Raw genomic sequence first — 72,089 nt, 5'->3', positions numbered from 1 at the left:
CAACGGGAGTACGACTGCCCTATTAATCTCCTCCCAGGCGCCAAGCTGCCAAAATCACGTTTATACAATCTCTCCCAACCTGAAAGAGTCGCTATGCGTACTTATATCTCTGAGAGCCTGAGAAAGGGACACATCCGACCCTCGAAGTCACCTGTTGCCGCTGTTTGTTTGTTTTTGTTAAGAAAAAAGATGGTTCTTTAAGACCTTGTCTGGATTTCAGGGAGCAGAATCGTATCACGATTCGTGACCCATATCCGCTTCCTCTGATCCCGGACCTGTTTAACCAGATTGTTGGGGCTAAAGTTTTTTCTAAGTTGGATTTAAGAGGGGCATACAACCTAGTCAGGGTCAGGGAAGGGGACGAATGGAAGATGGCCTTCAATACCCCTGAGGGTCATTTCGAGAATTTGGTTATGCCCTTTGGTTTGATGAATGCTCCGGCCGTCTTCCAACATTTTGTGAACAGCATTTTTCATCATTTAATGGGGAAATTTGTACTGGTGTATCTGGATGACATTTTGATTTTTTCTCCTGATTTCAAGACTCATCGGGACCACCTACGTCAGGTCTTGCTGATTCTGCGGGAGAATAAATTGTACGTTAAACTGGAAAATTTCTCGGTTTTCTTCTCTCCGCTTCTGGTTTTTGCATGGACCCTGAGAAGGTCAGCGCGGTGCTTGATTGGGAGCTTCCTGAGAATCAGAAAGCGCTGATGCGGTTTTTGGGTTTTGCCAATTATTACAGAAAGTTCATTTTGAATTATTCCTCTGTTGTTAAGCCACTCACTGATATGTCTAAAAAGGGGGTCGATTTTTCTTTGTGGTCGGTAGATGCGCTTAAAGCCTTTTCTAGTATCAAAGAGAGTTTTGCTTCCGATCACATCTTGGAACAACCTGATGTCTCTCTACCTTTTATTGTTGAGGTGGACGCTTCTGAGGTGGGTGTGGGTGCGGTCTTGTCTCAGGGTCCCTCTCCTGCCAAATGGCGACCGTGTGACTTTTTCTCAAGGAAACTCTCCTCTGCAGAGAGAAATTACGATGTGGGAGATAGGGAGTTGTTGGCCATCAAATTAGCTTTTGAGGAATGGCGCCATTGGTTAGAGGGAGCCAGACACCCTATTACCGTGTTTACAGACCATAAGAATCTGGCCTACTTGGAATCGGCCAAGCGTCTGAACCCGAGACAGGCCAGATGGTCTTTGTTCTTTTCAAGGTTTAATTTTGTTGTCACGTTCCGCCCTGGGGTTAAAAATGTGAAGGCGGATGGTAGTTAAGGTGATCTTTAAGTTTTATCCTAGTGAGCTTGAGTTCCGATTGGGCTTCTATGGATTTAGATTTCTTGTGCAGAGATTCCAAGACAGAAATTTTCTCTATCAGCGAGTGGAAGGTTTTTTGTCTTTCTTTTTTTATCCGACTACCCAGTGCTATCAGTTCCCCTCTGATGACCGCCTTGTATGTCTCCCAGACAGTAGTGATAGAAACGTCATCCGTGGTGTTCTCCTTGAAGTAGAGTTGTAGTTTGGCTTCTATGTCTCTCGCCCCCTCTATATCATCCAGTAGAGTCTCATTTAATCTCCACTGTCGAGACTGTTGAGGCAAATCAGAGAACACCACGGATGTCGTGACTGAGGCGTGATCTGATACTGTCATAGGGTCAATGGTGGAGTTATTCACCAGTTCAGCATGACTACTTAAAATAAAAACATAATCTAGTCTAGAGTAGACCTTGTGCGGAGCTGAAAAGAATGTATAATCCAGATCCGTAGGATGGGTCAGACGCCATGTGTCTATCAAATGAGCCCCACTGGGATACACCTCCCAGTGAGTGCTAACGAGCACCTTACTCATAGAAGTCACTGCATTCCCTCAGTATAAAGGCGCTCCCTGAATAAACTAAATAGCAACTTAGGAGGCCTCCATGTTAGCAAACAGCATACGACCTGTGGGGAATGTTCAGGTGATTCTTTGTTTAGGCCCCTGCCCTTTTCTTTGCGATACTTTAGACAATCTGGAGTATTCAGGGAGTTCTGGAAGCGGGACTCCAGTGTCCGCCGAGGGCAGCCATGATGGAATGTCCTGTGGCGTAGTGTTGAGCAGCTCCCACGCCGCCGGCAGGTCACCGGGGACCCGGATCGTACACCTTTTGCCTTCTTTAGAAAACGTAAGGCCGAAGAGGAAAAGCCACTTGAACGGAATCTTCATCAGCCGTAGTATCTCGGTGACTGGGCGCAGGGCTCTTCTTTTGCTTAAGGTTGAAGGCGCGAGATCTTGAAATAGCAGGATCTTGGTCCCATCATACTTTAGGTCCCCTTTCTCTCTGGCCGCCCTAAAAATCGCAGCGGTATCTACATAGCGTAGAAGTCCACAGACCACATCACGTGGGGGGTCGCCATCTTTGGGTCTAGGGCGTAAGGAGCGATGAATACGCTCGATTGTGACAGCAGAAGCACCTTCTGGGCCCAGCAGAGAAGCGAAAATGGCGGACGCTGCTTCAGGTAGCTCTTCATGCGACACCGCTTCTGGCAGTCCTCTGAAGCGCACATTCTTGCATCTGCTTCTGTTTTCCTGATCTTCGATCAGGGCATAGGCGCGATCCAGAGAGGACATGTACGCAGAGCAGTTATCGCCGATTGTGCAAGCGTAATCCAGAATGGCCCCTTGCGTATTTTCGAGCCGTTCGACTCTATGGCCGATATGTTTAATGTCCCCTTTTATTTCAGTGAGCTCCTGCATCACCGGTAGCAACGCTGACGAAAGCGCCTGCTGTAGGAACCTCTTTGAAATAGGCTCCGGTGCATCAGCATGCGATCCCTGGGAACCCTCAGTAGACGGGCTGTCAGCTCTTTCGGCGTCTTCATTACCCTCATCAGGGTCTGGCGGCGCCATCTTGGGTCGTTCTGTTGCCGAAGCTGCAGACCTTTTATTGAAATATTTCTCCATATCGGAGGACCCCCGATCTTGCTTAAGGGGTTCAGGTCTGTCTTTGGGCAAATATTTGCCAATTTTTCCCATAATTATGTGGTTAGGATGCGAAATATACCACTTTGTAAGGCAATGGAAAGGAGAGCTCTCTTCACATGCGGCCGGTCAGGACGACGGTCAAGCTCCCTATAGTAGTTATATTCTTGTACATAGGAGCAGTATTATAGTAGTTATATTCTTGTACATAGGAGGCAGTATTATAGTAGTTATATTCTTGTACATAGGAGCAGTATTATAGTAGTTATATTCTTGTACATAGGAGCAGTATTATAGTAGTTATATTCTTGTACATAGGAGGCAGTATTATAGTAGGTATATTCCTGTACATAGGAGGCAGTATTATAGTAGTTATATTCTTGTACATAGGGGCAGTATTATAGTATTTATATTCTTGTACATAGGAGCAGTATTATAGTAGTTATATTCTTGTACATAGAAGGAAGTATTATAGTAGTTATATTCTTGTACATAGGAGCAGTATTATAGTAGTTATATTCTTGTACATAGGAGGCAGTATTATAGTAGTTATATTCTTGTACATAGGAGCAGTATTATAGTAGGTATATTCCTGTACATAGGAGGCAGTATTATAGTAGTTATATTCTTGTACATAGGAGGCAGTATTATAGTAGCTATATTCTTGTACATAGGAGCAGTATTATAGTAGTTATATTCTTGTACATAGGAGCAGTATTATAGTAGTTATATTCTTGTACATAGGAGGCAGTATTATAGTAGTTATATTCTTGTACATAGGAGCAGTATTATAGTAGTTATATTCTTGTACATAGGAGGCAGTATTATAGTAGATATATTCTTGTACACAGGAGCAGTATTATAGTAGTTATATTCTTGTACATAGGAGGCAGTATTATAGTAGTTATATTCTTGTACATAGGAGCAATATTATAGTAGTTATATTCTTGTACATAGGAGGCAGTATTATAGTAGTTATATTCTTGTACATAGGAGCAGTATTATAGTAGTTATATTCCTGTACATAGGAGGCAGTATTATGGTAGTTATATTCTTGTACATAGGAGGCAGTATTATAGTAGGTATATTCCTGTACATAGGAGGCAGTATTATAGCGAAAATTTACTTACCGAAATTTTTGTTTCCTGGAGTCCGTAGGCAGCACACACCAAAGGGTTAAGTCCCCTAGGTACAACCAGAATAGAGACCAATTAGCAAGCAATAGATTGATTAATTACATAGCACCTCCCAGTATAAAGCACCACAGAGCACACAGAGCCATGTATTGTATGCAGCAATAATTTATTAAGGGTGGGCATATTGTGCTGCCTACGGACTCCAGGAAACAAAAATTTTGGTAAGTAAATTTTCGCTTTCCTGTTCGTCCTTGGCAGCACACATCAAAGGGATTTTTAAAGCAGTACTCAAAGGGGGGGAGCACTGGCCGCCAACTGTAGCACTCGTTTGCCAAAAGAAGCCTCTTCTGCTGCCTGAATGTCTAGCCTGTAGTGTTTAATGAAGGTCGATGATGTAGACCATGTTGCGGCTCTGCAGATTTGTTATAATGGGACTTGTGCCAGCTCAGCCCAGGACGAAGCTGTAGACCTTGTTGAATGGGCCTTTAATAATAATGGACACTGTAACTCAGCCATTGAGTAGGCCAACTCTATAGTCTGTTTGATCCACCTCGCTAAAGTTGCTTTACTGGCCCTTTTACCCTTGTTAGGGCCCTGGTGCTGTAAAAAGAGACTTTCACATCCTCTAAATGATGAAGTGACTTGTAAATAGAACAGAAGAACTCTTCTGACATCCAGGAGATGAGTTTGATCCTGGTCTTGAGTGTTAGACTGGATTACTGGGAGCGATATTTCCTGGTTAATGTTGGTAGTTGAAGCAACCTTGGGCAAGAAACCTGGCATTGTGCGTAGAACCACGGAGTGGCCTAAGTCCCTGAAATATGGTTCCCTACAGGATAGGGCTTGTAGATCACTTATACGTCTTGCTGATGTGATTGATACTAGGAATAAGGCTTTCCCAGACAAGTGTTTTATGGAAGCTTCTTCAAGCGGCTCGAATGGAGGTTTACACAAGGCGGACAATACCACAGACAGATCCCAGGATGGAATTGGAGAATGGAAGGAAGGATTAATATTCTTCAAGGCTTTGAAGAAAGTGTGGATCAATGGATTATTTGAAAACTTTCCTTGTTGCTGCGCATTTATTGCAGTAAAGTGAACCTTTAATGTATTCGTTTTCAGACCTTTTTTGAAGCCTTCATGAAGAAAGTGAATGATCGTATTTAGGGATTCTGGGTCTTCTGAGTTGCTTTGGCACCATGTCTTAAAGATGCGCCAAACTCTATTGTAAACCTTAACTGTAGCCGGTTTTCGAGCAGCTAGGAGAGTATTGATCACTTCTGTGGGAAGACCTAGGTGAATTAAAGAATCCCGCTCAGTCTCCAAACTGATAACTTGAGGTTGTTGGGGTTCGGATGAAATAACCCATTCTGACTGAGGAGATCCCGTCTGGGTGGAATCTTCCAAATCCTCCCTTTGGATAGACGGAGAGCTAGGGAAAACCACGTTCTTCGTGGCCAGTAAGGTAGGACCACAATTGCTTCTGCTTGGTCCTGCTGAATCTTCTTGAGTACCTTTGAGATCATTGGAACTGGTGGAAAGACGTATATCAGACCTTCTTTCCAGCTGACTGATAAACCGTCGATCGCAAACGCTTGAGCGGAGCGGTAAATGGAACAGAATATTTTGGTCTTCCTGTTCTGTTCCGTTGCCATTACATCCATACGAGGTTCTCCCCACCGATTCTTGATCTCTGCAAACACAGCCGGATTGAGACTCCATTCTCCCGGATGCATCTTCTTGCGACTGAGTATGTCGGCCATGACATTCAATGTACCCTTTATGTGGACTGTTGTTATTTCTTGGGTCCATACTTCGGCCCAAGCCATCAGAAGACTGCATTCCCTGGAGAGACTGCTGTTTCTCGTCCCTCCCTGCTTGTTTATGTAGTACACCGTGGAGATGTTGTCTGACCGGATTAGGACACTGCGGCTCTTCAGATGATCCTGGAAATGAATTAAGGCTAGGTGTACCGCCTTTAGCTCCCTCCAGTTGGAGGACCTTTTGGAATCTGCTGTGTTCCACTTCCTCTGTACCCACAGACTGTCGACATGGGCACCCCAGCCCCAGGAGGAGGCATCCGTAGTGAGGTGAATCTGGGTTTGAGATTGCAGACTTCTGCCTTGTTGAAGGCGTTTGGGTGACATCCACCACCTGAGATGATGACGCGTCAATACTGGTATAACAAACTTCCTGTCGAGGGAATGATAATTCTTGTCCCACGCTGTGAGGATGGCATGTTGTAGCTCTCTGAAGTGAGCTCTTGCCCATGGAACTGCATCCACTGAGGAAGTCAACCGACCCAGTAGAGACATGGCCTGCCGAAATGTTACTCTGGGGGCAGAGATCAGGTGTGAGGCCTGTTTCTGGATAGCTATTATCCTTTCTGCGGATAACCTGACATTCATTTTCTTTGAATTCAGAATGAATCCCAGAAACTTTATCTCCTGAGAAGGAACAAGTTGAGATTTTTTGTGATTTACCAAAAACCCATGATTCTGGAGCATTAGTAGAGCCTCTTTCAAATCTGCTGATAGTTGAGCCGCAGAGTTCGCTATCAGAAGCCAGTCGTCTAGATACGGTATGCAACATATGCCTTTGAGGTGCAACGCTTCCGTCAGGATTACTGCTACTTTTGAGAACACCCTGGGTGCCGACGATATCCCGAAGGGTAAACAGGTGAACTGAAGATGCGATGTTCTGTGTTGAGTTTGAATCGCTATTCCTAGATACCTCCGATGCTTGGGAAGGATTGGAATGTGTAAATACGCATCTTGGAGATCTACTGATGCCATGTAGCTGTTCTGCTCTAATAGCGCGATCACCGATCGGATTGATTCCATTCTGAATCTCTTCTTGGCAATATACTTGTTTAGGTACGTTAGATCCACTACTAGCCTCCACTTGTTCCCTGGTTTGGGTACCGGAAAAACCTTGGAATAAACGCCTTTGCCCGCTTCCATATAAGGCACTGGCTCTAATGCTGCCTTCTCTGTGAATTCTTCTAACAGTTGAAGGATCACTGGATTTGTCTGGTTTATAAGAAACCGGTCTGGAGGGATTTTTGAAAACTCCAGGACATAACCTCTCTGGATAGTGGAAATGACCCAGGCGTCGTTCGACGTGTTCTTCCACGCTGCGGTAAACTCTTTTAATCTTGCCCCTACCCGGGGTTGAGGCCTGGCGTCATTGTTCTGCGGGCTTCTTATCTTTTTTCCTGAAGTCAGGTCTCTCCTGTCTGTTGTAACGGAATCTTCTTTGTCTGTCAAATTGCTGTTTGTTCCGAAATCTAGGAGATCTTCTTCTCTGGAAACGAAAAGATCTGGAAGGCTTCCTTCTTGTTTCCAGGAATTTAGCAGTTTTGCTGTCATTTAATGACTCCAGAATTTTTTCCAACTGAGGACCAAACAAGGACGTGGGCTGGAATGGAAGATTACAAAAGTGGAACTTTGACATGAGGTCACCTGACCACTGCTTAATCCATATGGCCCTTCTGGCGGCATTAGTGAGAGCCAAGGAACGTGATGCAAACTTTAATGAATCTAATGGAGAATCACACAAGAATTCAGATGCATGCTTCATAACCGGGATATTTTTTAAAATTTCTTCCCTTGGAACCCCATCTTCCAGGTCATGAGATAATTGGGACAGCCAGATCCGCAGAGACCTTGCCACTGGCACAGAGGCTAGGGCCGGTACACAAGAAGAAGAAGTGGACGCATACGCTTTTTTTAAGAAAGACTCCGCCTTCTTGTCCACTGGATCCTTGATCAAGGAAGTCTCCTCAGATGGAAAAAGCGCCCTCCTTGACAATCTGGCCACTGGAAGGTCTACCTTAGGGACTGACATCCAATCTTTACATGTGTCGTCCGCTAATTTATATGTATGCTTGAATCTGGAACTGGGATCCGGTTTCTTATCCGGTTTATCCCAATCCTGCCTTAGCCAATCATTGAGCAGCGGGTGCCCTGGAAAAGCTTTGCATCCTGAATTAGGAAAATAAAACAGCTTGTCACATTTTGACTTATTAGAAATATCTCTACTGGATTCAATAGTGTGCTTGACTGCTTTGATAAGACCCCCTAGGTTCTCCTTATGGAACAGCATAGTGTCCTCCATATCCTCAGAATCTGAGTCTATCTCTCCCTCAGACAAGGAACTGTCAGAGGATAAGGCAAACTGTGGCCCTGAGGTTTCATGTGATTTTTTGGTTTTCTTATTGGAGGCTCTGACTTCATTAAAAACAGCTGATAGCTGATCCTTAAACCAGAGCAGAAAGTCATTATTCTGGGAGGGAGGAGACTCAGAAGTGCAGCCCTGACACAGATCAGAAAACGCATCATCTGGCATAGGTTGTTCACAATTCCTGCAGGAGCGGTGTCTGGATTTTCTTTTTCTCTTATGAGATTCCTCTGGGGAGGCAGACATCTAATAATAGATAAGGAGTATCAGTAAAAAAATCATTCCTTCACCCCAACACCACCGAAGAGTGTGCACAGAGGAAGAGACAGCCGCATCAAACCTATGCCAGATCTTGCCAAGCATGTTATCCCCATACATCAACCTTACTTACCTCGGCAAGCAGAGGGAGTAGCGTCCTGGCGAGCGCCCATAGTAACTGTGCCACGGAGTTAAATACTTCCGGGACGCGCCAGCAGAGTGCGCATGCGCGAGACGTCGCGATTCCCCAGTATCATCACGCGCGTGCGCCTCCGCTATAGCGCGCGTCTCTGCTGCCTCAACCTCAACCCACACCATGCAGAGGGAGGCAAGCAGAGAATGGAGCGAGGTGCTGCCGACTGCACTGGGGAAAACACTCTCGCAACCATCTTCAGGGTGAGGGACTAAAAGTATCACACCTGGGAGGGGATAACTGTGGGAGTTGTGGTCTCTTCAAGTGCCTAGAGAAAATAAAATACATGGCTCTGTGTGCTCTGAGGTGCTTTATACTGGGAGGTACTATGTAATTAATCAATCTATTGCTTGCTAATTGGTCTCTATTCTGGTTGTACCTAGGGGACTTAACCCTTTGGTGTGTGCTGCCAAGGACGAACAGGAAAGTAGTTATATTCTTGTACATAGGGGGCAGTATTATAGTAGATATATTCTTGTACATAGGAACAGTATTATAGTAGTTATATTCTTGTACATAGGAGGCAGTATTATAGTAGTTATATTCTTGTATATAGGAGCAGTATTATAGTAGTTATATTCTTGTATATAGCAGACAGTATTATAGTAGTTATATTCTTGTACATAGGAGCAGTATTATAGTAGTTATATTCTTGTACATAGGAGCAGTATTATAGTAGTTATATTCTTGTACATAGGAGCAGTATTATAGTAGTTATAGTCTTGTACATAGGAGCAGTATTATAGTAGTTATATTCTTGTACATGGGAGCAGTATTATAGTAGTTATATTCTTTTACATAGGAGGCAGTATAATAGTAGTTATATTCTTGTACATAGGAGCAGTATTATAGTAGTTATATTCTTGTACATAGGAGCAGTATAAGGGCTCTTTCACACTTGCGTTATTGTCTTCCGGCATAGAGTTCCGTCGTCGGGACTCTATGCCGGAAGAATACTGATCAGGATTATCCTAATGCATTCTGAATGGAGAGTAATCCGTTCAGGATGCATCAGGATGTCTTCAGTTCCGGTACGGAACGTTTTTTGGCCGGAGAAAATACCGCAGCATGCTGCGCTTTTTGCTCCGGCCAAAAATCCTGAAGACTTGCCGCAAGGCCGGATCCGGGATCAATGCCCATTGAAAGGCATTGATCCGGATCCGGCCTTAAGCTAAACGTCGTTTCGGCGCATTGCCGGACCCGACGTTTAGCTTTTTCTGAATAGTTACCATGGCTGCCGGGACGCTAAAGTCCTGACAGCCATGGTAAGTGTAGCGGGGAGCGGGGGAGCAGCATACTTACCGTCCGTGCGGCTCCCCGGGCGCTCCAGAGTGACGTCAGGGCGCCCCAAGCGCATGGATCACGTGATCACATGGATCACGTCATCCATGCGCATGGGGCGCTCTGACGTCATTCTGGAGCGCCCGGGGAGCCGCACGGACTGTAAGTATACTGCTCCCCCGCTCCCCACTACTACTATGGCAGCCAGGACTTTAATAGCGTCCTGGGTGCCATAGTAACACTGAAAGCATTTGGAAGACGGTTCCGTCTTCAAATGCTTTCAGTACACTTGCGTTGTTACGGATCCGGCAGGCACCTCCGGCAACGGAAGTGCATGCCGGATCCCAACAACGCAAGTGTGAAAGAGGCCTTATAGTAGTTATATTCTTGTACATAGGAGCAGTATTATAGTAGTTATATTCTTGTACATAGGAGGCAGTATTATAGTAGTTATATTCCTGTACATAGGAGCAGTATTATAGCAGTTATATTCTTGTACATAGGTGCAGTATTATAGCAGTTATATACTTGTACATAGGAGGCAGTATTATAGTAGTTATAGTCTTGTACATAGGAGCAGTATTATAGTAGTTATATCCTTGTACATAGGAGGCAGTATTATAGTAGTTACATTCTTGTACATAGGAGCAGTATTATAGTAGTTATATTCTTGTACATAGGAGGCAGTATTATAGTAGTTATATTCTTGTACATTGGAGCAGTATTATAGTAGTTATATTCTTGTACATAGGAGCAGTATTATAGTAGTTATATTCTTGTACATAGGAGCAGTATTATAGTAGTTATATCCTTGTACATAGGAGGCAGTATTATAGTAGTTATAGTCTTGTACATAGGAGGCAGTATTATAGTAGTTATATTCTTGTACATAGGAACAGTATTATAGTAGTTATATTCTTGTACATAGGAGGCAGTATTATAGTAGTTATATTCTTGTACATAGGAGCAGTATTATAGTAGTTATATTCTTGTACATAGGAGCAGTATTATAGTAGTTATATTATTGTACATAGGAGCAGTATTATAGTAGTTATACTCTTGTACATAGGAGGCAGTATTATAGTAGCTATATTCTTGTACATAGGAGCAGTATTATAGTAGTTATATTCTTGTACATAGGAGCAGTATTATAGTAGTTATATTCTTGTACATAGGAGGCAGTATAATAGTAGTTATATTCTTGTACATAGGAGCAGTATTATAGTAGTTTTTTAAACACACACAAGAGAATTCCCCTTCGTTACTATTACTGGAAATACAGGTTATGTGATATATTTAGAAAATGAAAGTTAGCTTCTAGTCTACAATGTTGGGGAAATTCTAATTAAACAAAAAGACATCTGCAGAGAGATGAGGTGTAGACATTTTCCACGCTGTGAGCTGAGACATTCAAAGATCTGTTACGCAGGTTTTATGTAAGTGCAGGGGCGTAACGATCGCAGTCGCAGAGGGCGTATAGATATCCATTTTGCCATACAGAGGGGGCAAAGTGGATATATATACATAGGGGGCAAAAAATGAAATATACAGGTGAAACTCGAAAAATTTGAATACCGTGCAAAGTTCATTTATTTCGGTAATGCAACTTAAAAGATGAAACTAACATATGTGACTCATTACATGCAAAGCGATATATTTCAAGCGTTTATTTGTTACAATTTGGATGATTATGGCTTACAGCTAATGAAACCCCAAAGTCACAATCTCAGGTCCCCTTTGCTCAGGGGGTATGGATTAATTAGCTGACTAGAGTGTGACACTTTGAGCCTAGAATATTGAACCTTTTTACAATATTCTAATTTTAAGTTGCATTACTGAAATAAATGAACTTTTGCACAATATTGTAATTTTTCGAGTTTCACCTGTATACAGTGAGAGAGGGGGCAAAAAATGAAATATATACGCTGAGAGAGTTTTTCACATTTTAACTGAGTACCTTTACATGTGGAGTACCCTCCTCTGATGCTGCCAGAATTTTTCTTTTCTTGAAAGATCCCTCGTCTGCCCCTTTTTACAGGTCCTGTTTCAGATCATAAGCAGCGCTCATGACCCGCACTGTCACCGGGGCCGGTTACGTCTTCATACACTTCCTCACATATATGATAAGGTACATACTGCAACATTGCACACAGCAGCCAATCAAAGGCCACAGTTTAATTATCCAGTGCTCTGATTGGCTGAAGTTCTGGCCTATGGAGCTCAGTCACTGCTATTGGAATCCCGCTTCTTTGTGATGTCACTGATTTGCGGTTTTTCATATGAAGCCGACATTCCGCTGATCGGTTCAAAGATGATATTTCAGCGGAGACATCACAACGGTAATGACAACTGTCACCTACAGTCCTAAATGCTGTGCTGGTTAATATCTACTGTATATAGGGAATTTTATAATGTACAGGGGTCAGAATTATGCTTTTCTAAAACAGAGCACCAAAACCTCTGCCTCCCTAAGCATTGTCTTAAAGCGATTGTCCCATAATGAATGTTCTTTATAGTTAATTTATTTATTTTTTTAATGCTGATATCCAAAGATATTCCAAAAATAACTTTCGTATAGCGCCACCTGCTGTTTGTATTGAATAGCTTTCTGCGTCCACCTCAGTAAATGTGGAGAGGTGGACACACATGCTTAGTCTTTTCTCTTTCTGTTCCTTCTGGTGTGTAATGAACTGGATACTTTGAAAACTGCAGTGTCCTCTCTGCTTCTCGGAGAAGATGCTGAGCAAGCGCAATTAGAATAACACTATCTCACTGTCCTAACACTCGCTCGGTATCGTCCCTGAGCAGCAGAGAGGACCCTGAAGCTCCAGAAACAGACACCTCCCCTCACCAGGAATCCCTCCTCATAAATGAAGGAGAGAGAGGAAAGACTGAAGAAGTAGGGCGGATTTACTAAGACTGGTATATCCTGCACCAGCCGTCATCTGTAACCCTGTTAGCCTCCATCTGGTCCCGCCCCTCCATCAAGCCTTCTTCTCACCAAAAGTGTGGAGAAGTGTAAAAAGTTGTAAATTACAATGCGAATACAGTGTGACGCCATAAAAGTGGAGTAAATACTTTGACAAATCTGACCCTGTGTGTCCTCCTTAGCACATTTACTGAGGTGGACGCACAAAGGCTGTTCAATAGAAATAGCAGGTGGTGCCATTATACAAAAACTACACAAAACACGCCAAATACCAAAATGTTTATAATTATAGGCGGAATTTAACCATGATAAATACTCTTTGTGGGATAACTACTTCTTCACCACTAGAGGGAGCTCACTACATCTATACAGCTTTCATTGATCTCAACGATAAAGGTTGTCTTCGATAAGATTCTAAGCTCCCCCTAGTGGTGTCTGCAGGAAATCCAAAATTTTATAATAATCTATGACTATATGGGGGGAAATAAATTTACCTTTTTTCGTTAGGTGTTTTAGACTTCACATTTTATATTAAGCAGCAGCTCCAATATGTTTGGGTCACTGCTTAGCAATGAAGAAGGTGGCTTTGAGTGACATATCGGACCTCCTTACTGTAGAAGTGATCTAGAAGATCATATTTACCCACTGACCACTGACCATGTCCTGGAACCACAGCATTACTAGCCCATGAAATGTATTAACAGATGGGGCTCACCAGAGGATGCTCTGGTGTAGCTGATCTCCACCCTGGCTCATATAGGGGTGGGTCCGTGCCCTCTATGACATCCATATATCCTACTGGGCATATTAAAAGGGGTTGTCGCCGGTTTGCATCACTCCCTTCAAACAGGGGTCTCTGGACTCCTGTTCTCTTGATTGGTGGGGGTTCCATCAGTTAGACCCCACCAATCAGAAACTTCTAACCTATCTTTTGAATTGTACACAGCCTTCATCATCTTCTGGTGGACTCAAGTGATTCTGACATGCAGTACGGCAGACCACCACTACCTAGCACGTCCCGGCACCCCCTTGTCTGAGGAAGAGTATGAGCAATTTATAAAGCTCATCCAACCTGAATGGAAAGCCAAGCAGCTCTGCAAGATCCGCCATGTCTCCGGGTGTGAAGACCCACAAGTTTTTGGCTTTGACTTGGTCGAGAACCATGGACACATTCCCAAGGGTGACTATGAATATTGTGTATGGACTGCAAATTTAGACTGAACCAAATTCAAGAACATGCAGCACAAGTTGACACTGATGTTAATGTTGCAGGACCGGTTTGCACAGAATTGGATTCTTTCCCCCAATTCGACTCCTTCTGCCAGTTTGCACTGTTTCGCTGCACAAAGAACCAGTTCTACATAAAGGTAGGGGAGATGGTCCACCAGTTCAGTTGTATAGATCAAACCAATATCCAGAATAGCAGGTGAAGAGGCCACCAGAGCTATTATGTTGACTGAGGAGCCCATACATCAACTTTCATATGAACACAGATTCTACTGCTTAGTCACTGACCAACTTGTAAATTCTTGTCCCAAAAATAAAAGATTTTTCACCGTAGGTTCTGAATCTCAACCTTAAAGGGGTTATCCAGAACCAGAAGCACCAAACTGAATGAAGCTGAGACCACAATCATCTTGTCCTCTTCATTCTGCTGATCTGTGGGGTTCTCACTGGTCAGACTCTAACAAATCAAATATTGAGGACCTGCCTTAATGCTAGGCCATCAAAGAGAGTATCTCACTCTGGAGGACCTGCCCTATCCAGCATTGGACAAGCAACCCATTCATTTGAATGGCCACTGTGTAATGCTTGATTTTCCCCTGGGTTGGCGCTGCAGGGAAATTTAGCACTTGTTTCCAAGTAATTTGCAGTATGCAGTTAGCAGTAACTATTTGCACATTGGTTGAGTATGATCTGGTATGGTTGTATGCAATTTGGATTGCAATATGGAATTTGAACTTGGATTGTGAACTTTGTAGTTTACAATTGAATTTGGTGGAACTGTAAGTAAACACACATATAACTGGTTCAGTATACAGTTCTAATCACCACATTAACAGTAGGAAAATTATATAACTGTTTAAAATACCTATTTTGGCCTCTCTGCTTCCATAAAACACAGCTCTTAGTGGAGTGAATGTCTGTTCAGCTCCTCTCCTCTGTTGTAATGATTCTAGCAGCTCCTGTTAGGGGAATTTCCCACACAGGCTGTGTGTGAGACTAGCTGTGATTGGTCAAAACTCCTGCTGTGTGTGAGGCTGGCTGTGATTGGCCAAGACTCCTGCTGTGTGTGAGGCTGGCTGTGATTGGTCTAGACTCCTGCCCAGCAACAACAGTTTACTCTATGCTTTCTGTTGTTTCTGCTGTGTCATTGAGCTTACCTTACATTATATAATAAATCTTAAAAGCATATTATGTTTTCTGCTTCTGTGAACACAATTTATAACTGTTATATGACATCCAAACATGAAGTCACAGTAAATAACTCTGCTTCTGTCTTTAACACACAAACATAGGAACTGTATGAAGGTTATTGGCAGGTCTAGCTGTATAAACACACAAGCTATATTAGCAACCTAGGACAGGTCTTAGCTGGCCAGCTACATTTAGTCATTAGACAGAAGATATGTGTTGACAGATCCCAAATGTTCTTGTTAATTGAGATGTTGGGGATGATAGTCCAAGCATCCATTGGACAGTTGTCCTCTCTATAACCAGCCAGTCATCATAAACCATTGTCTAAGAAGGTTCTCTTTATCCAACAGAGGATTCCATGTTTACATGAAATGCTAGATCTTTTTAATTCAGAGGAAATCTCACAGGGAATGATCAGACCACCAGGTAAGAAAAGAAGAATGTGCCAGACTATTGCATATACAGTATATCCGCACATGGTGGCCATGGTTGGATTAACTGCAGTGCAAACCGAGCTTAAACTCACTATTGCTACCTTCTTATAGAAACTCTCTAGGATACAGTATATAAGTGTAGTAGTTATATTGTTGTACATAGGGGGCAGTATTATAGTAGTTATATTCTTATACATAGGAGCAGCATTATAGTAGTTATATTCTTGTACATAGGAGGCAGTATTATAGTAGTTACATTCTTGTACATAGGAGCAGTATTATAGTAGTTTATATTCTTGTATATAGGAGACAGTATTATAGCAGTTATATTCTTGTACATAGGAGGCAGTATTATAGTGGTTATATTCTTGTACATAGGAGCAGTATTATAGTAGTTATATTCATGTACATAGGAGCAGTATTATAGTAGTTATATTCTTGTACATAGGAGCAGTATTATAGTAGTTATATTCTTGTACATAGGAGCAGTATTATAGTAGTTATATCCTTGTACATAGGAGCAGTATAATAGTAGTTATATTCTTGTACATAGGAGCAGTATTATAGTAGTTATATTCTTGTACATAGGAGGCAGTATTATAGTAGTTATATTCTTGTACATAGGAGGCAGTATTATAGTAGTTATATTCTTGTAGATAGAAGCAGTATTATAGTAGTTATATTCTTGTAGATAGAAGCAGTATTATAGTAGTTATTTTCTTGCAGTTCCAGTCTTCCCATATGCATCTGGCTCCCGAGCTTCACAACAACCACTTTTCTTTGATATAAAGAATGAGAAGGAGCGGGTGTCATCCTATCTGCGTTCCCTCACTGACAAGCTTTTGGAATTCAGCTTTGTATTGTGTAACCAGCAACCCATCCGCAGGAACCAGCCGAACCTCCCTAAAAGTATAAGCGCCCCTAAAGGCCTGTCCATCACAAAGGGTCACATCAGCCAAACAGAGCCAGACCAGAATCTGAAGGAAGATTTGGACCAAATGACATTCCATCCAACACTGGAGAATTTCGCCGTCCCTGATAAGGATGTATTGGTTTCCGACTATGATAAAGCAGAAGACACTGACTCAGTAGGGTCAGTCTTTAAACCCAAGAAGAAGTATAAGGCAGCAGTGTCAGTTCATATGAGGGGGGAGATTCCGGATATCTCAGCAGTGTCCAATCATCAAGAAAGGAAAGACCCCGAGGAGAACACAGCATCGCCAGACCAGGAGGAGTCCGACAACACTTCCAGTACAGACCCTAACCAGGAAACGGGAAGAGGAACCAACACAAATATGTCCGGGGAGCCTATGGAAACAGCAGATGAACAGAGATGAATAAAAAATTATATAAAGCAGGAGGATGAGCTTTGTAGTCTGTAACAAAAACCCTCACATCCTGTCTTTTAATACCGACAGCAATGGTCAGCAAAAAGTGTGGTGCTCGTGGTATAAAGAAATTGTCACAATTTGCTAGCGAGCAAACATGGCGCCCGTCCAGAGTGAATTTAGCCCTCTGGCTTTTTTTCTATACACTTTAAAACTGTTGAGGCCCATCTCTAAAACGCATCATATTTTCCATCATTCCACCTCAATTTTAAGATCTCTGCTTGCTTGTCAGTAAAGTGACCTGCTCACGCAGTTGAGTTTTTGTTACAGTGTGTCAGCCTAGGAGATACACTTTGATCTGTAAGCTCTTAGCTGACACAAGGCCCCATTTGTGTGAGCAGTTTTTGGTCTCTGCGTATAACCGCCAACGATTCTTTTCACTGATAGAAATGGCGAGAATTGCATGCAAAAAAAATTAAAATTCACACTCATCCAGCAGATGGCGATAAATGCTATCGCTAAAATGTTAGACTTGTCCAGTAGGTGGAGACAAATCCTACCTCACCGCTGCACTCCCTGTAAGCAGAGGTGTAGCTAGGCTTTCCTGCACCCGGGGCAAGGATTCAGATTTGCAAAAAAATGAGCGGCTCGGTAATTATCAGTATATGAGAAAAGTGACGTGGCCGGGATTAAATCTCCACGTCAGGAAAGTGAAAGCACAGAAAATATATTTTTTATCAGTTGCGTTCATTTTCAACTGACTTTGATTAAAAAGATCAGAATTTTTCAGATAAAAAGTCAGAAATTTCAGTTAAAAAAGCCACAAATCTGAGAAGGCAGATTACTGATAGGAATGTATGTGTCACGTGTACCTAAGCCTGTGATGTGTGATACTCTCGTCTGAGCCAGTGTATCCAAACCTATCTTGTGTGATGCTGTCTGATAAACCGGTGTTGTGATACAGTCTGCTGCTGAGCCAATGTATCTAAGCCTATTGTCTGATACAGTTTGTTTAGCTGATGTATCCAAGTCTATCATGTGTTATGCGGTCTGCTGAGCGGATGTATCTAAGCCTATGATATAGGATGCTGTTTGCTGACCTCAATTTAATTCTATCTTTTTTGGATACGGTCTACCAAGCTGATGAATCTAAGCCTATGATGTGTGATACAGTCTGCTTAGCTCGTGTATCTATCGTGTGATACGGTCTGCTGAGCTGATGTATCTAAGTCTATCATGTGTGATACGGTCTGCTTTGCTGATGAATCTAAGCCTATGATGTATGATATTGTCTGCCAAGCTGATGCATCTAAGCCTGTCATATGTGACACTTGCAGTACCCCAGTGGGGCACTGCAAAGGCTTAATCACTGCTGAAAGAGATCATTCAAACTTACCAAGTGAAATGCTGTTATTTATAGGTGCAACTGTTGTTTTTCTATGCACTGGCAAATGTGTAGGCAGTTACATGGTTAACTTTGGTTTACTGGCTAGGTAGCCAGGGTGATGGGCCAAGGGCCGCCCCCTTGTTAGTGAGTCTAGTCTGAGAAGAGCTGCAGGAGGGATGTGAGAGACAGCGTCTCTGAAGACCAGGCCTCCAGCTCAGAGAACCTTTATCTCTGAGGCTTCACCTGTCTAGGAAACAATTGCAACACCACAGTACTTCTGAAAGAAGGAGACAAGCCATTTTAGAAGGTCTAACACTCCCTGCGATATTTGGGTGTTGACCTTACGCCCCGATATGGGGACCTTTACAAAGCTAACTTCCCACGCATATATGCAGAAATCAGCGGTCTCCTGGACAAGTGGCACGCTCTCCCACTCTCTCTCATGGGACGCATTGCCGCGACTAAAATGACGATCTTGCCCAAGCTTCTGTATCTTTTTGAGACCTTACCGATTGTAGTTCCCCTCAAGGATCTGAGATCCATTCAATCTCACCTCCTTAGATTCATATGGGCGGGGAGACATCATAGAATCCCAAGGTCAGTCCTTCTATCCAGTAAGCGCCAGATCTGTCCAAATATTACTGGGCGGCCCAACTACGTTCTGTCACTGCTTGGGCTTCCTTGCACCCGTACTCTGTCTGGATGCAAGTAGAAAGACTCTGACTAGCTCCTACACATCCTAACTCTATGCTATGGTCCGGTTCTCACAAGACCCTATCAGTTAGGGACCTCTTAGGGCCCATGGCTTGCACTAGACTCATATGGCAACTGTGTAGTGGTAGGTTCCCTCTCGTTTCTAGCCAATCTGCTATGACCTCCTTTTTGTATCACCCTATGCTCCCTACTAGTCTTACCACGTCCACGACGAGACCATGGTTTCAGCGGGGAGTGTTTCGGTTTGCAGATATTGTGGACCCCTTCACTAGGGACCTCTTGCCGTTTTCTACCCTGCAGGCCAAATATGATCTCCCCTCCTCCTCCAATTACTTTTATATCCAGATTAGTCACTTTGCACAGTCCATTTTTTCAGGGGTCACAGTCTCCCTCCCGACTCCCTTTGAACGCCTTTGCAGGGAAGAAGTACACGCGAAGGGTCTAATTTCTGAGATCTACTCCATATTGCTGACTCCCTTCCCTGATCGGGTTCAAAGGCACACCTACATGGTACGGTGGGAGGAGTACCTAGGGGAGACCTTACCGGACGCTGTCTGGCATCTTATATGGAGGAGGGCAGCGAAATCCTCTAGGTCGGTACTACACCAGGAGAACCAATATAAAATCTTAATGTACTGGTACCACACTCCTGACCTCCTCCATAGAATGAACCCAGTAGTCCCGAGAGACTGCTGGAGATGCGGCTTACATAGGGGTACATTGCCTCATATATTCTGGGACTGCCCCAAGATATGCCCCTACTCGACCGGAAATCCGACCTGACCCTATGTCCTTCCTGCTTAATGTGGTCCCCATTCAAGTTAAAAAACACTCACTTAAGTTATTACTATTAATACTAACAGCAGCTCGTTGTCTAATCTCCCAATCTTGGAAAAGCCCTGAACCGCCACGGGTTTCTGATCTGTATGCTAGGGTGATGGAGGTCCGAACAACGGAGTACTCCACGGCTATGTTTCAGGACAAAATTGTACTCCTTAACGCCATATGGGACCTGTGGGATAACTACTGGGCCGCGAGGCAACCTTAACGACCTTGTGAGAAAGATGTGTTCCCTCCATTGTGTCATTGTCTTCTTATTTGTCTTGTCTTTTGGATATTAGCTTGATGAAGCATTACTTATTGAGAAGCTCTGGGCTCTCGGGCCTCTAAGACGCCTTCACTACTACCTGATTTCTTATTGGTTCTAGGATTTGCTGCTCAGTAGTCCCATCTTGGACTGATTAAAGGATAGACACAGTTTCTCTTAGTTCACTTTATTGTTCTATTACTGCTCGGTTTTTCTTTTTCCATCATCGCATATTATCGAGTGTTATACATGCTCAATCAACATCAATGGGATGCTTTACATGTTTCATCTTTTACCTTGTACTATTGTGCATGAATCTATTGTAGATGTGCATTGTCATGTATATATTCTTTAATAGATATACAAATATAAAAATAAAAAAAAGAAGGTCTAACACCACATCCGTATCAGAAAAGGTCAGTGAGGTAACGCCCGTTTATGGCAAAGGACTTGGCTGTTGCCACACTTTGATATGAACTGGCCATCCGGATCTTAAATCTGCAACGGGAACTGCAGAAAGGGTTAATAAGAACAGGACAGCGCGGCTATGCTTATCTGGAGTGATTGAGAAGTCTCCTTTGAGAGGGAGAGACTGGGAGTACTACAACTGCCATCATTGGTGGTGTCTATATATGGCCATTGGGAAAATACTGACTGTGAAATACCTCTGAATTGTGGTGTTGGTACTATATGTACTGTAACTCTCATCATCAACTCAGTAAAGAGACTATTCATTGCAACCAGCGGGCCCATCCATTGTCTCCACAATCCCCCGGCCATGTATTCATACTCCTGCCCTGCACCCTGCCCCTGCCAAATTATCACCATCAAGGCAGGCAGGGGCCTCAATGCCAGGAGGTGCCCCCAGAGAAGAAAGGTGTGACCTCCTGTCACTGCATGACCCCAGGGAGCGCCATGGTGGAGATTGCCACCGCAAACTGTGAGTACTACTACCACAATCTTAGCCACTACCACTCCTCCCATCCTCTGCTCCCCTCTCCTGGGTCTCTGCACTGTCTGCTGAGCTCATTAATCTAATGGTATCAAGTTGGATACTGTCTACCATGCCGATGAATCTAAGCCTATAATTATGTGTGATACTGACTGCTGTGCTGACGTATCTAAGGGCTCTTTCACACTTGCGTTCTTTTCTTCCGGCATAGAGTTCCGTCGTCGGGGCTCTATGCCGGAAGAATCCTGATCAGTTTTATCCTAATGCATTCTGAATGGAGAGAAATCCGTTCAGGATGCATCAGGATGTCTTCAGTTCCGGTACGGAACGTTTGTTGGCCGGAGAAAATACCGCAGCATGCTGCGCTTTTTGCTCCGGCCAAAAATCCGGAACACTTGCCGCAAGGCCGGATCCGGAATTAATGCCCATTGGAAGGCATTGATCCGGATCCGGCCTTAAGCTAAACGTCGTTTCGGCGCATTGCCGGAGCCGACATTTAGCTTTTTCAGAGTGGTTACCATGGCTGCCGGGACGCTAAAGTCCTGTCAGCCATGGTAAAGTGTAGTGGGGAGCGGGGGAGCAGTATACTTACCGTCCGTGCGGCTCCCCGGGCGCTCCAGAGTGACGTCAGGGCGCCCCAAGCGCATGGATCACGTGATCGCATGGATCACGTCATCCATGTGCATGGGGCGCTCTGGCGTCATTCTGGAGCGCCCGGGGAGCCGCACGGACTGTAAGTATACCGCTCCCCCGCTCCTACTATGGCAACCAGGATTGTAATAGCCTCCTGGGTGCCATAGTAACACTGAAAGCATTTGGAAGACGGTTCCGTCTTCAAATGCTTTCAGTACACTTGCGTTGTTACGGATCCGGCGGGCACCTCCGGCAACGGAAGTGCATGCCGGATCCCAACAACGCAAGTGTGAAAGAGGCCTAAGCCTATCATATGTGATACTGTCTGCCAAGCTGATATCTAAGCTTATCATATTTGATACTGTCTGCCGAGCTGATATTTAAGCTTATCATATGTGGTACTGTCTGCCGAGCTGATGTATCTAAGCATAGGATGCGTGATACTGCCTGCTGAGGCCATGTACCTAAACTTACCAAGCTGAGCCATAGACCTGAGATAACTGTCCAGCCCCTCCATAATTCCGCTCTCTTAGCTCAGCAGGTGTGTCTAGGTTTGTATAGGCACAAGGGATAAGCGTTTACCAGACACTTCTAGTGCCGCTTATCTACCCTAGAACTAAAACCAGCTCCGAAGAGAGGGAGAGAAGCGGCAATTCTGCTCCACACATGAACAATGGCCGCACTGGCTATTTCTCCTCCCTTTTTGCCCCAGGGCTGACACAGGGGACCCGGACCCCCCACTGAGGAGATAATTATGTATAGCCAAAGAATAGGATCAGGAGACAATGACTTTCAGAAAAAACAAAGCAAAGGACATAAGGCTCCTTGGAAGAAAGTCACGTGGAGACGTTATCGCGTCCCCTGCGCTGATAAGAACTCAGTATATCTGGTGTAGACACAATGTACACAGGGACTTTTCTGTGCAGCTACAATCTCTGCTTCTCCTCAGTTATACCGAAATGCAGACAGATCCCATAGTTCTCCATTGCGATCTGGCGGCGCACGGCCCCCTCCGGCTACTCCTGATATGGTGAACTGCGAAACAGCACAGATGTGAAACTCTAGAAGCTCAACAGGGTGGAAGGACAACCCAACCCTACCCCCCCCCCCCCCTCTCCGTCCTTGACTCCACAGTGATAGATGTGACCTCCACTAAGATTAGGTGATCTTAGGCTAGGTTCACACTAGCGGCAGAGATCTGACAGGCTGTTCCAGCAGGGAGGAGCCTGCCAAATATCTGTGCATTCTGGCATTGCCATAAGAAGTTTGTAATGCTCCGTCCGGGCCCCATTTGCTATAAAGGGGACCTGCGGCGATTCTGCCGCATCCTTGCAAATATGCCGAGAATTGGCCAGGAGAAAACCAAAGCCGTACACGTTTCCAGCAATGCCAGAATGCAGAGCAATCCGGCTGATCGCCAGCACTAGTGTGAATCTAGCCTAAAAGAATTACTGAAAACTTAATTCCCTTACGTCCAAACAGCAGCACAACCGGGGTATTACTGCCCCTGTGGACAATCAGGACAGGTGGAAACTTTATTAATTAAATCAAAAAAGTGGTAATTAACCAGATAGGCCCTTATAAAGCCTTCCTCCAACACACATCTCGTGCGATTTTTTTCAGAAGGGACAGATGGTGGTCTCTTTGAGACCAAGATCTCAACTTTTTTATCCTGCAGCGCGGTTCCTCTCGCTACGTTCTCTACCCCCCCCTCTCCCTTTTTTACCTTTTAGCTGTCCGTTCCAGTGACGGACAAGCTCTTAGGTACAGCCTTAGTGCAGTAGAGGTTATTACCTTCCGGCGCCTCCGTCATCGGTGTATCTCGCTTCCAGGAGAAGCTTCACTTCTGCTGCGCTCTGCGCCCCCTGCTGCTCGGAGGAGGGCTGCGCGTAGCTGGCCGCTCTCAGTGTCTCCTCTCTTAGTGGCGGGGGGGAGCGGGAACTACCGAACTTCCGAACTTCCGGTCCGGCTTTGGACCTGAAGTATTTCTGTAGAATTTACAGTTATAGATTTTTTCCTGATAGAAAACAGTGTTTTCTGTACTTCCACTCCGTTTTGCAACCTAAGAGTCTCTTTCTCCGATTACTCGGATATAAAAAAAGAAAGACGAGAAAGGGGCGTAAGAATTAGTTCTCCTCCCCTCTTGGCTATTTAAGAAGCACTTTTTCTTCAGCTGTCTCTCTGTTCACTCTGTGTTCTGAGAGTTGCTGATACCTTACTGCTAAGACGGTTGTGCGCTCGCAAGATTCTGAGCTGTCGCTACCTGCGAATTCTTCAGCCGCCGCGGCTACTGCTGCTAACCACTTTAGCCTGAAATGCCTTCTCCGGGCTCCGGGGAGGTGCCCTCTTCTGGAAGGAAGTCCGCTTCCAAGCGCAAGCACTTGTCATGTTGGGGCTGTGGCCTCAGCAATCCTCTAGGGGGAGAGGTAGGCAATTTAGGGGATCCAGATCTCAATCCTACCAGAGATCCCGCAGAGGTCAAGGATCTGCGGGAGAGGAAATCCTCGCACCCAGGACCCTAGGGAGAAGAAGTCGAGCCTTTGACACCATCTCTACTCCTCTGGCTGATCTTGTAGTAGACCCGCTTATTCCCCCCGGCTTGCTCACTCCTGTAGGCGGACGTCTCCGCTATTTCCCAAAAAATTGGGAACACAGGATTTCGGACCAGTGGGTCCTTCAAGTAATAAGAGAGGGGTACAGAATACGTTTTTCAGCTCCTCCTCCTTCGAGATTCGTGAAGACCTCACTCCTCTCTCCTGTAAAACAGATGTGCTTAGAACAGACCATCCTTCTTTACCTACAAAAACAGGCAATGGAAGAAGTACCCTATGCAGAGAAAGGATCCGGAGTGTATTCCCCAGTGTTTCTTGTTCCCAAGCCGGACGGGAGTTGGCGGATGATAATAGATCTCCGTTATCTAAACCGTCTTTTAACTCAAAGGCGGTTCAGAATGGAGACCATTCGCTCGGTCATACAAGTTCTACAACCAGGGGATCTCATGGTCACCATAGACCTCAAAGATGCGTATCTGCATGTACCCATTCATCCAGATTACAGAAAATACCTACAGATTGCTGTCTCTCTCAGGGGCACTATCAGACATTTTCAGTTTGCTGTCCTGCCCTTTGAAATCTCTTCTGCCCCCCACACCTTCACAAAGGTTGTGGTTGCTATAGCGGCAGCCTTGAGGCTAGACGGTTTAGAAATGATTCCTTACCTAGACGACTGGCTACTAAAAGCCGCATCTATAGAGGTGTTGCAGATCCATCTTCATCAGGCTCTTAATTTTCTCCAGCATTTAGGCTGGATAATAAATTGGGAGAAATCCGAGATCGTACCGGCAACATCAAGAAGATTCTTGGGGTTCATAACAGACTCCTCTCAGATAACTCTCTCCTTCACTTCGGAGAGACGCCAGAAGGTAATCAGAGCCGTAGAGTTTCTAATGGTCCCTCGTGTGGTTTCCATCAGAACCTTGATGAAGATGTTGGGCCACATCACAGCAACTGCAGAGGCAGTCCCTTGGCCCTAGCACACTTGTGCCCTCTTCAGTCAGAAGTGTTGGGCCTGTGGAACCGCAACCCAAAAGGGTTAGACAAGAAATGCTCCTTGTCTCCTCGGGTACGCCGCTCCCTCAGGTGGTGGAGGCAGCTGAAAGATGGGAGGTCCTTGATTCCACTCCATTGGATCATGTTGACCACAGATGCATCCCTTCTAGGTTGGGGAGCCCATCTGGAAGAAGTGCCAGTAGGGGGTACTTGGACTCCTCAGGAGAGCCAAATGTCGTAAAATTTAAGGGAATTAAGAGCGGTTGGCGCTCCTACACTTTGTGCCTCAAGTCCAGGGCAAAGTAGTGAGAGTTCGCTCGGACAATATGACGACTGTATTCTACATAAACAGACAGGGAGAAACGAGATCTCAACCTCTCCTCCAGAAAGTGGGATGGATCCTGTCTTGGGCAGAAGAGAACCTTACTTAACTGACCGCAGTTCACATCAGAGGATCTCTCAATGTGGTGGCGGATCGCCTAAGTCGAGATCTTCCGGTGCCAGGCGAGTGGTCCCTAAGCCAGGAAGTCTTCGATCAGATTACGCAACGGTGGGGAACGCCAGAGATCGATCTTATGGCGACAAGGTTGAACGTCAAGGTGGACAAGTTCTGCTCCCTATACAGGGAGGACAATCCTTGGGTGGTGGATGCTCTGTCCATTCCGTGGAGGTTCAGGCTGGCCTACATATTCCCTCCAGTTTCCATGATACCAACAGTATTGATGAAACTCAGGCAAGACCAGACCTCAGTGATCGCCATAATACCTTTCTGGCCAAAGACGTCTTGGTTCACCCAGCTCATGCAGATGAGCCAGGGACAATATTGGAAGCTTCCCCTGAGGCAGGACCTATTACATCTGGCAGGGTCCTGCCTAGACTTGAAGAGTCTCAACCTGACAGCCTGGAGGTTAATCGCCCCCTTCTAGAATCTAGAGGGTTTTCTGCGAGGGTCCTGAAGACTTTATCCCATTCCAGATCGATATCTACCAACAAAGCTTACTCCAGGATCAGAAAGACATTTCAGCAGTGGTGTGCCCTAAATGTGGTGTCCTCTGTGGATCCCCCTATTTCTTCCATTCTTTAGTTCCTACAGGATGGTTTAGACAAGGGTCTCAAACCTTCAACATAAGAGTACATACCTCAGCTTTGTCTGCAGTTTTGGGCAAGCCTTTTTCTCAGGACCCTCTAATCAAAAGGTTCATTAAAGGAGCCGAAAGACTGCAACCTAGGATCCTGAGCCCTATACCTCAGTGGGATCTGTCAGTCGTGCTCAGGGGGTTATGCTCTCCCCCCTTTGAACCTCTTCAGAGCGTGGATTTAAAGTTCTTGTCTTGGAAGACCTGTTTTTTTGCTGGCCATTACTTCAGCAAAGAGAATCGGAGAATTGCAGGCCTTGGCGGCTGTGGAGCCTTATGCTCTATTTTTACCGGATAGAGTCCTTCTGCGGTTTCTCTCTACCTTCGTGCCTAAAGTACCTTCTTTCCACAATTTAAACCAGGTCATTTCTTTACCTGTTTTTTATACATCTCCAGTGTCTGAAGAAGAGCAGGTCCTTTATACCCTAGATGTTGCCAGAAGTATGAAAATCTACCTAGAAAGAACTAAGAACTTTCGAAGGTCCGAGAATTTTTTAATTCTTTTTGCCGGAAGAAACAAGTGTCTTAAAGCTTCTAAACCAACATTTAGCCATTGGATCAAAGAGGCCATCAGAGTAGCTTTTGGCTCCCAGGGTTTGGTGCCCCCAGCTTTTGTTCACGCTCAATCTACCCAAGCGGCAGCTATCTCTGTGGCTGAGAGGAGCCTAGTGCTTTTGGAGCACATTTGTGCTGCTGCCTCTTGGAATTCCCACTCTACATATGTAAGCCATTATAGGTTTGACTTAAGGTGTTCGGAACACACCGCCCTTGGCAGGTCTGTTTTGAATTTAGTTCAGCTGGAAGACCGTCCCTCATAGGTTCTCTTCTTGCTAAGTCCCCAGTTGTGCTGCTGTTTGGACGTAAGGGAATCGTTAATTTCTACCGATAATTTGTTTTCCCTTATTCCTAACAGCAGGACACGTATATACCTCCCTCTAGTGTTTTGTTGTGTAGTACTTTATAGTTCGCACGGGATGTGTGTTGGAGAAGGGCTTTATAGGGGCCTATCTGGTTAATTACCACTTTATGTGATTTCATTAATAAAATTTTCACCTGTCCTGATTGTCCACAGGGGCAGTAATACCCCAGTTGTGCTGCTGTTAGGACTAACAGCAGTGTCCTTCGCTGCCTGTCTCTGGTCCCATTTAAAAGGTTTGGGAACTTTAGACCTAAATGTAATTGAGGCCGTTTCCATTCACAGACAGCATGCAGAAATGTGTGTACAGTAAAAACAGCAGCTACAACAACTTTCCTGCTGGGTCTAACTGGAACCAGTACAGCTCTGACTGGGACATCATCAGGGCTGGTTTTCTCTTTAAAGGAAATGTGTCACCAAAATTTTTATCTGCCACTTAAAACCAGATAGCGACACATATCCTTTTTTCTAATCCGATTTTATTTTCTGATTACAGATCTTTTTATTTTATGTCCTGAATATTATTATGGGGGCAGCCATCTTGCCTGAGCCGTTCTTAACAACATTTAGGCTACTTTCACACTAGCGTTTTTGCTGGATCCGGCAGGGCTCAACAAAAACGCTTCCGTTACTGATAATACAACCATCTGCATCCGTCATGAACGGATCCGGTTGTATTATCTTTAACATTGCCAAGATGGATCCATCGTGAACTCCATTGAAAGTCAATGTGGGACGGGTCCGCTTTCTATTGTGGCAGAGAAAACGGATCCGTCCCCATTGACTTGCACTTGGGGTCATGCCGGATCAGTCTTGCTCTTTTTGGAGCATTCCGTTCTGTTCAGTTCAGTTTTGTCCCCATTGACAATAAATGGGGATGAAACGGAAGCGTTTTTTTCTGGTATTGAGCCTCTATGATCTAAATACCGGAAAACTAAAACCTGAAAGTAACCTTACACAGCATTAAAAAATTACTTCTTTATGGCAGCCCCATGGGCCATAGATACAATGGTCAGGAGAGGACCTCACTGACTTCTATGGGGTAGTTTTCTGGGCATGCTCTGTGACCTGGGCAGAGGTCAGGAGGGAGCTGATAAGCTGTGATATCACCTATTGTGAATGGTGGATCCTGTGTTGTCTGTACACAGAGGTGATATAATCAGGCTGTAAAGTCATCCAGATAATCTGTACAGACCAAGAAGTGGCAATTATTAGGATTAGTGGCCAGTGAGAAAACTGCAAGATTTTAGGGTTTTTGTTTAAATAGTGACGTAGAAAATTAAAAATAACATCACTAAAAATTATTTTAAAATGTGTTTAACATACTGGTATGTATCTGAATTAATTTAAGGCTCCAGTCTGATATCAGAATCAATTTAACAATCTGGTCTGGAAGCTGAATTCATTTCGGGGTCTAGTCTGAGATTGGAATCAATTTTGGGGGTCTGCTCTGGGATCCAAATTAATTTGGAGTCTGTTCTGGGGGTTTGAATTAATGTAAAGGCCTGGTCTGGGCTCTGAATTAATGTAAAGATCTGGTCTGGGCACTGAATTAATTTGAAGATCTGCTCTGGGGTCTGGCCGGGGGTCTGAATTAATTTTTAGGGTTTGGTCTAGGGTCTCAAATAATTTAAGGGTTTGGTCTGGGATCTGAGTTTGGTATCTGATATTTTAGATATCAGGTCTGGGGTGTGAATTACCGTAATTTAAGGGATCCAGTCTGTGATCTGAATTCGGGGTCTGTGATCTAGTCCGGGGTTCTAAATTAATTTTAGGGATCTGTTCTGGGGTCTGAATTAATTTTAGGGGTCTGGTCTGCGGTCTGAATTAATTTTAGGGGTCTGGTCTGGGGTCTGAATTCATTTTAGGGATCTGTTCTGGGGTCTGAATTAATTTTAGGGGTCTGGTCTGGGGTCTGAATTCATTTTAGGGATCTGGTCTGGGGTCTGAATTAATTTTAGGGGTCTGGTCTGGGGTCTGAATTCATTTTATGGATCTGGTCTGGGGTCTGAATTCATTTTAGGGATCTGATCTGGGGTCTGAATTAATTTTAGGGGTCTGAATTAATTTTAGGGGTCTGATCTGAGGTCTGAATGAATTTTAGGGGTCTGGTCTGGGGTCTGAATTAACTTTAGGGATCTGGTCTGGGGTCTGGTCTGGGTGTGAAATTATTCTTAGAGATCTAGACTGGGGTCTTGGTAACTTTAGTATTCTGTTTTGCAATCTGAATTTTCGTTTTTTACGTTTTAGTTCTTATCTGGGATCTAAATGGATTATAAGATGTTTTGTCTGAATGAGTTTAGGGGTTTTAGTAGATTTTGGGGATCTTGTCTGAATTTATTGAGAGGCTACCCTTTCCCCCAGTATAATAATAGGAGCATCAGAAAGCTGGGTGACATCTATGGTTGCAGAAATAGTGATCGGACAGGGACATACCGGTAGATATACACTTATTGAGACAGGAAGACGACTCCAGGAACAAAATATACAAACAGGAGAGGATTCCCATCACTTCTGAGATTTCCTTCAAGGACATGATATACATGAATAGATTGCCTGCACCCCCCCCCCCCCCCCTCGCCTCTGCATCATCGCAGAGAACGTGTCGGCTCTTGAAAGTCGCCTTCCATCCGGTGCTATCCTAATCCATTGCCGACCTATAAGAATTCTTGGATGACGTTTCCTTGGAGGACTTGAGTTTACATGTAAAGCCGAGTCTTCAGCCTTGGACGGAAATATACAGTTTATACTAGAAAACAGAAGCTTCTAGACCTTCTAGGCCTGTAAGATTTCTGGAGAAGCTGTGACATTTGTAATGGCAAACATAGTCATCTTCAGTTTTCACCCAGCTTTCCCGGACTCCTGAGCGATGTGACTGGTTATATGGTGATACGGATACTGCGTTCTCCTGTCGATGTTTAGACAGCCTAGAAATGCAATGTATTTATTACTATATGTAATAATGGGCATATCGTCGTCACCCAGCTTTCCCAGTCTCCTGAAGGTTCGATTCTCCTTCTCAGAGAAGGCTCTGTAAGATCTGTAATGGCGAACATATTGGTTGTCAGTCACCCAGCTTTCCCAGACTCTTGACGGGTAAATATACTTGGTTATACAGTAATACATTCTATGGTCTATGTGAGAAGAAAGGTTTCCAGCCTGTGATACTTTTCAGTAGAAACTTCCTCTTTATTAATGTAACATAAGTCCATGTACAGACAAATCCTTACAACATGCGGTAGTTGGCGCGTTTCGGACCAGTGTCCTTAGTCGTAACCCTGGTCCGAAACGCGTCAACTACCGCATGTTGTAAGGATTTGTCTGTACGTGGACTTATGTTACATTAATAAAGAGGAAGTTTCTACTGAAAAGTATCACAGGCCGGAAACCTTTCTTCTCACATAGACCATATGGACTACCTGTTTATTCCGTGCACGCGGAGCATTTATAATAAGGTGAGCTGGAAATGTAACATTCTGTAGTCAATGTGTAAAGAGTCTGAGAAAACTAATAAACGGCTCCTATCAGATGTAGAAATATTGGTTGTCACCCAGCTTTCCCAGACTCCTGAAAGGTACATTTCCCTGGTTATGTAACGATCCATCGCCTTCCTTTCATATTCAATGCACAATGATTCTGGGAAAGATAATCGACAACTACTGCTGTATATGTTATAGCAGACGCATAGGTTGTCACCCAGCTTTCCCAGACTCCTGAACGGTGTATATATCACCGGATGTTTTCGGGGAGATGCAGCGGCGGCAGAAGTGACGGGGAGCGAGGTAAGTACAATCTGTGTGAGGGTCCCAGGCAGATGTGTGTGGGGGGGCATTATAGGTTTTGGATAACCCCTTTAATAGTGGGCTTATTGGTTGTCACCCAGCTTTTCTAGAAACCGATAACTTCAATAACTTAAAGGGGAAATGCCCTGTAAAACGTGCACAGAGAAGGAAGAGCTGGTCGGTGCAGCCCTTGCACGCACCTCCCCATGGTGAGCAGCAGCAGCAGCCACTCCCTGCCCTCAGCTGGAGGAGGACTGCTCAGAAAAACTTTCTCTGCAGAGTACAAGGATCAAAGGTGTGTGAAGGAGATAGGAAGCTAGCAAGGTGCTGTGCAAAATGCTCTGGCCCCAGAGAAAAAGCCTCATCACAAACCCGCGTCCCATGGACTGAGCGCGACACCCGCAGGGCAGGGGGATCACACAAGGACATGAATGGGAAACCGTGACCTCTTGCCATTATGTTTACCGTCGGTCAGGTAAGTGCTTCCTATTCCAACCCTGCTCTGTCTCTTTAAGGCTGAAATCACACATGCAGTTTTTGATGCAGTTTTTTTTGGAGTGAAAGACAAAAGTGCATTCGAAAGGAATGGGAAATATAAAGGAAGGACTTGTACATCTCACTCCAGCTGGATCCACTTAAAAACCTGCGTGATTCCAGCCGGAGACGCGGTGCAGCCCGTAGAGATGCCGTGAGATGCACATTGACTGTGACTGGGGTAGTCCCTACAGACCTTATGTAGTCACTATAGACCTGATGTAGTCCCTACAGACCTGATGTAGTCCCTACAGACCTGATGTAGTCCCTACAGACCTGATATAGTCCCTACAGACCTCACGTAGTCCCTACAGACCTCACGTAGTCCCTACAGACCTCACATAGTCCCTACAGACCTCACGTAGTCCCTACAGACCTCACGTAGTCCCTACAGACCTGATGTAGTCCCTGCAGACCTCATATAGTCCCTACAGACCTCATATAGTCCCTACAGACTTGATGTAGTCCCTACAGACCTGATGTAGTCCCTACAGACCTGATGTAGTCCCTACAGACCTCATATAGTCCCTACAGACCTCATGTAGTCCCTACAGACCTCATATAGTCCCTACAGACCTGATGTAGTCCCTACAGACCTGATGTAGTCCCTACAGACCTCATATAGTCCCTACAGACCTCATATAGTCCCTACAGACCTCATATAGTCCCTACAGACCTGATGTAGTCCTAGCCTTGCTGCCCTTATACATTAGACATGGTAGATTGTGAATAGTGTTGAGCGAACTTGTGTTTTAAGTTCGGCGTCCAAAGTTTGGGTTCAGATTATCAAAGAATTCCGTTATGATCCGTGGTAGCGGAATCCATAACGGGATTCTTTGATGACCCGAACTTTGGACGCTGAACATCAACACAACTTCGCTCAACACTAGTTGTAAAGAGTTGTGCTGCCCTAGAAGAGAATGACCCCCCAACGCAGTAGCAGAATTTCTCCCATTCATTTCCATTACCTGATCCGACTCCGATCACGTGGCCTACATCTCCCTGTACAGACGCGATGACGCGATTTTCCTTGTATTTCAAAATGTCTAATTGCCCCATAAATTCACCTGACGGTTTGGCGTTTGCCTGGGCTTCCAGTAATATTCCACGAATGATACGATGGGTTCACAAGGTCTCCGTGCACAGGATGCCATCTGCTCAGTATCCGCCATCCCCTGTGGTCGTTTTAACTTTTACCGTCTTGAAATGTTTGGAATACGACTTGTAAATCCCTTTAGACTGCTAATTTGTATCTGTGCCCCGGGGGGGAGGAACCTTGGGGGAGGGGCGGACTACAAATCAGTACTCGACTCTAGTGGGTGTTGATTGAATTATCCTTACCTCAGGCAGGTCACCAAGGGTGCCCCCCCAAGAGCTCCAGCGGCTACCTAGGTTGACATCAGTACTGTAAATGAGAGCAGAACTACAAGTATCAGCATGTCTCCTTACTTCTTTCCATATTGCTGTGTACTGACATGATGTGAGGACAGGACGATAGCCCCGCCATGAGAAAACACCGATACCGTCATTTCGGGGTCAGGGGAGCCGCGCTCGGTCCGGAATCTGCCCATCACACGGAACACGTTTCCCGGACCGAACACGCTTGTGTGAAATCGGCAACTATTGGGAATGAGTGTTTCTGCCTCCCCATAACTACTGATCCAATGGTCGGTCAGGACCTTAAAGGGGCGGCCGGAAGATAGATCTGGTGCAGGGACAGACACATTTGTCATGTGACCGATTGGCTGGTTTAAAGGGGTGGTTCAGACCGGCGGGGGTCCAACACCTGGCACCCCTGAAGGGGAAACGGTGCTCCGTGCGGGTGCTGGTCCTTCTTCATTACACTGCACTTTGTCTTGGAAGTCTCGGCAGTGCAGTGTAGTGACGAGTACTCGCTCCCTTCACTTGAATGGAGCGAGTACCTGTCACCGCTCCGCAGGAGATGACGCGCGGTGTAATGAACAGGAAGCGGCGCTCACATGGAGTGATCAGTGGGGGTCCTGGGGATAGGGGAATACCCCTTTAAGGCCAAGTGTTTGATACCAAATGTGCCGTTTTGGCTGTGGAGCTCTGGGGCCTGTTAGGACCACTGCAAAATGTGGGGAGCAGGAGAACAGCTGGCACAGCAATTGGGGGCCATATATCGCCACTGTACTCGGGGGGGATCAGGAGCCCAGAAGGCATAGTGCTGGAGGGGAAGGGGTGAGACCTCAAGGCACAGTATCGGGTGGAAGGAGACCAGGGGGGACAACATTGGGAGCAGGGCAGGAGCCCGATATATCAGGGAGCAGGAGAAGAGCGGTAGAACGGCGGACACAGTATGGGGGGCAGCGGCACAACAGGAAGGGGCTGTAAAGTCAGGAAGTGTAGAGGGACAGGAGCAGAGGTGTAAGTTGAAATGACTGGGCCCCCCGCTACTTTCCTGTATCCCCCTCCTCCCGTGTTAACTCGGACTCCTGTAGCTAGTCAAGATCGCCCACGGCCGCCATACATCCCCCCCACCCCATATCGGTCATATAACAAATATAAAAAGCAAAATAACCAGCAATAGGTAAAGAACGTCGGAGCGCTGCCTAGCTTCATGACATTCTTTACTAGCGCTCTGCCGTCACCTGCAGTCCTATGTAACAGTGCAGACAACACCGCGATAACTCTCTGAGTACAGATAATGTAGTAGATGTCACCTGCAGTCCCATGTAACACCACAGATGACACAGTTTTAACCCTCTGAGTACAGATTAATGTAGTAGACGTCACCTGTAGGCTGCAGTCCTATGTAACCCGGCAGATAATGTAGACGTTACCTGCCTGGGCTGAAGGCTCACTTTGGGCTTTCCCGTGACTAGGGCCGACCTGCAGCTTCAGGTAATGGCGGCACCTACTGTTATCCTACCTAATCAGAATAATAATGCGCATGGTTTCCAGGGATTCGTCTGAGCGTCGCAGGTATCTCTTACAGGTGTGAACAATAGCCATAGACCCTGCAGGCACAATGTGCCAAACCTGGGGGTCTCCAAGCAGGGGGAGAACAGACGGCTGCAGCCACCAAGTCCCAAGCGTGTCTCAGGCGAGGAGACCTCAGTGTCCGGACTGTCCACGTCTGGTATCGATACCATCACCCAACTGATTGTAAGTCTTGGGACTTATAAACTATGGTCATCTCTGCTGATTATGAGGGTGTGGATGGCACAGCCCATGGCGCTCACTCCCTTACATCATACTTACAGACCGTGCATAGCTGGATATGGCTCCAGCGCAGGACGCAGGGTCGCCTCTAAACACCTATGCCCAGCAAGTGCCATGACACACTCTGCAAGTGCTATTAGACATGGTGGTAGCGCCCACAAATACAGGACAGCAAGAAAAATAATAAAAAGCCAAACCAGTTACACTTGAATTATCTTTAATGAGGACCTGTCTCCTCTCCTGCCAGTGACTACATGCAGGAAATTCTGGCGCCTCTACTCTTACGAGTCTGTCATGCCATACCTTTATTATTCCTCCTAGAAGTTATGAATGAATTGCCAATGCGGTACCGCAGGACAAGGTACTGCAAACTGTTCTTGTTATGTAAGGTTATTACATGTCAATGCCTTGTAATATACCAGCATATCTCTGTATGGATCCGTCAGGGTTAAAAATCCTAACTGCCTGTAGGAGGCTTAGGTCCAACCCTAGCTCAGTCAGTTGTCTGCTAGTGGAGGAAGTGAGAGGAAGCTACATGTGCTCACTCCTCAGAGAAGTAGGTCCTCATCCTGACTGCCTCTGTAGGAGGCTGGGTGATGGACTTAGGTCCACGCAAAGCTCAGTCAGTTGTGTGCTAGTGGAGGAAGTGAGAAGAAGCTACATGTGCTCACTCCTCAGAGAAGTAGGTCCTCATCCTGACTGCCTCTGTAGGAGGCTGGGTGATGGACTTAGGTCCACCCCTAGCTCAGTCAGTTGTGTGCTAGTGGAGGAAGTGAGAGGAAGCTACATGTGCTCACTCCTCAGAAGAACTAAGTCCTCATCCTGACTGCCTCTGTAGGAGGCTGGGTGATGGACTTAGGTCCACCCAAAGCTCAGTCAGTTGTGTGCTAGTGGAGGAAGTGAGAGGAAGCTACATGTGCTCACTCCTCAGAGAAGTAGGTCCTCATTCTGACTGCCTCTGTAGGAGGCTGGGTGATGGACTTAGGTCCACCCCTAGCTCAGTCAGTTGTGTGCTAGTGGAGGAAGTGAGAGGAAGCTACATGTGCTCACTCCTCAGAAGAACTAAGTCCTCATCCTGACTGCCTCTGTAGGAGGCTGGGTGATGGACTTAGGTCCACCCATAGCTCAGTCGGTTGTGTGCTAGTGGAGGAAGTGAGAAGAATCTACATGTGCTCACTCCTCAGAAGAACTAAGTCCTCATCCTGACTGCCTCTGTAGGAGGCTGGGTGATGGACTTAGGTCCACCCATAGCTCAGTCAGTTGTGTGCTAGTGGAGGAAGTGAGAGGAAGCTACATGTGCTCACTCCTCAGAGACGTAGGTCCTCATCCTGACTGCCTCTGTAGGAGGCTGGGTGATGGACTTAGGTCCACCCATAGCTCAGTCAGTTGTGTGCTAGTGGATGAAGTGAGAAGAAGCTACATGTGCTCACTCCTCAGAAGAACTAGGTCCTCATCCTGACTGCCTCTGTAGGAGGCTGGGTGATGGGCTTAGGTCCACCCCTAGCTCAGTCAGTTGTGTGCTAGTGGAGGAAGTGAGAGGAAGCTACATGTGCTCACTCCTCAGAGAACAAGGTCCTCATCCTGACTGCCTCTGTAGGAGGCTGGGTGATGGGCTTAGGTCCACCCCTAGCTCAGTCAGTTGTGTGCTAGTGGAGGAAGTGAGAGGAAGCTACATGTGCTCACTCCTCAGAGAACAAGGTCCTCATCCTGACTGCCTCTGTAGGAAGCTGGGTGATGGACTTGGGTCCACCCATAGCTGAGTCAGTTGTGTGCTAGTGGAGGAAGTGAGAGGAAGCTACATGTGCTCACTCCTCAGAAGAACTAAGTCCTCATCCTGACTGCCTCTGTAGGAGGCTGGGTGATGGACTTAGGTCCACCCAAAGCTCAGTCAGTTGTGTGCTAGTGGAGGAAGTGAGAGGAAGCTACATGTGCTCACTCCTCAGAGAAGTAGGTCCTCATTCTGACTGCCTCTGTAGGAGGCTGGGTGATGGACTTAGGTCCACCCCTAGCTCAGTCAGTTGTGTGCTAGTGGAGGAAGTGAGAGGAAGCTACATGTGCTCACTCCTCAGAAGAACTAAGTCCTCATCCTGACTGCCTCTGTAGGAGGCTGGGTGATGGACTTAGGTCCACCCATAGCTCAGTCGGTTGTGTGCTAGTGGAGGAAGTGAGAAGAATCTACATGTGCTCACTCCTCAGAAGAACTAAGTCCTCATCCTGACTGCCTCTGTAGGAGGCTGGGTGATGGACTTAGGTCCACCCATAGCTCAGTCAGTTGTGTGCTAGTGGAGGAAGTGAGAGGAAGCTACATGTGCTCACTCCTCAGAGACGTAGGTCCTCATCCTGACTGCCTCTGTAGGAGGCTGGGTGATGGACTTAGGTCCACCCATAGCTCAGTCAGTTGTGTGCTAGTGGATGAAGTGAGAAGAAGCTACATGTGCTCACTCCTCAGAAGAACTAGGTCCTCATCCTGACTGCCTCTGTAGGAGGCTGGGTGATGGGCTTAGGTCCACCCCTAGCTCAGTCAGTTGTGTGCTAGTGGAGGAAGTGAGAGGAAGCTACATGTGCTCACTCCTCAGAGAACAAGGTCCTCATCCTGACTGCCTCTGTAGGAGGCTGGGTGATGGACTTAGGTCCACCCCTAGCTCAGTCAGTTGTGTGCTAGTGGAGGAAGTGAGAGGAAGCTACATGTGCTCACTCCTCAGAGAACAAGGTCCTCATCCTGACTGCCTCTGTAGGAAGCTGGGTGATGGACTTGGGTCCACCCATAGCTGAGTCAGTTGTGTGCTAGTGGAGGAAGCTACAACACGTGCTCACTCCTCAGAGAACTAGCTCTTCATCCTAGAGAATCACTATCTGTGAAAAAATTTACACAGAGAGAAGGCCATCTCTACTTCACAATGCTCCAGAAAAAGGAAAAAACCAAGAAGGTCCAGGATCTGCAAGGTCGAGCACTGGAGTCAGTCAGTAAGGAATTTTACTGCAGTGAGAGGGACATTGCTAAGACACCCGTCACACTTGGACATGGTCTGGCCCACCGTGTCTTAATCCTGTGCCCCTCAGCTGGGAATTACAGCCACCACTGCAAGAATAATATCGCCAGCCTGAGATTCTGCAGAGAAAGACTCTGGAGAGAGAGAGAGGGAAGGAGTACTACAACCCCCATCCTGGCCTATATCCATACATTGCTATCTAGGAGCGGTTGCATTGTGAATTGTTTGGAACTGTTTGACACCGTTGAATGTACTACAACTCCCAATCTGAACTTTAGTAAAGAGAGACGTTTATCCTATGCAGCCTGGTTACTGATTCCAGCACCATTCACCGGCCACATCTTCTGACATGTACCTGCACCAAACCCACAACACCAAGGTCACCCTAACTACTATCAGGCTGGAGCCCCAACATCAGAGTGTGCCCCAAGGAAAGAAAGGGTGTGCCCTCCTGTCACTGTCCGACCCAAAGAAGCATTGGTATGAGAATTGACACTGTGAATGACTTCTGCAGCCAGAGACACTACCACTCCCATCCTCTGCTCCCCTCCTCCAGGGCTTGCTGCACCAGCAGTTTGCAATGAAGATCCACCTGGGTGTTACCAGTAAAGGGGGGGGGGATATCTATGCACAGTCTGACATTATTCAATCAGTGCTGCCGGTGTCACACCCCCAACTGGTAATATTCAACTGGACCTTCATAGCAAACTGCTAGCAATTCATTTATAACTTCTAGCAGGAATAATAAAGTAATGGCACAACATAGAGCCATAAGAGTATATGTTATTACATGGGGGGGGGGGTGACATTAGGTACTAAAACAGACATGTCAGAAGAGGTGACGGGTCCGATTTAATTGTGGCACTGGAGCCACGCTGAAACAGCTGATTGCCAGGGGTGCAGGATCCTGGAAAACCCCTTTAATGTGAAGGAGCCCCTTCCCCTGCAGAGCCCTTGTGCTCCTGCACAGGTTGGACATTTGGTGTGCCCTCCCCTGAGGAGTATTACAAATGGCACCTAGTAGTTAAGAAGTGGCAGTGGGGTGTCCGTCTGCAAATTAGCCCAATTCAAACTGCAAAAATGTGAGGTTTCGCAATAATGCATCATGGAAGAATATCCGAGAAGCTGCAGCAAGGAGACTTTTTCCACTGTAATCATTCACTAGGGCGTCCGCCACGTCCCCTAATGATTCATGCCGTGATACTATTTACTGAGCAGTTGCACCGATATGTTTGGTGGTTGCCTAGCAGTGGATGTCACCAGCAGCGGGGGGACACTGCAGGTCTTCGTGCTCCACTGTGCGGGTCCACGATGGCTGTGTGGCCCCCTAGTGGACAAGGCATGATCCTACAGTCTGATGTGTAATGATTGCCCTCAGTTATTGGCTGCAGTGTGGAGATGAGCACCGCCATACAATCTAGTGCACCAGCTGACGGCTGTATCATCCCGACCTCCCTACTGTGTCTCCTCGGCAGGAGCTGGAGAGACAAGCTGCCGCCAAACTCTTCTGGCAGCTGCTTGTCTCCCAGCAGAACAAAGGGTTTAGTGTATTAAAATCTAACATTCTGGATCCTTCTCTCCCCAGCGCCTGCCATCACCCGGCCCACACACATTGGGGTATGAACATTAATCTACTGGGAGCTGTTTACTGCGGGGGCCGCTCTCACATCATTTTATAATACAAAGTTATGTCGGCTTCTAATCCGCTATATCTCTTCACTAGGGATGAGCGAATGGACTTTGCATGAAATATCCGAAGTCGATTCACATAAAACTTTGTTCTAATACTGTACGGAGCAGGAGCTCTGATGGACAGCCTCTCCTCCAGTCTTTCCTTTTCTGATGGACAGCCTCTCCTCTAGTCTTTCCTTTTCTGATGGACAGCCTCTCCTCCAGTCTTTCCTTTTCTGATGGACAGCCTCTCCTCCAGTCTTTCCTTTTCTGATGGACAGCCTCTCCTTCAGTCTTTCCTTTTCTGACGGACAGCCTCTCCACCAGTCTTTCCTTTTCTGACGGACAGCCTCTCCACCAGTCTTTCCTATTCTGATGGACAGCCTTTCCTCCAGTCTTTCCTTTTCTGATGGACAGCCTCTCCTCCAGTCTTTCCTTTTCTGATGGACAGCCTCTCCTTCAGTCTTTCCTTTTCTGACGGACAGCCTCTCCACCAGTCTTTCCTTTTCTGACGGACAGCCTCTCCACCAGTCTTTCCTATTCTGATGGACAGCCTTTCCTCCAGTCTTTCCTTTTCTGATGGACAGCCTCTCCTCCAGTCTTTCCTTTTCTGACGGACAGCCTCTCCGCCAGTCTTTCCTTTTCTGACGGACAGCCTCCCCTCCAGTCTTGCCCTTTTCTCAGGGATGGACTAACCTCCATTCTCTCCTATTCTGAGGGGCAGCCTCTCCAGCATTCTTGCCCTTTTCTGGCGGACAGCCTCTCCTCCGGTCTTTCCTTTTCTGATGGACAGCCTCTCCTCCAGTCTTTCCTTTTCTGACGGACAGCCTCCCCTCCAGTCTTTCCTTTTCTGACGGACAGCCTCCCCTCTAGTCTATCCTTTTCTGATGGACAGCCTCTCCTTCAGTCTTTCCTTTTCTGACGGACAGCCTCCCCTCTAGTCTATCCTTTTCTGATGGACAGCCTCCCCTCCAGTCTTTCCTTTTCTGACGGACAGCCTCCCCTCTAGTCTATCCTTTTCTGATGGACAGCCTCTCCTTCAGTCTTTCCTTTTCTGACGAACAGCCTCTCCTCCAGTCTTTGCTATTCTGATGGACAGCCTCTCCTCCAGTCTTTCCTTTTCTGATGGACAGCCTCTCCTCCAGTCTTTCCTTTTCTGATGGACAGCCTCTCCTCCAGTCTTTCCTTTTCTGACGGACAGCCTCTCCTCCAATCTTTCCTTTTCTGATGGACAGCCTCTCCTCCAGTCTTTCCTTTTCTGACGGACACCGTCTCCTCCAGTCTTTCCTTTTCTGATGGACAGCCTCTCCTCCAGTCTTTCCTTTTCTGACGGACAGCCTCTCCTCTAGTCTTTCCTTTTCTGACGGACAGCCTCTCCTTCATTTTTTCCTTTTCTGACGGACAGCCTCTCCACCAGTCTTTCCTTTTCTGATGGACAGCCTCTCCTCTAGTCTTTCATTTTCTGACGGACAGCCTCTCCTTCATTCTTTCCTTTTCTGACGGACAGCCTCTCCTCCAGTCTTTCCTTTTCTGACGGATAGCCTCCCCTCCAGTCTTGCCCTTTTCTCAGGGATGGACTACCCTCCATTCTCTCCTATTCTGAGGGGCAGCCTCTCCAGCATTTTTGCCCTTTTCTGACGGACAGCCTCTCCACCAGTCTTGCCATGAGGGACAGCCTCTCCCCCTAAGGCACAGCCACCACCTCTCTGTATTGCACCCATCCCTGCATCCCCTATATTACACCTATTTCTACTTTTTGTCTCCCGTATCCCTTATTGAAATCAGAAGCCACTGATACAATCCATGACCTGAGGCGATGGGAAGGTGCAGCTCACCCACTGCTATCCGCCTGGTGGCCCTCATGGAGTTTCCATGACTCATTTGCAGCTAGATTAGACGGTCGTCAGTGTAATCAGCCATCACCTCGTACCAGTCCCTGTTATTACACACCTTGTCCTAAGGGTCCCTGCTGGTCTGAAGTAAAGTTTTTGGCCTTTTGGACTCCGTGTACTTTGCTGAACTGTTGGATATTATAGGCGGCTGCGCTGGGATGACAGTGAGCTCCTGTTCGCGTCACAATCACTTTACAAATGAGTCTAATGTTTTTATAGTAACTTATAGTAACTTATAGTACGGTAACTTTTTTTTTTGGCCCACAAGAAGAAATTTTATATGTCAGTTTCAGAAACCACTAATAGCAGTTCTAATTATTATTACATTTATAGAGTCTAAAATCTGATCCAATTCAACCCATCCAGATCTTAAAGGGGTTATCCCATCTCCTTCTAACAAAGCCAGAACCAGCCCTGTACCTCGCGTGGATCACATTGCTTCAATTGTTCTGCAAGATTTATTTCAAGCTGGTGGCTCAAGGGACGTGTCCTTTTTCATCCTTTCTGCTGCAGCTCTCTCACTGTGCCCGCTAAGAGGGAGTGTCCTCTCTGCTGCAGCTCTCCCACTGTGACCGCTAAGAGCGAGTGTCCTTTCTGCTGCAGCTCTCTCACTGTGACCGCTAAGAGGGAGCGTCCTTTCTGCTGCAGCTCTCTCACTGTGACAGCTAAGAGGGAGCGTCCTTTCTGCTGCAGCTCTCTCACTGTGACAGCTAAGAGGGAGTGTCCTTTCTGCTGCAGCTCTCTCACTGTGACAGCTAAGAGGGAGTGTCCTTTCTGCTGCAGCTCTCTCACTGTGACCGCTAAGAGGGAGCGTCCTTCCTGCTGCAGCTCTCTCACTGTGACAGCTAAGAGGGAGTGTCCTTTCTGCTGCAGCTCTCTCACTGTGACCGCTAAGAGGGAGCGTCCTTTCTGCTGCAGCTCTCTCACTGTGATCGCTAAGCGGGAGCGTCCTTTCTGCTGCGGCTCTATCACTGTGATCGCTAAGAGGGAGTGTCCTCTCTGCTGCAGCTCTCCCACTGTGACCGCTAAGACGGAGTGTCCTTTCTGCTGCCGCTCTCTTACTGTGACCGCTAAGACGGAGTGTCCTTTCTGCTGCCGCTCTCTCACTGTGACTGCTAAGACGGAGTGTCCTTTCTGCTGCCGCTCTCTCACTGTGACCGCTAAGACGGAGTGTCCTTTCTGCTGCAGCTCTCTCACTGTGACCGCTAAGACGGAGTGTCCTTTCTGCTGCAGCTCTCTCTTGTCACTGTCACAGCTTCTAACAGTAAATACAGAAGTTGGTGGCTGAAGGAAAGAACTGAGCATGTGCGACCACCTCAGCAAAGTGGAGAGAGAAATTAAAAAAAGAACAAACAGCAGGTGGCACTATACAGATAGATTCCATTTTGAAATTTTAATTACATGCAATTACAAAAGCATTCATATCCAGCTGCTGGTTTGAAAAATGTACAATATTTTGAATGGGACAGCTCCCTATATATACGGATGACCGATCCGCAAGATCTGTTGGTGAGGGCAACTCCCGACACTTTCAGCGATCAGCTGTATTAAGGGGCTACAGCACTACGGTGGATGCAGCAGTTCCTTGTTCAGCCTGCGATGCCACATTTATCGGTCACGTGGTCTTACTGCAGCTCAACCCCATTTAAGTGAATAGGCTTGAGCTGCATTACGAAGCACAGCCACTACTCATGTATGGCGCTGTGCTTTGTATACTATCAATAGGCTTGAGCTGTAATACCAAGCACAGCCACTATTCATGTATGGCGCTGTGCTTTGTATACTATTAATAGGCTTGAGCTGCAATACCAAGCATAGCCACTATTCATGTATGGCGCTGTGCTTTGTATACTATGAATAGGCTTGAGCTGTAATACCAAGCACAGCCACTATTCATGTATGGCGCTGTGCTTTGTATACTATGAATAGGCTTGACCTGTAATACCAAGCACAGCCACTATACATGTATGGCGCTGTGCTTTGTATACTATGAATAGGCTTGAGCTGTAATACCAAGCACAGACACTATTCATGTATGGCGCTGTGCTTTGTATACTATGAATAGGCTTGAGCTGTAATACCAAGCACAGACACTATTCATGTATGGCGCTGTGCTTTGTATACTATGAATAGGCTTGAGCTGTAATACCAAGCACAGCCACTATTCATGTATGGCGCTGTGCTTTGTATACAATGAATAGGCCTGAGCTGTAATACCAAGCACAGCCACTATACATCTATGGCGCTGTGCTTTGTATGCTATGAATAGGACATTTAGATGCTTTTGTCTCTGAAAGACTCCAAATATACTATAGACTTGAGTATTATTCATACAGTACTTCCACCGGTACTTCAGGTTTTGTTGATTGATTGTGTATATTTGATAGTTGCCAACACATTCCTGGACCAAAATGCCTAGGAAACTCCTATAAACCACCCACTTTGGGGTAACTTTGCTCAAACCCCATTACTTCGGCCCGGCCTCCATTTCTAAGTCTGTTGGCATCATTGACATGTATGGCAGCAAAGTGTATTTATTATTTTATGTATCTCCATGGTTACAGACTACAAACAACCCGTGCGTAGTCTGATGCCCCAGGCATGTTGATACACACATTTGATACATTGTATGTGACAGGAAATTACTCATTGCCTTCTAAGGGAGGGTGTTGTGGGCCTGCTCCGTGACATGAGACGGAGGAGGCTGAGCTGCCCCCTGTTGTCCGTGGTGCACTTCTCTGTCTCTGTCTTTTCATTACAAAACCCTTCCCTTGACATAGAGGCAGCCAGTGCAGGTGGTCGGGGGCCCGGGGGGGTTTAGGGACCTATTCAGGGTTGGGTTTGTCCCCATTTTAACAGGTGATGAGAACCTGACAAGATAAAGGAGGACGTGAAGTCTTTGGTGACTGCTGCACCTTAACCACTAAACCTTGCAGGATCTGCAAGTGAGCGCACGCCTCGCATCGAGCCACGGTCTCTGTCGTGCCCGGTTGTCAGCCCATCTGCCCACATCTTCCTGTCTGCGTGTATTGTGTATGAGTAACAGTTCATGCGCTGATCACTCGCAGCGGGTCAACTCTCGAGTCTACAAAACCGTATCGAGGAGGAGAAAATGGTCAGTGGTCTGGGCGCTTCGCTTCATACAGCCATAGCATTTAAAGGGGGTTTTCTAGGAATTAAGTGGATGACCTAGATTCAATATCTGATCAGTGGGTGTCCAAATCCTGGCGTCTGTTGGAAGAGGCTGCAGCGTTTGACTCTTTTCCTTGGCGTCTCGTCCATCGATTACACGACCGCTGTGCAGATCCGTCCCCATTCATATGAATGGGATTGAGGTGCAATACCAAGCACAGCCACTATGCAATGTACGGCGCTGTGCCTGGTATACTGTGGAGAGGCTGCATACCCTCCTAACAGCTGATTGTTGGGGGTATCGGGTGTAGGACCCTGAAGATCTCGTATTGACCAGCTACCCGGATCTGTATGTAAGTCGTGGACAAACCCCTATAAGAGACATCTTGTTTTTTTGACTGTGGGGGATTTTTTTAGGAAGCCACCATTGTCTACCAGCTCTATACCACCAGGTCCTCCTGTAGGATTCTGGGGGTACTGCTATAACCCCTCCGTTTTCAGGTTTTGAGGGGTCCGGCGGCAACACTTGCTGCACCATGTGGATTCCTCCCTGTGACACGATTCTGCAGCTGTCACCGGGAATGGCCACAAATCCGCAGCCACGATGACTGTATGTACAATGGTGGGTGTCACACGTGTATGGTGCATGTAAATGTGTAGAAGCAGATCCCCCGGAAGACCCTGTAAACCCTCTGCAACTTGTAATAGATGCGGGGTCTCCTTACTGCTCTCTGTAGGGGTCTCCTTACTGCTCTCTGTAGGGGTCTCCTTACTGCTCTCTGTAGGGGTCTCCTTACTGCTCTCTATAGGGGTCCCCTTACTGCTCTCTGTAGGGGTCTCCTTACTGCTCTCTTCAGGGGTCCCCTTACTGCTCTCTGTAGAGGTCCCCTTACGGCTCTCTGTAGGGGTCTCCTTACTGCTCTCTGTAGAGGTCCCCTTACTGCTCTCTGTAGGGGTCTCCTTACTGCTCTCTGTAAAGGTCCCCTTACTGCTCTCTGTAGGGGTCTCCTTACTGCTCTCTTCAGGGGTCCCCTTACTGCTCTCTGTAGGGGTCTCCTTACTGCTCTCTATAGGGGTCCCCTTACTGCTCTCTGTAGGGGTCCCCTTACTGCTCTCTGTAGAGGTCCCCTTACTGCTCTCTGTAGAGGTCCCCTTACTGCTCTCTATAGGGGTCCCCTTACGGCTCTCTGTAGGGGTCTCCTTACTGCTCTCTATAGAGGTCCCCTTACTGCTCTCTATAGGGGTCCCCTTACTGCTCTCTATAGGGGTCCCCTTACTGCTCTCTATAGTGGTCTCCTTACTGCTCTATATAGGGGTCCCCTTACTGCTCTCTGTAGGGGTCCCCTTACTGCTCTCTATAGGGGTATCCTTACTGCTCTCTGTAGGGGTCTCCTTACTGCTCTCTGTAGGGGTCTCCTTACTGCTCTCTGTAGGGGTCTCCTTACTGCTCTCTATAGGGGTCTCCTTACTGCTCTCTGTAGGGGTCTCCTTACTGCTCTCTGTAGGGGTCTCCTTACTGCTCTATATAGGGGTCTCCTTACTGCTCTATATAGGGGTCCCCTTACTGCTCTATATAGGGGTCCCCTTACTGCTCTCTGTAGGGGTCTCCTTACTGCTCTCTGTAGGGGTCTCCTCACTGCTCTCTATAGGGGTCTCCTTACTGCTCTCTGTAGGGGTCTCCTTACTGCTCACTGTAGGGGTCTCCTTACTGCTCTCTATAGGGGTCTCCTTACTGCTCTCTTTAGGGGTCTCCTTACTGCTCTCTGTAGGGGTCTCCTTACTGCTCTCTGTAGGGGTCTCCTTACTGCTCTCTGTAGGGGTCTCCTTACTGCTCTCTATAGGGGTCTCCTTACTGCTCTCTGTAGGGGTCTCCTTACTGCTCTCTGTAGGGGTCTCCTTACTGCTCTCTGTAGGGGTCTCCTTACTGCTCTCTATAGGGGTCTCCTTACTGCTCTCTGTAGGGGTCTCCTTACTGCTCTCTATAGGGGTCTCCTTACTGCTCTCTGTAGGGGTCTCCTTACTGCTCTCTGTAGGGGTCTCCTTACTGCTCTCTGTAGGGGTCTCCTTACTGCTCTCTATAGGGGTCTCCTTACTGCTCTCTGTAGGGGTCTCCTTACTGCTCTCTGTAGGGGTCTCCTTACTGCTCTATATAGGGGTCTCCTTACTGCTCTATATAGGGGTCCCCTTACTGCTCTCTGTAGGGGTCTCCTCACTGCTCTCTATAGGGGTCTCCTTACTGCTCTCTGTAGGGGTCTCCTTACTGCTCACTGTAGGGGTCTCCTTACTGCTCTCTATAGGGGTCTCCTTACTGCTCTATATAGGGGTCTCCTTACTGCTCTATATAGGGGTCCCCTTACTGCTCTCTGTAGGGGTCTCCTCACTGCTCTCTATAGGGGTCTCCTTACTGCTCTCTGTAGGGGTCTCCTTACTGCTCTCTGTAGGGGTCTCCTTACTGCTCTCTATAGGGGTCTCCTTACTGCTCTCTGTAGGGGTCTCCTTACTGCTCTCTGTAGGGGTCTCCTTACTGCTCTCTGTAGGGGTCTCCTTACTGCTCTCTATAGGGGTCTCCTTACTGCTCTCTGTAGGGGTCTCCTTACTGCTCTCTGTAGGGGTCTCCTTACTGCTCTCTGTAGGGGTCTCCTTACTGCTCTCTGTAGGGGTCTCCTCACTGCTCTCTGTAGGGGTCTCCTTACTGCTCTCTGTAGGGGTCCCCTTACTGCTCTCTGTAGGGGTCTCCTTACTGCTCTCTATAGGGGTCCCCTTACTGCTCTCTGTAGGGGTCTCCTTACTGCTCTCTGTAGGGGTCCCCTCACTGCTCTCTGTAGAGGTCCCCTTACTGCTCTCTATAGGGGTCCCCTTACTGCTCTCTGTAGAGGTCCCCTTACTGCTCTCTATAGGGGTCCCCTTACTGCTCTCTGTAGGGGTCCCCTTACTGCTCTCTGTAGAGGTCCCCTTACTGCTCTCTATAGGGGTCCCCTTACTGCTCTCTGTAGGGGTCCCCTTACTGCTCTCTGTAGAGGTCTCCTTACTGCTCTCTGTAGGGGTCTCCTTACTGCTCTCTGTAGGGGTCTCCTTACTGCTCTCTATAGGGGTCCCCTTACTGCTCTCTGTAGGGGTCTCCTTACTGCTCTCTATAGGGGTCCCCTTACTGCTCTCTGTAGAGGTCCCCTTACTGCTCTCTATAGGGGTCCCCTTACTGCTCTCTGTAGGGGTCCCCTTACTGCTCTCTGTAGAGGTCTCCTTACTGCTCTCTGTAGGGGTCCCCTCACTGCTCTCTGTAGGGGTCTCCTTACTGCTCTCTATAGGGGTCTCCTTACTGCTCTCTATAGGGGTCCCCTTACTGCTCTCTGTAGGGGTCCCCTTACTGCTCTCTGTAGGGGTCTCCTTACTGCTCTCTATAGGGGTCTCCTTACTGCTCTCTATAGGGGTCTCCTTACTGCTCTCTGTAGGGGTCTCCTTACTGCTCTCTATAGGGGTCCCCTTACTGCTCTCTATAGGGGTCCCTCTGCCATGCTCAGATAAAAAAAAAAGTGATGAGGTGAAGAGGAAATGAGTAATTATGTATACTGCGGGGAAAGTTCCAAATATGTATAAACCACAGCCCATAACGCATTCAGTACGGCGGGGGAGGGGTGATGTCACTAGACACAAGATGTTCATCTCCTTTGTTTGTAAAAACCCTCCTGCCATATTCTGGATATATTTTGGCCCAGACGTGGAGATGTCTTCCCCTATATTGGGATGATTGATCCCTACTGCTGAACCTCTGTAGTCAGGTCGGTGTAGGAGCTGATGGCGAGACCACAGAGAGCGGAGACAAAGGCAGCAGTTGCACAAACGGTGGTGCCTAGGGGGGCCCAGACAGAATGGTGAATGGGAGGTAAGGGCCCCTTTAAAGATTTTTTATTGGGGCCCCGGGAGCTTCAAGTTGCAACTCTGTCCTCTTTCTTAACCAGGTTCCTGGTCCTCACTTCTGGCATGGCACCGCCAACTATCATCATCAGGGGAGCCACAAGTGCCAGATAAGTAAAGCTTAGACACCAATGGCCGACGTGTGATGTGCAGATGTGATACAGAGTGAACGGTCTGAGAGGGAGAAATGCCCAAGTGCCGCTGCCACCCTCCTCCGAATGATTCAATTCATAGTAACAAAGTCTGCCCGGAGCTTGGGCACTGTTATCTCAGCATTGTATAGCACTGCTATGTGTGCAGCATACAGTGGTCCGAATAGGGCACTGTACGGCCATATTATTTGGCAGTATTAATAGGGCACTGTACGGCCATATTATTTGGTGGTATTAATAGGGCACTGTACGGCCATATTATTTGGCGGTATTAATAGGGCACTGTACGGCCATATTATTTGGCGGTATTAATAGGGCACTGTATGGCCATATTATTTGGCGGTATTAATAGGGCACTGTACGGCCATATTATTTGGCGGTATTAATAGGGCACTGTATGGCCATATTATTTGGCAGTATTCATAGGGCACTGTACGGCCATAATATTAGAGCACTGTATGGTGGTATTATTGGGACACTGTATGGCTGCTTTAATAGGGCAGCGTATAGCTGTATTAATAGGGCACGGCATGGTGGTATTAATAAGGACACTGAATAGTTGTATTAATAGGGTACTATGGTGGAATTAATAGAGCACTGTATGGTGGTATTTTTTTGGCACTGTATGGTGGTATTATTTTGGCACTGTATGGCTGCTTTAATAGGACAGTGTATGGTGTTATTTTTTGGGCAATATAGTGGTATTATTTGGGCACTGCATGATGCTACTTTTTGCATACTTTATGGTATTTGTTGAAGATTTCCTGTGGCTTCCAATCCCATTCTTCCACCAAGGGGAGCTAGGCAGGATTTTGCCCAGGGCCTCCACAGACCTTCATCCAGGGATCGTCCGAACAATCTGAGTTATCCATGAGCTCGGGCCCTGCCCTGAACAGCCATATCAATCTGCCCCCTGGATGCTGTATACGTGTCTGTATACGGCTGGTGCGGTATATGGTGCTGTGTCATGAAGGGATGGAACAGTAGGACCAGACATGGGGCTCACCCACTGTTTCCTCTTTGCTCGGCAGTCTGGAAATAAAGCGTTAAAAACTGTGCTGTTAGACAAAACATTTCCATCCCCTTGACGTGTGCAGTGATATGTCATATGGAAATGTACATGTGCCGTCCTATAGGTCCCAGTGACCTGCCTCGTAGCCGGCACATGCATCCCCGGCCCCTTGTATCGGCCTCCCTGGCTCCTCACTACGTTCCAGTCTCGTCCCATCATGAGACGCAGTTTACAGATTGGGATTCCCGGATATTTGTGTTACTGATTTCCATCTAAGCAAACACGACCCGCACGTCCCGGGCCCCCAGGTTCAGAGATTATAATATACTCTAGATAATTATCCGTAAACATAGGACATGTCGCAGATCCTGCCGGGTGTCACATTATACGGGAAGTGACAGTCACCAGCGCTTGATACATTGTCTCGGTGCGAAGGCCACTTGTGTCACCCTTGTAGTAAGTACAGGGTGTTCCCAGGGTGACCTTTCAGCTGTAAACAACAGCAGATATTTCTAGTCATAGAGAAGTACAGATTATTTTCTGTAGGCTTCAGAGCTGAAATCTTCCTACACTCCCTGCTGGTTCAGTATCTGTAGTCTTTACAGCTGGCGGTTTGTATTGGTATTAGAAAAACTTCCCTCTGGATTAATACTTCAGCTAAGGCCCACACATCGGCGGTAGCCCGGGGAAAGTGGAGGGTTTGTCCGGACACAAACCGCAGCGGGTTCTCCGCTTGTCAGCCAGATGCGGACGGAATATCTGCTGTATCCCATTATACTTTAATGCTGCCGGCGGACATTCCCTTCGCATCCGGATCTGGTTCATTCCGGCAGGCTGTTCCGTCAGAGAAGTGAAGCTAGCCTAAGTTGTTAGGGGGCAGATTTGCTGATGGTTTCCAGTAACTACCGGCAGAATTGTGAGTGCAGCTCTGGAGAATATCCTTTACAGGTGTGGAATATTGATCGCCTAGCCTCAGAATAGTTCCCTACTCCCTGATCAGCGGGGACGTGAGAGTCGGACTCCCACCGATTTTCATATTGATAGCAAACCTCGAAAACCTCTTTAAAGGGATTGTCCAGGAGTATTTTTTTTTTATCTACTGCCCCCCACCACTCGTGGCTTCGTGGCTCCCGGGGTCTCTTCATCAGACTTCCACTCTCTGGACGGACTGGATCATGTGTGCCGCTGCAGCCAATGACTGGCCTCAGCAGTGACGTGTCCCCAAGCAGCATGTCACTGCTGGGTCATTTGGGAACATGTCACCCCAGAGGCCAGTCATTGGCTGCAGCGGCACACATGATCCAGTCCGTGCAGGGAGCGGAAGTCTGATGAAGAGACCCCGGGAGCCACGGAGCGTCTGGGAGCAGTGAAGTATAGGCCTCTCCACAGGTCTCCTTGGGGGGACATCTAAAAAATAATAATCCTGAACAACTCCGTTTAGTGTTCATAGCTGTGGCCTCAGGGTCGGACCATTGGGGCCAAATAACAGCACATAATATATAGGATGCCTTCTGAGTTCGACAGTCTCATTGTACCAGGGCTGTCAGAACAAGCCTCGGGCTCTGTTCACATGGTCTTTTGGGTATATTTAGGGTTCTCCAGTAGCATACGTCTACCACTGGCCACCATGTTGAAAAAACCAAAAACATACAATCTTCACAAACATGGGCAACATGTGACTGAGGGCACACATGGCGGGCAATGTTACGTGGTGGGATGGTTGGCGTAGCTAGAGGTACCATGACTGTCATATTGCAGATGTTCCCTGAATGTCTAATCTATTCGGTCTCTATCTTAGGTGCTGCCGGTGATGAATAATGTCTCTGAGCTGGACAACTGCGATGCACATACCCCTCCGCGATCACGGATGTTGCTCCTGGTGGGTTACAGCCTCTTGATGCCCCTCGGGGTCATACTAAACGGGGTATCCCTAGTGGTGTTCCTGCGGTGGCTGCGACCCCTCACCGTTGTCAGCACCTTCCTCTGTAACCTGGCGCTCAGCGACCTCCTCTTCTCCCTCTCGCTGCCCCTAAGGATCTACTACTATGCCAACAACCACTGGCCGTTTGGGACGTTCCTCTGCCGACTCTCTGGATCCATCTTCCACATCAACATGTATGGCAGCTGCCTGTTCCTCTTCTGCATAAACGTAGACCGATACTTGGCCATCGTCCACCCTCTACGTTTCCGTCACCTGCGCCGGCGCAAAGTGGCCCGTCTGACCTGTCTATGCGTCTGGTTGATCATCGTGAGCGGGTCAGTACCCGCCGCCCTCGTACATAACTCCAAAGACTGCATGGACGGGGATGAGAGGGTGCCACGCTGCTTCGAGGGGCTGAGCAGCTGGAATACCTACCTGCTCCCATTGCTGTTTGTTGCTGAAGTCATCGGATTCCTTTTGCCCCTTGGGGCAGTTCTCTACGGCTCCTGCCACGTCTTCTGGGAACTATGCCGGGCATCTGAAGGGGGAGCGCGTAGACATAAGGTGACCATTCGATTGCTCACCCTTAACCTCATCATCTTCCTTTTTTGCTTCGTCCCCTATAACGCAACACTGGTGGCCTATGGTCTCCTCCGAGCAGAACTCGTCCCTGACTGGTGGGACTCCAAACCTATCTTGAAGAGAATTCTTTCAGTCACCGTTCTTCTGGCAAGTACCAACTGTGCCCTGGACCCCTTGGTCTATTACTTCAGCACTGAAGGTTTCCGTAACACGCTAAGTCAAATCGTAAGGAGCAGTCGGGACTTGAGTAGAAATGGAAGAACCTCCAAGAACGTCCAGAACAAGGAGACCAAAAGCTTGGCTGTCAATACAACCTCCAAGAAAGAGTCCGAGAAGAACGAGGAGCAAGACAACTTGCTCCATGTTAGAACTGGTCACGTCAATGGGAAAGAGAGGAAAAAGATGATTGAGGAATCTGAGATTTGAGTCCTATTCAGAAGGAACTCTTGGATACTTGAACTCCTTGAACAGTAGCTGGAAGGACTTTACCAAAAATGTCAAGACTTGTTGAAGATTTGTGGTTATCTTCAAGTGTTTATTGAAGGGTTTGTCCAGGATTAGAAAAGCATGGTTGCCTTCGTCCAAAAACAGCACCACCTCCGTCCATTGGCTATGTATGGTATTGCAGCTCTGCTCCATTAAAGTGAATGGGATTCAGCTGCATTACCACGTCCAACCTGGGACAGGGGTGGCGCTGTTTTTGAAAGAAAGTAACTGGGTTTTTCTAATTCTGGACATCCCCTTTAAATTTGTGACCTTGCTGATACAGAGGACAGAAATTTAGCGCCACCCCTGTCCACAGGTTGTATGTGGTATTGTGAACGGGTCTGAGCCGCAATACCGCATACAACCTGGGAAAGGAGTGGCGCTGTTTTTGAAAGAAAGAAGCCATGTTTTTCGAATTCCGGACAATCCCTTTAAAATTGTAACCTTTTTGATACAGACGACCGAAGTTTAGTCAGTACAAACACAAGTTTACACACTGATGTCAGTGACGTGTCGGTTATGCACACCTATTACATAGACACGTCAGAACACGGCATAGGGAGGGGCCTGTGAGTCACGGACCGGCCTATTTCCAGAACGAAGACGCTGTACCCTTCTATAGGATGCGCTAATTTGTCCACTTTCATCTTGTAAGGGTTTGAATTTGGCAACCGCAGAAGCAGTAGGCGGGGCTTAGAAGGCTGGGCATGAGACAGGAGACGCCAAAGAGAGAATCTCGGTGTCATGCTCCGCCCCCTGCACAATGTATCACTTTTGCCCACAGTGTTCCTTTAATTTACCATTGGCAATGTACTATATATGCAGGGATTCTGTACAGATTTATCTATCTGGAAACCATCAACAAGTAGGTTTCCAATGGGATGGGCCTCATTTACTAAACACTGACATTCCATACGTCAGTCTTAGGAAAAAAAAGATGCAACTAATTTATTCGGAGGCGCATGTCTCTTAATAAATTGAGGTCCGTGAGGTACAAACTGAAACCAGCAACAAGCTGGCAATGGTTTCAACTGTAATTTGCACAATTTTCTGGCGTAAATTCTATGAAACGTGTTCCGCTATCCCCCACCAATTTTTTTTTAAAGTGGCGAGAGCGGCGTAAAACTTAAAATGTAGCAAAATATTAGTGAAAAATGCTATTCGAGCCAAATTAGCCAAACATAGATATATTTCTCAGTATTAAAGGGGAACTCCCCTCCCGGACATCGGTGGCATATTGCTAGGATATGCCGTTGATGTCGCCCAGGTGCGGGTGCCACGTCTGGGATCCAGTGAAGGAGACCATGAGGCTAGCAGAGAGGTAGCTGGGTGTGAGCGGTGCGCTCTCCGTTCACTGCCATGGCGCACTCGCTCATGCGTGGTGTGCTATCCTGCACTTCAGGGGCACGTTCTGGAGATTGGAGCAGGTCCCAGACATGGACCCCCACCATGATGCTATATCCTAGCGATATGCCACCAATGTCCGAGAGGGGAATACCCCTTTAATGTGATGAAACTAGATCAAAGGTAAGGAGGAGATGAAGAAGACGAAGGGCTAGCCTCTATCATTATGTTCCTTTTATATCGGTGTAAGGGCTCATGCACAGGAACGTAATTTCTTTCTGTGTCGGTTCCGTTTTTTATGCGGACTTCATTTCAATGGGTCCACAAAAAAACGGAAGTTACTCCGTGTGCATTCCGTTTCCGCATGTCCGTATTTCCTTTCCGCAAAAAAATCGAACCTGTCCTATTATTGTCCGCATTATGGACAAGGATAGGGCTGTTTTATTAGTGGCCGGCTGTTCCGTTCTGCAAAATACGGAATGCACACGGACGTCTAACCCGTATTTTTTGCAGATCCGTTTTTTGCAGACCCTAAAATACACAAACGCATTTTCTTTCCGTGTCCGTTCCGTTTTTTTGCGGACCATTTGTGGAACCATTCAATAAAAAAAACCAGAAGTTACTCCATTTGCATTCCGTTTCCGTATGTCCTATTATTGGCCGCATTAAAGGGGTTTTGCCATCTCAGACAATGGGATATGCCCACCTCTGGGACCCGCACCTACAATGAGAACGGAGCGGGGAAATGAACGGAGGGTGCACTGCGCATGCGCAGCCGCCCTCTATTCATTTCTATGGGGCCGCCGAAAATAGCCGGGCGCTGGCTCGGCTATTTCCGTCTGCCCCATAGAAATGAATGGGAGCATGGGCTGTGCATGCGCAGTGCGCTCCCATTAACTTCTATGGGAGCAGCGCTTGGTGGTAGACGGACCCCGGGAAATTCGGGGTCCTCCAGCCACAGGTCTCCCTGCTCCGTTTTCGGTGTAGGTGCGGGTCCTATCGGTGGAACCCGCACCTATCAGACAATGGGGGCATATCCTAGCGATATACCCCCCTTGTATATGATGGGAATACCCCTTTAAGGACAAGGATAGGACTGTTCTATTAGGGGCCGGCTGTTCCGTTCTGCAAAATACAGAATGCACACGGACGTCATCCGTTTTTTGGCGGACAGCAAAATACATACGGTCGTGTGCATGAGCCCTAATGCTGTAGTAACATATATTACCCACTGCCAATATTGTACTGGTCCATTATATATCAAGACAGAGGCACTCGTTGCGACTGCAGGAGGGGGGTCAACGTCACATCGTCACAGATGATACACTGACACTTGGGGGAGGTCTATACTAGTATCTACCTATGCAATAACGTATCTTTCCCCATCAAACACGTCTATGGGAGGTGTCCCTTCGTTATGTACCATGCACTGACCTATATACCACTGCTATAATGGACCTGTGCAGCTGATGCATCATTACACTGTATGGATACTGTAAATGCCCTTTCACATCATATTGTATTATGAAGATATATATGATATTATATACCTCTGTGAGGACATGAAAGGTTCCAGTTACTGACTTTATTTGCACATTTAATATTTTATATTGTACAGTTTCCCATCATGCAGTATTATTCTCTTTAGTTGGGGCTGTGTAATACCTGTGTTTGGACACCAGATGGCGGTGGTGTCCTTTGCGTAGCTTACTCATTGTCCATCTGTATCTCCTTTCCCATAGGTTCTAGTTATATGGATTTCGCAGGCTGTATGAAGATCTCCTGGAGAGTGTGCTTAACGTGGACTCCACGAATAGTTTGGTGTCGCGTGAGGTAGTCTGAACACACATCGTCTATATCTTCAGAGGCTTAGGAGTCTTCTGTGTCCATCCCCCATGCTTTACACTGCAGCTCTGCTTGTTCAGATTGGTTGCTGTATATAAGCCCAGGCTCATCATGGAGAACTGATATCTCTTACAGCAAGATTATAAATGACAAGCAACCAAACCAGCAATGAGAAAAATATAACACACATCTAGACAGCGGCTCAGCGGTGACATGGGAGCGCCAAGAGCCTGTGAGCGGCTGCAGCGGTCTTCTGGCCAAGCACCTCCCATCTGGTAGGGACCCCCAGGAGCCACAGCGCTAGGACTGAGGGCGTTTTAAAACGTGAGTGCCCCATGAGTTTTAATCATAGCAGACCACCCCTTTAAATATAGATGACTTATTCTTAAGATCCATTAACGTCGGCCAATATAAGGGCAATGACCTGAAACTAACCTGCTGCTTCAGCTTCATTTATGTGCAGCCATAGTTCTTTCTGTATGGGAATGAATGATCGCCACTGCTATCAGTCGTCCACTCTGTATGGAGATGAATGATCACCACTCAGATCAACTATCCACTCTGCATGGAGATGAATGATCGCCACTGCGATTAGTCATTCACTCTGCATGGGAATGAATGATCACCACTCAGATCAACTATCCACTCTGCATGGGGATGAATGATCACCACTCAGATCAACTATCTGCATGGGGATAAATGTTTGTCACTGTGATCAACTATCCACTCTGCATGGGGATGAATGATCACCACTGCGATCAGTCATCCACTCTGCATGGGGATGAATGATCACCACTGCAATCAGTCATCCACTCTGCATGTGATCAACTATCCACTCTGCATGGGGATGAATGATCACCACTGCGATCAGTCATCCACTCTGCATGGGGATGAATGATCACCACTCAGATCAACTATCCACTCTGCATGGGGATGAATGTTTGTCACTGTGATCAACTATCCACTCTGCATGGGGATGAATGATCACCACTGTGATCATTCATCCACACACAGATTTACTCATTGTTGGCAGCACGTCCCTCTTTATACAGCGAGATGCGCTGCCTACCAATGATGACTGTATGAGCCGCATACACGAAGGATCACCCATCAAGGTATGATCGGCAGCAGGCCGATTATCAGGAATGAGTGTTCCTACAACCGTTCGTTCCCAACTATTGGCCTGATGATCTGTCCGTGTGAATGGGCCCTTAGGGCAGGTCTAGCAACGTCTGATGGGTGAAGGTCCGCCCTCCGGCACGGTGAGCGCGCCCTCTGCATGCCTCGTGTTCCCTACATCTGGAGTGTAGTCGCTGCTCCCCTCCGATGGATGGCCTCGGTGTATGGCGCTCTTTTGGACTCCGTAGGCTGAATATCGCCCTATGGATACGTATACCCCGTCGTCCTGTCTGGCATATACAGCGAATGCAGGGCTCAAACGTAATGCAAACAGAGCCTTAAAGGGGTTTTCCGATCTTTCCCTAGGCCGAATGACGTCACGTTCTTCGGTTGCGTGGCCTAGGCGCAGCTCAGTCCCATAGAAGTCAATGGGGCTGAGCGCCGCGATACCAAGCGCGGCCGCTATACAATGTACGACGCTTGGAGAGCTGCGGTGCCTTCTCAAAGAGCTGATCGGCGGGGGGACCCCCACCCATCAGATACTGATGCCGATCCAGAAGATGGGTCATCAGTTATAACGTCTTGGAAAAACCCTTATAAGGTGGCCATACACCTTGGACAACTTCAGGCCATCAGATGATCTCTGACAACCGACAACTGCAGTGCAGGATGGTGAGCAGACCGCGCACATCAGCCTGACATCCATGAAGAGACGCCATGAGATCACGAGCCGGGAGGAGACGATCTATGTCCTCGGAGGGACAGCTGGGAAATATGGAAATGTCTCTGCAGAGGGCGTCTCCCCCGAGGCCACAGGAGAGGGCGACTCAGGAGAAGCCTCCATTAATCTTCTAGAGCCGGCCGCAAAGCATGCTGGGACGTCTTTTGTGTCGCATGATCGGAGGTATATGTCCCACCGCTCAGGAGCAATGACGTGTGCACCTATGTGTCCGCTGTGTGCACCTATGTGTCCTCCGCTGTCTGCACCTATGTGTCCTCCGCTGTCTGCACCTATGTGTCCTCCGCTGTCTGCACCTATGTGTCCTCCGCTGTCTGCACCTATGTGTCCTCCGCTGTCTGCACCTATGTGTCCTCCGCTGTCTGCACCTATGTGTCCTCCGCTGTGTGCACCTATGTGTCCTCCGCTGTGTGCACCTATGTGTCCGCTGTCTGCACCTATGTGTCCGCTGTGTGCACCTATGTGTCCTCCGCTCTGTGCACCTATGTGTCCACTGTCTGCACCTATGTGTCCGCTGTCTGCACCTATGTGTCCTCCGCTGTGTGCACCTATGTGTCCTCCGCTGTGTGCACCTATGTGTCCTCCGCTGTCTGCACCTATGTGTCCTCCGCTGTCTGCACCTATGTGTCCTCCGCTGTCTGCACCTATGTGTCCTCCGCTGTGTGCACCTATGTGTCCTCCGCTGTCTGCACCTATGTGTCCGCTGTGTGCACCTATGTGTCCTCCGCTGTCTGCACCTATGTGTCCGCTGTGTGCACCTATGTGTCCTCCGCTGTGTGCACCTATGTGTCCTCCGCTGTGTGCACCTATGTGTCCTCCGCTGTCTGCACCTATGTGTCCTCCGCTGTCTGCACCTATGTGTCCTCCGCTGTGTGCACCTATGTGTCCTCCGCTGTGTGCACCTATGTGTCCTCCGCTGTCTGCACCTATGTGTCCACTGTCTGCACCTATGTGTCCTCCGCTGTCTGCACCTATGTGTCCTCCGCTGTCTGCACCTATGTGTCCACTGTCTGCACCTATGTGTCCTCCGCTGTCTGCACCTATGTGTCCGCTGTCTGCACCTATGTGTCCTCCGCTGTCTGCACCTATGTGTCCTCCGCTGTCTGCACCTATGTGTCCACTGTCTGCACCTATGTGTCCGCTGTGTGCACCTATGTGTCCTCCGCTGTCTGCACCTATGTGTCCGCTGTGTGCACCTATGTGTCCGCTGTGTGCACCTATGTGTCCTCCGCTGTGTGCACCTATGTGTCCTCCGCTGTGTGCACCTATGTGTCCTCCGCTGTGTGCACCTATGTGTCCTCCGCTGTCTGCACCTATGTGTCCTCCGCTGTCTGCACCTATGTGTCCGCTGTGTGCACCTATGTGTCCTCCGCTGTCTGCACCTATGTGTCCGCTGTGTGCACCTATGTGTCCTCCGCTGTCTGCACCTATGTGTCCTCCGCTGTCTGCACCTATGTGTCCTCCGCTGTCTGCACCTATGTGTCCACCGCTGTCTGCACCTATGTGTCCTCCGCTGTGTGCAGACGCAGAGGTGCCATGTCCTGGGTGATGGTACAAATAAAGTTTCTTGACGAGAAAGCACCACAAGGTGTGACTACGTCCAAACTGCTCGCTAAAACCGCAAACGTGTTCCTGCAGTTTTATGTGGTCGCTGGGGTCAGGAGGAACATTTTGATGCCAGTTTTTGGCGCGCTGCACGACCCCCTTTTTGAATGCCCGTGCAGCAATATTCGACACTTAAGAGGGTTGAGGGAGCGGTGGGAGCGCGCCGGCCCCGACACATTGGCCAACATTTACACTTGGAAATAGAGGTACGTGTTGACGAAAAACGACTCCAGCCATGGGCATGGACCGCTGAGGACGCGCCCAATTAATGACAAGGCGCACGCCCAGTGTTATGCGAATCCTCCGCCAACAAAGTCAGTGCAAAAGTGGAGTAAAAGACTGTCCGGTCTTAAGGGCTCATGCACACGAGCGTATTTTCTTTCTGTCTGTTCCGTTTTTTGGGGGGGTTTTTTGCGGATCATATACGTTCATTTCAATGGGTCCTCAAAAAAAAACGGAAGTTACTCTGTGTGCATTCCGTTTCTGTATGTCCGTTCTGCAAAACAAATATAGAACATGTCCTGTTATTGTCCGCATTACGGACAGGGGTACAGCTGTTCCGTTCCGCAAAATACAGAATGCACACGGACATCATCCATGTTTTTTGCGGACCACAAAATACATACTGTCATGTGCATGAGCCCTGTAATAACGCTCGTTAGCGATGATCTGGCAGTGTAATACTGCCGCCGATTGCCCGATGAATCCACACCTTTTGACATGTCCATAAGGCCTCATGCACACGACCGTTGTGTGCACCCGCGGCCGTTGTTCCATTTTTTTTCGCGGACCCATTGACTTTCAATGGGTCCGTGGAAAAATCTGAAAATGCACCGTTTGGCTTCCGCGTCCGTGATCCGTTTTTCCAGTCCGTGAAAAAAATATGACCTGTCCTATTTTTTTCACGGACAACGGTTCATGGACCCATTCAAGTCAAGGCAGGTAATAGCAGCGGTCTCCTCCGCTAGAGAGCAGGCGATTGCCGGGAAGGAACGCTTCCATCCCGACGATCAGCGGCAGAATCGGGCTGTCTAATACAGTTTAGTAAATGACCCCCATTGTTCTGCTTAACAATTCTTTACAGACCTCTGCTTGCTGCCTGTGAATGAAAACATTGGGGGAGGGTCATATATTAGGAGCCTTGTGTCTATTTTTAGTCGCTTTTTTGACCGGCCGTGCAACATTATGTAGTCACACGGGCGTTTTTTTACGCTGCGTTGGGCAGGACAGGGGAGCGGCACTCCTGAAAAATGGCGTAAATGTAGGTGAAATCTATTCCATCCGGGGCTGGAGCGGTTTTTACTCCAGGTGCACGGACTGCGTAGATTCGTCTAATTTACGACGTCTCGTCGTCAGCAGCGTAGGGTGGAATCTAAGAGCGATGTAAAAAGCCGGTCGTAGTCGATGACCCCCATTCTATTTCCCTCTGGAAGATGAAAACGTATCCAGTTCTCACAGCTGTGTGGCTCGTTACAGTGTAGCTGCGCCAGTTAAAGATTACCAGGAAGAAGATTGGGCCCCTTACAGGTGTTGGCACATACTACGTCTGGGGTTCACCCACCTAACTACCAAAAAACGCTTCCGCCAAATGGCGAAAAAAACCGGAATTAGTCTTACCGGTAATTCTGTTTCCATGAGATCATCACGACGGCATACAAGGAGATTGACCCCTGACCTCTGTAGGGGCAGGAACAGAGAAAGGTTAAATACCCTCCTCCCACCACCAACACCAGTGTTTCCAAAATCACACAGAGCAACCCGGTGGTGGAAAATAGTGAAACAAAGGTATTACTTCATACCTTCTAGAGACCTACTAGGTCAAAAACGATTTAAATCATAGGGAGGGAATAACGTGCCGTCGTGATGATCTCATGGAAACAGAATTACCGGTAAGACTAATTCCGGTTTTTCCATAGCATCATCACGACGGCATACAAGGAGATATAAAAAATATATCAGTTAAGGGGGGGCTACAGCCTGGAGGACTTTCCGCCCGAAGGACAGATCAGAAGATCTGGAAAGATCCAGGCGATAGTGCTTTATAAATGTATGAATGCTGGACCAAGTGGCAGCACGACAGATTTCCTCCAGAGAAGCCCCAGCTCTCTCCGCCTGAGAGGAAGACATGGCTCGAGTGGAATGGGCCCTAATGTTGACTGGACATGTAAGGTTTTGTATCTGGTAACAAAGACTAATGGCTTCTTTGAGCCATCTAGCTATAGAGGACCGGGAGGCTTTTTGGCCCTTAAATCTTCCTCCAAACAGGACTAGAAGATTGTCCGATTTTCTAAACTTCTCAGTCACCGTGATATAGTTTAGGACCGCCCGTCTAACGTCCAGAGAGTGAAACGCCGATTCTTTATCATTAGAGGGGTGCTGGCAAAAAGAAGGTAGGGTAACCTCTTGGCTCCGATGAAAATTGGATACGACTTTGGGGAGAAATCCAGGATCCAAACGGAGAATAATCCTATCATCTAGAATACGGAGGTAGGGTTCCCTGATTGATAGGGCTTGTAATTCCCCTACTCTGCGGGCCGAAGTTATCGCAATTAAGAAGGCCGTTTTCAAGGACCATAATTTTATTGGACAGTCAGACATGGGTTCAAAGGGTGGTAAAGTAAGGCCTGAAGAACGACGTTCAGATCCCAGGAAGGGACACGGGCGGTGATCGTTGGGCGGAGCCTCGTCGCCGCCTTAATGAATCTTTTGATCCAACGATGGCCGGCTATATCTTGGTCAAAGAAACAACCTAGGGCTGAAATTTGGACTTTCAAGGTAGAGGGTCTAAGTCCCAGGTCCAGACCTTGCTGTAGGAAATCCAGTATTCTTTGGATGTTGGGTTTACGCAAATGTGGCGATTCGTCCCCACTCCAGGAACAAAAACGTTTCCATATCTTAAGGTAAATTGCTGACGTTACCTTCTTTCTGGAGGCTTTCAAAGTAGCAATAACTCCGTCTGACAGGCCCTGAAGCTTCAGGGTTTGGGACTCAGGATCCAAGCCGCCAATTTCAGAAACTGCGGGTTTGGGTGTAGAACTGGACCCTGCTGGAGTAGATCCCCCCGCACAGGAAGGAGCCATGGATCTTGTAGGGAAAATTTTTGGAGGGATGAGAACCAGCTTCTCTTTGGCCATAGGGGAGCGATCACAATCACCGTGGCCTTGTCTTGAAGAATTTTTTGTACCACCTTCGGAATTAGAGGAAGTGGAGGGAAGGCATAGCACAGATTCCAAAGCCAACGAATGGCGAAGGCGTCTAAGGCATGAGGTCTGTCCCTGGGGTTTAGGGAACAGAATGTTTCCACCTTTGAGTTTGCCCTGGTGGCAAACAGATCCACGTCGGGCATCCCCCATTTCCTTACTACTAGCCCGAATATTTCTGGACTTAGAGACCATTCTGTATGGTCGATTCTGTGGCGACTGAGAAAATCCGCTTCCTGATTTAGTATTCCCTTCAGATGAACTGCCGATATCGAGGCCACATTCTGTTCTGCCCAAGCAAAGATTTTTGTTGACAGTGCTTGTAGGGTTACGGACCGCGTTCCCCCTTGATGGGAGAGGTAGGCAATGGCCGTAGTGTTGTCCGACAGCACTTTTATGTGATGATGACACAACATTTCCTCTGCTACCTTTAACACCTCCCAGACTGCTCTCAGTTCCCTGAAGTTCGATGACTGGGATCTGATCGAATCTGGCCAAGTGCCCTGGAACATACGATCCCCCACCTTTGCACCCCAGCCGGACAGACTTGCGTCTGTTATTACCTGGACCTGGGGAGTCTTCTGCCACGGATTTCCCCGAGATAAGTTTCTGTGGTCTTTCCACCAATTTAGGGACTGCAGAATCTGAGTTGGTGGACTTACTTGATGATCTAGAGAGGATTGGCACTTGTTCCAGACACTCAGGATCCAGGGGTCTGAAGTGTATTTGACACCAGGGAACTGCCTGAATACAGGATGTTAGCAGGCCCAGCAGACTCATCGCCTCTCTGATAGAGCAGGATCTTCTTTTTTGAAAGGACCTGATCTTTTGTTGGAGAACTGATATTTTGTCTCGAGGTAGGAATACCGCTTGCCTTCGGGAGTCTAGGATCATCCCTAAGAAACGAACTTCCCTTGAGGGGGTGAGGACGGACTTTCCTTTGTTCACGATCCACCCCAGATCGTCTAGGATGGAGAGAAAAAGCTTCAGGTTCGAACTGATTTGGCTGAGACTTTCGCTGACTAGAAGGAAATCGTCCAAATAAGGGATTATCATAAGTCCCTGTCTTCGGGCAAAGGCGACCATCTCTACCACTACTTTGGTAAATATTCTTGGCGCAGATGAAATCCCGAAGGGAAGGGCCCTGAACTGGTAGTGATGGACGTTTCCTGATATATCCTGGATTGCAAACCGGAGAAACTTTTGTGAGTCGGTGTGAATGGGAATGTGGTAATAAGCGTCTTGTAGGTCTATTGTGCACATGAAGACGTCTTTGCTTAGCAGAGGGATTGTAGATGCTAGGGTCTCCATCCTGAATTTTTGATAACGGATGAATCTGTTTAGTGGTTTCAGGTTTATGATAGTCCGAAAAGTGCCTTCTTTCTTCCTGATTAGAAATAGGGTTGAATAGAAACCCCTGCCTCTTTCTGGAGGCGGGACCGGTGAGATTACATTCATTAAGTGAAGTTTCTGGACTCCTTGCCAAAGGTTCATTTGGAACCGTGTCAGTGAAAATTTGTTTGGGGGTCTTGAAGACCACTCTATTTGGTAGCCTGCCCCGACTACCTTGGAAATCCAGGGGTTCTGGGAGATGGATTCCCATGACCCCAGGAATCTTGAGAGTCTTCCCCCCACCCCGACGTCATTGCTTATCGGAGGATTTTGGGTGGGAGAAGGATTGGCCTCTTCCTCTTCCCCCTTTTGGATAGCTCCAACGTCCTGATTTCCCTTTCCCCCTGTAGCTTTTTTCTTGACCCGAGGAGGGGCGAAAAGGATACCGGTGTCTGGAGGGGCGATCTTCCGGAAACCCCTTCTTTCTGTCCGCGGCCTTCTCTAGAATCTTATCTAGCACCGGGCCAAACACATATTCTCCAGAAAAAGGTATGGAACAGAGCTTCAATTTAGACGTCTTGTCCCCTGACCAGCACTTCATCCAGAGGGCTCTTCTGGCTGCATTGGAAAGTGCCGCGTCTCTGGCGGAGAATCGGACTGATTCGGCAGAGGCATCCGCCAGGAAGGCCGTGGCGGATTTTAAAAGAGGGAGAGAACTAAGAATTTGTTCCCTAGATGTTCTATCCTTAATATGAGTTTCCAATTCTCCCAACCAAAGATACATGGATCGGGCGACTGAGGTAGCCGCAATATTGGTTTTAATATTGAACATGGACGCCTCCCAGGATTTCCTGAGAAGACTGTCCGCTTTACGATCCATTGAATCTTTAAGTTGGGAGGTATCTTCAAATGGGAGAGATGTTTTCTTGTTCACTTTGGCCACCTGTACATCGATCTTGGGAATTTCATTGAAAATTTTAGATTCCTCTGGATCAAAAAGCAACCTATTTTGAACGCAGCCGGGACTCCCAGACGTCTTTCTGGATCTGCCCACTCATCAAGGACCATATCCCTAATACTCTCGTTAATGGGGAACACACGAGTTTTCTTGACTCTTAGGCCCCCAAACATTTCTTCTTGTACTGAATGGGTACGTTGCACTTCCTCCACGCCCATGGTCGACCTTACTGCCTTTAATAGGTCGGACATTTCTTCTGTAGAAAAGTAATATCTACGACTGTCATCCACTGAGTCTGTATCAGAGACTCTCTCCCCCTCTTCCCATGACCTAACGGAGTGGGCACTTTCATCCGCCATAACTTCTAGGTCCGAAGGGGACGGAGACCTAGCCCGCTTCCTCTTAGGTTGCGGCAAGTCGGGGGGATTAGTGGACAGGTGGGCCAGGGATGAACGGATCTCTTCCTGAATCATGGTTTTCAATTCCTCTTTTAAGGAGGGTGCTTCATCCCGTACAATATTAGAAATACAAGACTTGCACAACTTTTTAGGGTAGTAGTCAGGAAGTCTGCTATTGCAGGAGATACATTTGAGTGTTTTTTAGATTTTTTTCGGGGCTTCTTTAGCCTAAAAGAGAGGAGAAGGCAGGGCATCAGGGTATGACCACTAGAGGGAGAGAGAGAGCAAGAGGGGGACAGCAGAGGCGAGCTAGCTGCCCCTGGAAATAACTTCCTCTCTCTCTTTTTTCCCCCTTCCACCCATTACAGCAGGAGAGGGGGATCAACAGACTCCCTGACCTGCACAAACAATACCCCCGAAGGGGACTCACAGTTGGTAGCAGCGCCGGTGGCTCAGCTCTGGGGGATCGCTCAGATGCCGACATCGTCCTCTCTGTAGGCAAGGGTTCCGCACCAGTGGGGACCGATCCTGGGAGCGTTCTAACACGGGCGGTAACCAGCGTTTATGCCTCGGTTTTAAACTGGGCTCCACGCTGCCGCCGCGACGTCACTTCCGGGTCGCCGGCCGTGACGTCATAAACATGCGCTCCATGCGCCGGCGCGCACCCAGCTATCGCCCTTTCCTTAGGCTAGGAGGGAGTCTGCGCCAGGGACAGGCCCCGGAATAACCAGGACGAGATAGGCCCTGAACCCCCTGCCCAGCGTTAGTACTTGGACCGCGGGAGGGCAGGGGGACGCCATGCTGGATGCCGGCGTTTTCCAAAGGTAACGGAAAATAAAAAATAAACAGGTTCCATTTCCTTAGCTTCATCTCCCTGCATACAGGGAGACCTTTCTCTGCCCTGTCCTCTGTAGGGACAGGAAACACTGGTGTTGGTGGTGGGAGGGGTGTATTTACCCTTTCTCTGTTCCTGCCCCTACAGAGGTCAGGGGTCAATCTCCTTGTATGCCGTCGTGATGATGCTATGGAAATTAGCGCTAGGCTTCATACACATTGGCCGGCAGCAGTCTCTATGCGAGGGCCGCTTCTCTTATATCCCGCCATCCGGCTGATGTTTGTTTCTATGGGTCGTTTACATACGTCCGCTCCGGCGCATCACTTATGACGCCAGATGTCAAATGGCGCCAGAGAGAAAAATTCTGCATGCTACGTTCTTCTGTCCTGGAAGCCGGACCCGTGTGCTGAAGCGCAGTCCACCGATATCCAATGTGTCAGGCCGGACACGACTGATCTACGTGAAGAGGGACGCTGTGCCTCATTGGACTCACCGTGCGGCACCGCTCGCATCTTATAGTCTCTAGAACCCCATGATTTATGTGCTAATATTACAAGGGATATTAAAGTGCGAGCAAAAAGCCTGTCCCAGGAGCTGCACACGCTGTAAGAAATGAAAAGAATGTGCACTCACCCCACCGGTCCGCGGCTGCTGCAGTTCTGATGGCGATCGGCCCCCGACGCACCTCCCTTCCTGCTACTACCCTGATATGGCGGTATAGGCTGCTCGGTCAATCGCTGATTGCAGCCAGTGATTGGGTCTTTCACAAAATGAGCTATAAGTGTCCATCTTTGACCATCCAAAAAGTTGGGTGGTGTGCCTTAGGGCACCCATGCAGTGTGATGCCCCCCTTAGTGCACCTCCATGCAGTATCATGCCCCCCTTAGTGCACCTCTATGCAGTATTGTGCACCCTTAGTGCCCCCCGTGCAGTATGATGCCCCCTTAATGCACCTCCATGCAGTATGATGCCCCCTTAGTGCCCCTCCATGCAGTATGATGCCCTCGTAGTGCCCATCTATGCAGTATTGTGCACCCTTAGTGCCCCCATGCAGTATGATGCCCCCTTAGTGCCCCTCCATGCAGTATCAAGCCCCATGAGTGCCCCTCCATGCAGTATCATTCCCCTTAGTGACTCTTAATGCAGTATTGTGCCCCCTTAGTGCCCATCTATGCAGTATTGTGCACCCTTAGTGCCCCATGCAGTATGATGCCCCCTTAGTGTCCTTCCATGCAGTATGATGCCCCCTTAGTGTCCTTCCATGCAGTATGATGCCCCCTTAGTGTCCTTCCATGCAGTATGATGGCCCCTTAGTGCCCATCTATGCAGTATTGTGCACCCTTAGTGCCCATCTATGCAGTATTGTGCACCCTTAGTGCACCTCCATGTAGTATGATGCCTTAGTGCCACTCCATGCAGTATGATGCCCCCTTAGTGCCCCTCTATACAGTATGATGCCCCCTTAGTGCCCCTCTATACAGTATGATGCCCCCTTAGTGCCCCTCCTAACAGTATGATGCCCCCTTAGTGGCCCTCCTAACAGTATGATGCCCCCTTAGTGCCCCTCTATACAGTATGATGCCCCCTTAGTGCCCCTCTATACAGTATAATGCCCCCTTAGTGCCCCTCTATACAGTATGATGCCCCCTTAGTGCCCCTCTATACAGTATGATGCCCCCTTAGTGCCCCTCTATACAGTATGATGCCCCCTTAGTGCCCCTCCTAACAGTATGATGCCCCCTTAGTGCCCCTCTATACAGTATGATGCCCCCTTAGTGCCCCTCCTAACAGTATGATGCCCCCTTAGTGCCCCTCTATACAGTATGATGCCCCCTTAGTGCCCCTCTATACAGTATGATGCCCCCTTAGTGCCCCTCTATACAGTATGATGCCCCCTTAGTGCCCCTCTATACAGTATGATGCCCCCTTAGTGCCCCTCTATACAGTATGATGCCCCCTTAGTGCCCCTCTATACAGTATGATGCCCCCTTAGTGCCCCTCTATACAGTATGATGCCCCCATGCAGTATGATGCCCCTTACTGCAACTCCATGCAGTATGATGCCCCTTAGTGCCGCTCCATGCAGTATGATGCCCACTTAGTGCCCCTCCATACAGTATGATGCCCCTTACTGCAACTCCATGCAGTATGATGCCCCCTTAGTGCCCCTCTATACAGTATGATGCCCCTTACTGCAACTCCATGCAGTATGATGCCCACTTAGTGCCCCTCTATACAGTATGATGCCCCCTTAGTGCCCCTCCATACAGTATGATGCCCACTTAGTGCCCCACCATGATATATGAAGCCCCCTTAGAGACTCCAAATTTAATACTGACCTAGCCCTGGCACTCCTGAGGATGCAGATACAGCTGAAAGTGGGACCACAGGACAGTCCCCAAAATCCTTGACCATCCCAGTAGACCTGGCAGGTTGGGAGTCCTAGGTACATACAGTGGGAGATTTATCAGAACCAGTGTGGAGGAAACCTGGCTTAGTTGCCCATAGGAACCAATCAGCTTCCACCTTTCATTTTACAGAGCTCTTTTGGAAAATGAAAGGTGGAATCTGATTGGCTGCTGTGAATAGCTAAGTCAGTGTCCCTTTGCATGAGTTTGATAAATCTCCTCCACAGTGTCCAGGCAGGTATGAGGGAAGTAATGATTACAAGCTGTGAGGTCACATGTCTGACAGCAGGGTGGAGCCTAACTGCTGTCTGTTTCCAAGGGCAACCTACAGATTTGTGAACGCAGCTCTGGATGTGATTGGAGTAGAAGAAGACATGGTCTAAGTGTCTGCATAAAATAAAATACAGTGAACGTGGCCTGAGGGATGGTTCCGGATCTCATCAACACCTGACCAAAAGTGAGAAAAAGAGCTAAACATCGGCTATAATAACGAAATAAGAGGGGATTAAGTATTTTTGGTGGAGCTACCTATAAACATCTGTGAGTCATCATGACCCCACCCGATCTGCGTGGCCGGCACACAATACACGCAGGGCACACCCATCCTATCCTCATGTGTAGATTTAGCACCCGATCAGAAGCAACAAAGAAAATTGAAGAAAAAAAAAAAAAACCAGGTCAGGCTTCATGCCAAAGTCCCATATGCTGTGGGGGCTTCACCCGGGCGGGGAGCACACAGGAGCGTCTGTAAGCTGCCTGTAAAGCCGCAGTGCACAAGATCCTATTGTGCGTCAGTAGAAAACCGCGACAAACCTGAGCTACACAAAGCCCCCCCAAAACCAGCACTGAGGTGGTCACGAGATTGTCTCAGTAGTGCAGCCCCAGAATTTGTGCAAGCGTCTGTAAGCTGCCCGTAAAGCCGGCGTCCACAATATCTTATTGTGTTTCATCTACTGGGTCTGGTTTTGCAAAATGCACAACACCTATAGTGCTCGGCTGCTTTCTGCTCTCCCGTAGAAGTGAGCGGAGCATGCTGGGAGTTGTAGCTTTACAACAGCTGGAGGTTGCTGCTGATCCCCACCCAGCGCGGGAGAGTCTGACCGCTTAGGACACCACCCTCCTTGAGCTGGGGCCTTCCTGCCCTCAGCTCCTAAAACACTGAACCCAGACCTGCCATGGACGGCCAACCCTCCCCCATCCCCCCACGGGCAGCTGCCATATGTCTGTCCAGCCTTTGTCCCTGCCCAGGTCCCACACATCCTGTCCCCCCCCCCACTCACGTGGAAGCTCACCTTGGCATGTAGCTAACTTCCCTCCACGGCCAACATGTGGCTTCTTTTCAACCCCTGGTCTCGAAGTTCTTAAAGGGACGTGTCATATCGCATATTAAAAGCCTATATGTGAAGTTTTCAGACAAAAAAAAAAAAAATGGGTGGACGGTTCTAACTTTTGAAGTCACTCCATGTATTCTACTTCCTGCCCTAACTCTCTAACTTCCTCTTTGTTAGGACAGACAGTCCTCGCTTGAAGGGCTTGTGCCACGAAGCAAATTCTACGTTTTTCAAACCAGCGCCTGGATCTGAGGACTTTTCTAATTGCATGTAATTAAAAATTTTGTACAGCTGCTGAGTTATTCAATAAAATAGATCTGTATAGCGCCACCTGCTGTTTGTTTCATTTCCTTATTTCTTGTCCACCTCGGCGCTCCGTTTAAATCTTCAACTGCCACGAGCCAAATCTACTGTTAGAGAGAGAGCTACAGCAGCAAGGGCATGCCCCCCGAGAAAAGATACACCCCCCGAGAAGTGAGAAAGGACACAATATGATGTCTGATTTTCATTTTTTACATTAATCACGGGATAAACCAACTCTCTCATTGAGACCATCACTATGACCAGTGAGAAAGGACACAATATGATGTCTGATTTTCATTTTTTACATTAATCACGGGATAAACCAACTCTCTCATTGAGACCATCACTATGACCAGAGAGTCCCCACACTGTAATGAGCATCACGCATTACCCTAATCAATACAATGCTCTCCTGTGGACATCTTCATCCAGGACCATCAAGAGAACAGTAGAGAGGTCATACTGTTAACCCAATTCTACACCTACTATTATCATGAGGATTACCTTGCAGATGCCATCTTCCCCTCACAGCAGCAGTAAACAGACACTGGCTTCCCATTGTTTCTCATTTTCAATGGCATAGTACTGCCGGAAAAAAAAAGGAATATTTTAAAGGAATATTAGGCCCATCTACGGCAGTCCGTGTGCGTGGAGTGAACATCTACTCCCCTTCCTGAGTGGAGTAAATTTTTGACATCTTTTACGCCTTAAAATTGTAAATATGGCGGGGTTGCTGGTGCCGCCCAGCCCCCTGCCACTCCGAAGTGGTGAAGACAGCATAATAATGCCGTGTGCAACAAAATATTGTCATGTGGGTGTTAAAAAGTCGCGAAACAGGGTCTTGTGCCTATTTTTTTTACGCCAGCTTTGCGCTAGTAAATGACCCTCATTGACTTTCTGACGGAAGGGTCCCTTTAGGCCTTTTTTCCGTTTACGGGCCGTTTTTTGCATTCCGTATACAGAACCATTTATTTCAATGGTTCAGCAAAAAAAATAAACGTACTCCGTATGCATTCCGTTTCCGTATTTCCGTTTTTCCGTTCCGTTGAAAGATAGAACATGTCCTATTATTGCCCGAAAATCACGTTCCGTGGCTCCGTTCAAGTCAATGGGACCGCAAAAAAAACGGAACACTTACCGAAATACATCCGTGAGTCTTCCATATCCGTTCCGTTTTTGCGGAACCATCTATTGAAAATGTTATGCCCAGCCCAATTTTTTTCAATGTAATTACCGGTACTGTATACTGTATATGCCATACGGAAAAACGGAGCGGAAAAACGGAACAGAAATGGAAACACAACGGAAACAAAAAAACGGAACAACGGATCTGCGAAAAACGGACCGCAAAACACTGAAAAAGTCATACGGTCGTGTGAAAGAGGCTTTAGGCTCCATTCACACATCCACAATTCTGTTCCGCATTTTGCGGAACGGAATTGCGGACCCATTCATTTCTTTGGGGGCCACACGATGTGCTGACCGGATCCGGAAATGCGGATCCGCACTTCCGGGTCCGCAATTACGTTCCCCAAAAAAATAGAACATGTCCTATTCTTGTCGGCATTTTCTATTATAGTGCTTGCAATGTGCGGTCCGCAAAATGCGGAACGCACATTGCCGGTGTCCGTGTTTTGCGGATCCGCAGATCCGTGGATCCGCAAAACACATATGGATGTGTGAATGGACCCTAAAGCAGATGTAGATTTGGTATCAAGCCTCCGCCTACTGCGCCATTTATAATATTGCTGTCTTGTTGTGGCAGGAGGATATTCGGATGCCCCCCGATCAGTGAAGGCCGCCCTCCTGTAGTCATTGTGAAGGTTTCGCCTTTTATGCATATGGCGGCTGCGCTTTAGAACAACCCACCTGCCATTAACGGGCACCTACGGTAATATACCCCGGTGTCGTTAGCTTTTGAGCTGCAAATT

General features: G+C 47.5%; 1 protein-coding gene across 3 annotated transcripts; it reads left to right on the top strand.

Moving 5' to 3' along the window:
* Window positions 1-31,525: 31,525 nt before the first annotated feature.
* Window positions 31,526-53,868, top strand: LPAR5 (lysophosphatidic acid receptor 5). Of its 3 annotated transcripts, none has more exons than XM_040435863.1 (2): window positions 31,526-31,746; window positions 51,551-53,868. In XM_040435863.1, the coding sequence occupies exons 1-2, from the start codon at window positions 31,729-31,731 to the stop codon at window positions 52,679-52,681; spliced, it is 1,149 nt and encodes a 382-aa protein (XP_040291797.1). In that variant the 5' UTR covers window positions 31,526-31,728; the 3' UTR covers window positions 52,682-53,868. The 3 variants fall into 3 exon arrangements, with proteins under 3 accessions (XP_040291797.1, XP_040291798.1, XP_040291799.1); XM_040435864.1 differs by lacking the exon at window positions 31,526-31,746 and adding an exon at window positions 44,532-44,659; XM_040435865.1 differs by lacking the exon at window positions 31,526-31,746 and adding an exon at window positions 49,898-50,208.
* Window positions 53,869-72,089: the final 18,221 nt, after the last annotated feature.

This window comes from Bufo bufo, chromosome 6 (genome assembly GCF_905171765.1).
Source record: "Bufo bufo chromosome 6, aBufBuf1.1, whole genome shotgun sequence".
Lineage (NCBI taxonomy): Eukaryota > Metazoa > Chordata > Amphibia > Anura > Bufonidae > Bufo > Bufo bufo.
Note: the sequence above shows the minus strand (reverse complement) of the source record. Positions and strands in the feature narration are given on the sequence as shown.